This window comes from Triticum aestivum, chromosome 2A (assembly GCF_018294505.1).
Source record: "Triticum aestivum cultivar Chinese Spring chromosome 2A, IWGSC CS RefSeq v2.1, whole genome shotgun sequence".
Lineage (NCBI taxonomy): Eukaryota > Viridiplantae > Streptophyta > Magnoliopsida > Poales > Poaceae > Triticum > Triticum aestivum.
Window position 1 is genome coordinate 197,044,542 of NC_057797.1, and position 72,089 is coordinate 197,116,630.

At 45.2% G+C, this 72,089-nt stretch overlaps 1 protein-coding gene across 1 annotated transcript; it reads right to left on the bottom strand.

Moving 5' to 3' along the window:
• Nucleotides 1–32,106: 32,106 nt before the first annotated feature.
• LOC123188312 (eukaryotic translation initiation factor 4G-like) lies at nt 32,107–40,480 on the bottom strand. Its single transcript, XM_044600362.1, has 12 exons — nt 40,297–40,480; nt 39,951–40,153; nt 39,663–39,838; nt 39,413–39,556; nt 39,171–39,235; nt 39,005–39,064; nt 37,264–38,742; nt 36,969–37,170; nt 34,063–36,883; nt 33,155–33,349; nt 32,733–33,080; nt 32,107–32,574 (listed from the first exon to the last, which is right to left on the bottom strand). The coding sequence occupies exons 2-11, from the start codon at nt 40,103–40,105 to the stop codon at nt 32,747–32,749; spliced, it is 5,631 nt and encodes a 1,876-aa protein (XP_044456297.1). The 5' UTR covers nt 40,106–40,153; nt 40,297–40,480; the 3' UTR covers nt 32,107–32,574; nt 32,733–32,746.
• Between the last annotated feature and the right edge of the window lie 31,609 nt (nt 40,481–72,089).

A 72,089-nucleotide genomic window follows, 5' to 3' on the forward strand; every position in this document is an offset into this window, starting at 1 on the left:
TGAAGAAGACATCAGTTCACTACAGGATGGTACTAACTATTATACCTTGCCTTTTTTATTCCTTTGCCCCATTTCCAATATAGAGAAGATATTTATGCACATCCTTGTTTTCAGGCCTTTCCAAAGTAGTTCACTGATGATTACCTCTCAAACCACATGTATGGTCAGGAGGCGAGGAAGGTATTCATACAACACCCACGGTTCGATATTGAAGTGTTCCTGAAGAGGACGAAGGATGGATGGTCAATCATCCACAGGCACTGGCCTAAAGTTAAAAAGACCTTCAACATCAATGAAGGCTCAATATCTGCCTTCTACTTCAGCAGTTTTCCAGATGAGATACATCTGTCTATGTACCGTCTATGGTGCTAATTTCGAAAGGTTATAGATGTTGCATGTGAAACTTGGTGTTGATGTAGTGTGTAATGGGGTAGCTGAGTGTTGAAGTTATATGATGTTGTACTCTGATGTATTTCAATTATGAAAATGAAATATATTGTGTGCTTGATATGAAATGTCAATTAGATTAATAAATGGATTATTAATAATCGGATAATTAGCCTGCTAATTGGGTTTTTCTATTGCAAATGGTTATTGAGAAAACACCGTGTGCAATGCATTCAATAACACACACAGTCTCTAGGAATAAACCGTGTTAGATTAATGAACAATCACACACGACATCCTCTTGAAAACTGTCTGGGTTAGGCCACCTAACGCAAACGTTTACCATATAAAAACTGTGTGTGATGGACAACCTCTGACACACAGTTTATTCTATGCATTGTGTGTGATGCATTCAATAACACAAACGATAAAATTGTTAATACCGTGTGCAACAGAAACGCTATCACAAACGATTTAACGGGGAAAATTGTGTGTGATGTACTTGCGAACAGAAATGTTTTCCTTGGAGCGACTGTGTGGGATGTATATACAAACGGAAACATTTAGCGGGGACTGACTGCGTGGGATGTACTTACGACCGGAAATGATTTCGCATGTATAATTGTATTTTATGAGCACTACTATGAGTATAACCATATTTGGTTGCTCATCGGTCGCACACGACCTCATTTTGCCGAGCGTGTGTGCTAGGAGGTGAAGGGAATATGCCCTAGAGGCAATAATAAAGTTATTATTTATTTCCTTATATCATGATAAATGTTTATTATTTATGCTAGAATTGTATTAACCGGAAACATAATACATGTGTGAATACATAGACAAATAGAGTGTCACTAGTATGCCTCTACTTGACTAGCTCGTTGATCAAAGATGGTTACGTTTCCTAACCATAGACATGAGTTGTCATTTGATTAACGAGATCACATCATTAGGAGAATGATGTGATTGACTTAACCCATTTTGTTAGCTTAGCACTTGATCGTTTAGTTTGTTGTTATTGCTTTCTTCATGACTTATACATGTTCCTATGACTATGAGATTATGCAACTCCCATTTACCGGAGGAACACTTTGTGTGCTACCAAATGTCACAACATAACTGGGTGATTATAAAGGTGCTCTACAGGTGTCTCCGAAGGTACTTGTTGGGTTGGCGTATTTCGAGATTAGGATTTGTCACTCCGATTGCCGGAGAGGTATCTCTGGGCCCTCTCGGTAATGCACATCACTTAAAGCCTTGCAAGCATTGCAACTAATGAGTTAGTTGCGGGATGATGTGTTACGGAACGAGTAAAGAGACTTGCCGGTAACGAGATTGAACTAGGTATTGAGATACCGTCGATCGAATCTCGGGCAAGTAACATAACGTTGACAAAGGGAACAACGTATGTTGTTATGCGGTTTGACCAATAAAGATCTTCGTAGAATATGTGGGAGCCAATATGAGCATCCAGGTTCCGCTATTGGTTATTGACCGGAGACGTGTCTCGGTCATGTCTACATTGTTCTCGAACCCGTAGGGTCCGCACGCTTAAGGTTTCGATGACAGTTATATTATGAGTTTATGAGTTTTGATGTACCGAAGGAGTTCGGAGTCCCGGATGAGATCGGGGACATGATGAGGAGTCTCGAAATGGTCGAGACGTAAAGATCGATATATTGAATGACTATATTCGGACATCGGAAAGGTTCCGAGTGATTCGGGTATTTTTTGGAGTACGGGAGAGTTACGGGAATTCGCCGGGGAGTACATGGGCCTTATTGGGTCATACGGGAATAGAGGAGAGAGGCCAAAAGGAAGGAGGCGCCCCCCCCCCCTCTGGTCCGAATTGGACAAGGGGTGCAGCCCCCTTTTCCTTGTTCCTCTCCCCCTCTTTCCTTCTCTCCTACTTCAACAAGGAAAGGAGGAGTCCTACTCCCGGTGGGAATAGGACTCCCCCCTTGGCGCGCCCTCCTCCTAGGCTGGCCGCCTTCCCCCTTGCTCCTTTATATACGGGGGCTGGGGGCACCCCATAGACACAACAATTGATCTCTTGATCTCTTAGCCGTGTGCGGTGCCCCCCTCCACCATAATCCACCTCGATCATATCGTAGCGGTGCTTAGGCAAAGCCATGCGTCGGTAGAACATCATCATCATCACCACGCCGTCGTGCTGACGAAACTCTCTCTCAACACTCGGCTGGATCGGAGTTCGAGGGACGTCATCGAGTTGAATGTGTGCAGAACTCGGAGGTGTCGTGCGTTCGGTACTTGATCGGTCGGATAGTGAAGACGTATGACTACATCAACCGCGTTGTGCTAACGCTTCCGCTTTCGGTCTACGAGGGTACATGGACAACACTCTCCCCTCTCGTTGCTATACATCACCATGATCTTGCGTGTGCGTAGGAATTTTTTTTGAAATTACTACGTTGCCCAACAGGAGGGCATATCCCCGACGGTTTCTGGGTCGTGTGGGAAGGACCCCCCCCCCCCCTCGCCCACACTCACTAGGCGACGGTTTCAAATGCCGTCGCAGAAAGCGGTTAAAAACCGTTTGCATAGCACCTCATTGTACTAGTGTTATGAATATGTGTATCACTATGATCGAGATTAAATAAAACATTTATATTGAGTGTATGGACATAGAAGGTTTTATTCATGTAAACAGAATAACAATTATTCCTTGACTTAAATGAATAACCATATTACAATAAACATGATCCAATCATATTCATGGTCAATGCAAACACCAAATAACATTTATTTTAGGTTCAACACTAATCCCGAAGGTAAAGGGAGTGTGCGATGGTGATCTTATCAACCTTGAAATCACTTTCAACACACATCGTCACCTCACTATTAACTAGTCTCTGCAACTCCTATTTCGAGTTACTTATCTTAGTAACTGAACCGGTATCAAATACCTAGGGGTTACTACGAACACTAGTAAAATACACATCAATAACATGTATATCAAATATACCTTTGTTCACTTTGCCATCCTTCTTATCCGCCAAGTATTTGGGGTAGTTCCGCTTCCAGTGACCATTCCCTTTGTAGTAGAAGCACTCAGTTACAGGCTTAGGTCTAGCTTTGGGCTTCTTCACGGGAATGGCAACTTGCTTGCCATTCTTCTTGAAGTTCCCTTTCCCTTACCCTTTTTCTTGAAACTAGTGGTTTGTTAATCATCAACACTTGATGCTCTTTCTTGATTTCTACCTTCGCTCATTTCAGCATCGCGAAGAGCTTGGGAATCATTTTCATCATCCCTTGCATATTATAGTTCATCACGAAGTTCTAGTAACTTGGTGATAGTGACTAGAGAACTCTGTCAATCACTATCTGGAAGATTAACTCCCACTTGACTCAAGCGATTGTAGTACCCAAACATTCTGAGCATATGCTCACTAGCTGAGCTATTCTCCTCCATCTTGTAGGCAAAGTACTTGTCAGAGATATCATACCTCTTAACACGGGCATGAGTATGAAATATAATTTTCACCTCTTGGAACATCTCATATGCTCTATGGCATTCAAAAACATTTTTGAAGTCCCGGTTCTAAGCCATAAAGCATGGTGCACTAAACTATTAAGTAGTCATCATATCAAGCTAGCCAAACGTTCATAACGTCTGCATCTGCTCCTGTAATAGTTCTGTCACCTAGCGGTGCATCAAGGACATAATTCTTCTGTGCAGCAATGAGAATAATCCTTGCATCATGGACCCAGTCCGCGTCATTGCTACTATCATCTTTCAACATAGTTTTTCTCTAGGAACATATCAAAAAATAAAATAGGGGAGCTATACGCGAGCTATTGATCTACAACATAGATATGCAAATACTATCAGGACTAAGTTCATGATAAAGTAAGTTCAATTAATCATATTACTTAAGAACTCCCACTTAGATAGACATCCCTCGAGTCATCTAAATGATCACATAATCCAAATCAACTAAACCATGTCCGATCATCACGTGAGATGGAGTAGTCTTCAATGGGGAACATCTCTATGTTGATCATATCTACTATATGATTCACGTTCGACCTTTCGGTCTCCAGTATTCTGAGGCCATGTCTGTACATGCTAAGCTCGTCAAATTTAACCCAAGTATTCCGCATGTGCAAAACTGTCTTGCACCCATTGTATGTGAACATAGAACTTATCACACCCGATCATCACGTCTCAACACAACGAACTGTCGCAACGGTGCATACTCAGGGAGAACACTTATACCTTAAAATTTTAGTAAGGGATCATCTTATAATGCTACCGCCGTACTAAGCAAAATAAGATGCATAAAAGATAAACATCACATGCAATCAAAATATGTGACATGATATGGCCATCATCATCTTGTGCCTTTGATCTTCATCTCCAAAGCACCGTCATGATTTCCATCGTCACTGGCTTGACACCTTGATCTCCATCGTAGTGGCGTGGTCGTCTCGCCAACTATTGCTTCTACAACTATCGCTAACGCATAGTGATAAAGTAAAGCAATTACATGGAGTTTGCATTTCATACAATAAAGAGACAACCATAAGGCTCTTGTCGGTCGCCAGTAACTTTACAAAACATGATAATCTCATCCAATAACATATATCACATCATGTCTTGACCATATCACATCACAACATGCCCTGCAAAAACAAGTTAGACGTCCTCTACTTTGTTGTTGCAAGTTTTACATGGTTGTTACGGGGTTCTAGCAAGAACCGTTCTTACCTACGCATCAAAACCACAACGGTGATTTATCAAGTTTGTTGTTTTAACCTTCAACAAGGACCGGCCGTAGTCAAATTCGATTCAAGTAAAGTTGGAGAAACAGACATCCGCCAGCCACCTTTATGCAAAACTAGTTGCATGTCTGACGGTGGAACCGGTCTTATGAACGTGGTCATGTAAGGTTGGTCTGGGCCGCTTCATCCAACAATACCTCCGAATCAAAATAAGACATTGGTGGTAAGCAGTATGATGATCACCGCCCACAACTCTTTGTGTTCTACTCGTGCATATCATCTACGCATAGACCTGGCTCGGATGCCACTGTTGGGGAACGTAGCATGCAATTTCAATAAGTTCCTACGCTCACGCAAGATCTATCTAGGAGATGCATAGCAACGAGAGGGGGAGAGTGTGTCCACGTACCCTCGTAGACCGAAAGCGGAAGCGTTTGACAATACGGTTGATGTAGTCGAACTTCTTCTTGTTCCGACCGATAAAGCATCGAATGTACAACACCTCCGACTTCTGCACACGTTCAGTTCGATGACGTCCCTCGAACTCTTGATCCAGCAAAGTGTTGAGGGAGAGTTTTGTCAGCACGACGGCGTGGTGACGGTGATGGTGAAGTGATCCACGCAGGGCTTCGCCTAAGCACTACGACAATATGACCGGAGGCGTAAATTATGGAGGGGGGTGCCGCACACGGCTAGGAATCAATGTTGTGTGTTATAGCGGTGCCCCCCCCCACGTATATATAGGTTGGAGGGAAGGAGAGGCAGCCAAGGGGGCGCCCAAGTAGGAGGAATCCTACTTGGGACCCTAGTCCAATTCGGCCTCCACCCTTTCCTTTTACCGGAAGGGGGAACAAGGAAGAGAGGGAGGAGGAGGGAAAGGGGGCGAACCCCCACCTCCTTCTCCTATTCGGCCTCCTTCCTTAGGGGGGTGCACCACCCCTTGTGGGCTGGTGTGCTTCCCTCCTATGGCCCATAAGGCCCATTGTTCCCCCAGGGGGTTCCGGTAACCCCCTCGGTATGCCCTGAAACACTTCCGGTGCCCGAATAACATCATCATATATATGAATCTTTACCTCTTGACCAATTTGAGACTCCTCGTCATGTCCGTGATCTTATCCGGGACTCCAGGCAACATTTTGTCACCAAATCACATAACTCATATAATACAAAATCATCATCGAATGTTAAGCATGCGGACCAACTATGTAGACATGACCGAGACACCTCTCCGGTCAATAACCAACAGTGGAACCTGGATGCTCATATTGGTTCCCACATATTCTATGAAGATTGAGGGAGTCCTGGACTAAGGGGTCCTCGAGCGTCCGGCCTGTTAGCCATGGGCCGGACTGATGGGCTGTGAAGATGCGATGACCGAAGACCGTACCCGTGTCCGGATGGGACTCTCCTTGGCGTGGAAGGCAAGCTTGGCGACCGGATATGTAGATTCCCTTCTTTATAACCGACTTTGTGTAACCCTAGATCCTTCTAGTGTCTATATAAACCGGAGGACTTAGTTCGGATAGGGCAGACTCATTATCATAGCCATACAAGCTAGACCTCTAGGGTTTAGCCATTACGATCTCGAGGCAACTCTTGTAATACTCCTATTCATCAATATCAATCAAGCAGGACGTAGGGTATTACCTCCATAGAGAGGGCCCGAACCTGGGTAAACATTGTGTCCCTTGTCTCCTGTTACCATCGACCTTAGACGCACAGTTCGGGACCCCCTACCCGAGATCCGCCGGTTTTAACACCGACATTGGTGCTTTCATTGAGAGTTCCTCTGTGCTATCGCTAAAAGGTTTGATGGCCCCTTCAATCGTCAATAATGACGCCGTCCGAGGAGAAACTTTCCTCCCCAGATAGATCTTCGTGTTCAGGGGCTTCGCACTACGGGCCAACTCGTTTGGCCATCTGGAGCAGATCGAAGGCTACGCCCCTAGCCATCAGGTCAGATTTGGGAGCTTGAACTACATTGCGGACATCCGTGGAGACTTGATCTTCGCCGGATTCGAGACTGCGGCAGCCGCTCCCGGTCACCCCGATGATGATGACCTAAATCAGTCATCCGGCCGCATCCAGGAGATTGCTCCTGTAACTGCTCTGGCCCTAGATCCGGAGCAAGCTACACCATCCAAGGATGGGAGGATCAGCCCCACCACGGAGGCCACAGATTCCACGGCATCGGGGTCGCACATAGACTTAGCCTCTCACGATGTTTTTGTCAGTGGAACTCCGGACTCGTCTCCGGCCGTAAGTTCAGAACCACGTAAGCCCGCGGATGCCGAGCTTGATCATCTATCGATCTTCGAATTTAGTGCCGCAGACATCTTCCAGCACTCGCACTTTGGCGATGTGGTAAATTCCTTAAAGAACCTGTCCTTGGCGGAGGACTCACAGCCGAACTATATCCGGCTCGAACCAGGGGCTAACGGTGCAGAATTTTGCTTCCCACCCACCACCCACTTCATAGCCACGGTCAAGGATTCGACCGATACACTTGATTATGACTCTGAGAACATTTACAGTATGGACGATGATGCCGAAGACAACGAAGACCCCGTTGATACAGCTAATGAACAAGATGAACGGGAAGATGGGCAGGTTAGCCCTCGTAAACAAGCCACGCACGAAGATTCGGAGGACAACAATTACCTTCCGCTCTCTGAGGATGAGGTGAGCCTCGGCACCGAGGATTTCATCGTGCCTGAGGAACCTCTTGAGCAGGAGTGCTTCAAGTGCCAACTAATAGCCACTGCAAGGAGCCTGAAAAAGAAGCAGCAGCAGCTTCAAGCTGACCAAGATCTGCTCAATGATAGATGGACCGAAGTCCTAGCCGCCGAAGAATAAGGCCTTAGTGACTCAGCCAAAAGCTACCCGAAGCATTGATTGCTACCCGAGGGCGACAACAAGGCGCTCAAGCCCATGCCATCACTGCACAAAGCAGCAGGTCGACCACAACTTGGTCCGGGTAAAGCGGCAACTCAAGCCGAACACCAGACCGCCCCACCTCGCCGTAAAGGCAAGAACAAAATAGCTCAGGGTTGTGCATACGACCTTCAACAGGACTTGGGTAGTAGAGCAGGACACTCAAGAGCGATCTACGGATCGCGAGGACATACCTCGACACGCGACGACGGCCACCTATTCGGACGTGACAAACCTAGCCACGCCCGGGCCGAAAACCAGAAATGGACTCCATCAGAGGTACGTCGCAGTGTGGCCCAACATAGAGGCGCCGCACACCCTCTTTGCTTCACAGACGAGGTAATGGAGCATGAATTCCCAAATAGGTTCAAACCTATAAATATCGAATCATACGATGGAACAACGGATCCCATGGTATGGATCGAGGGCTTCCTCCTCCATATCCACACCACAAGGCCCGCGGAGACGGCCTTCATGCCATCAAATACCTACCACTAAAACTCAAAGGACCAGCTCGGTACTGGTTAAACAGTCTGCCGAAAAATTCTATTGGCAGCTCGGAAGATTTGGAGGACACCTTTCACGAAAACTTCCAAGGAACATATGTCCAGCCACCGGACGCTGATGACTTAAGTCACATTGTCCAGCAGCCCGGAGAGTCAGCTAGGAAGCTCTGGACTAGGTTCTTAGATAAAAAGAACCAAATCGTCGATTGTCCGGACGCGGAAGCCCTTGCGGCCTTTAAACACAGCATTCGGGATGAATGGCTTGCATGCCACCTCGGTCAAGAAGGACCTAGATCCATGACAGCCCTTACTGCTCTAATGACCCGCTTTTGCATGGGAGAAGACAGTTGGCTCGCTCATAGAAGCAATAGCGCCAGTGACTCGGGCACTTCTGAAATCCGAGACGGCAATGGCAAGCCACGACGAAGCAAACACAACAGTTGCAGTGATAATGAAAGATCACGCGACATAGCGGTCAACGCCGGATTCAGCAATCCCAATCCCGGTCAACGGAAAAAGCCATTCAAGGCAAACAGAGACGGACCATCCAACCTAGACAGGATACTGGACCGACCCTGCCAGATTCACGGCCATCCCAATAAACCAGCTAATCATACCAATAGAAGTTGTTGGGTCCTCAAGCAGGCCGACAAGCTCAACGCCGAACACAAGGGAAGGGGGATGCCAGGCAATAGGGACGACGGAGTGGTTCACCAGCCAAATGTCGGGGGTCAGAAGCAATTTCCCCCCAAAGATCGATCAAATCCGGAGCAGAAATAGCAGTTTGGCTTTCGTTGCCCATCTCATATACCCGTTAAAACTATACCGCACATACATAACTACGCACTTAAGATACCATGGGCATTGGCGGAAGCATAATACGGACAAGTCTGCAAGCACTCCGGTAACATTTTTATCTACTTTCCTTTTTCTTTCTTCATTATCTCTTAAAAACAGGTGGTGCAAAGGAGAAACATCTAAGACCGACTCCATCGGAGTTTGGATCCGTACACTCACCTACGGGGCTACTTCCTTCAAGGATTCCCCTCGCTGAGGACATGCAGCACGGACGTGCGACAGGAGGTCCAAAATAACTTTTTGTAGACCGCACTCTTTTTCGAGCCTATAACATGCCTTTTTCCTCTGCCTTCGACCCAGGGCATATCAAATAGCTGAGGTCGTGGCCTTTATATATATCAAGTAATCTTTGGCATATTGCTCAAGTCCCAATTCACATTACCTGAATTAATCATCCGCGTCTTTCCGCAAATGAACACGCCCCCTATGGTTGTTTCACAGATATACCCCGGGCTTAACTTGTCAGGGGCTCGGTACGGGAACAAATGAGTTGCCAACAAAGTCCGAATAGCTTTTACAGCGTACTTCGGCATCGCGAGTTTGGCCTTATATGCATCAGCTCCGAATCATGTCTTGGGTCAATAGTTGGGTTGCCCGGCTCCTGTGCTTGCTATCCTACGTTCCGCTCTATCGGCTAGGGTAGTAAAGGGAGAACTACTACGATTGTGCTTCCGGTTCACCTGGCTCGGCACCTCAGTAGAGAAAGCAGAAAATTGACTGTCATGATGCGGCGAGAGCTGGTCAACCACTCAATGACTTATCGGAATCTCTAGTGATTCCTCCGTGTCACACGAAGGACCTCTTTCCAGTCAAATAAGTAAACGCATCGTATGAATAAGCCGCGTACATACCAGGGGCTATGTCGTAGACCCACCATAAAACTCATATGGCTAAGTTAAAGTGTTAACGCCCTATAGTCTGGTTGCCTGGTTCGCTGCTTTGACACCTCCTTCACGGACCAAGACGTTGGGTCAAGACATATCAAATGCTTTCTTGAACACCCCCGTACTTCCTACGAGGGGGCTGAAGCCGACGACTGGAAAACTTTCAGATTATATTAAAACGGCCGCACAGGAGGAATACAAACTTTCGAGAAACATAAAAACAGATTAACTATAAAATTGTCTTGTACAATTCTCATACACCTCACTCGAACATTATGTCTTTCGAGCATTGACCCTCTATCAAGCGGGCGGCCACTAGGACGTCTTCAAAATAATGCTCCGGTTCGTGGCGGTCCTTGCCCTTGGGTGGACTCTTCACTGCAACATCGATGGCCTTCATCTTCCCCCAGAATGTCTTGACTCGGGCAAAGGCCATCCGTGCACCCTCGATGCACATCGACCGCTTCACAACATCGATACGTGGAACCGCGCCAACAAGCCGTTGCACCAATCCAAATTAACTATTCAGAACAGGCTCAATTTGCCATAACCGGATTATGACGTTCTTCATGGCAGCGCCGGATATCCTATGAAGCTCGGCCCACTGGGACATCTGCTCATTCAGCAAAAGGGGGCACTTCGACGCGCCGAATTGTGACCAGAAAAGCTTCTCCGTTGCATACCCCTCTCGCGCCTGGTAAAACTGCACCGCATAGAAAGAACTCTTCGGCAAGTCTAAAAACTCGTCCGGAGAACTCCACAATTGGTTAAGCTGAGCATAGTTCGGATCGCCGAACTTAGTCTGTAGCAAAAAGGCTCACTAGCCGCAATCTCCCTAGCTTGCCGGATCTCCTCACGAGCGGCTCTGGATTCAGACCGCGGTTCTCTCACCTCTCGTAAGGCCTTGTCAATTTCAGCCGTTTTGGCTTCATTCTCCTTCTCAAGGAGTTCACAGCGGCTAGCAGCATTTTTAGTTCGAGCGCCATCGTGGATATCTTCTCCTCGTCTTGACGCCGAGCAGCTCGTTCGGCTTTTAACTCAGCCGATGCCTTTTCGGCAGCCGCATTACTACACCGGGCCTGCTCCTTGGCCCGAGCCAGCTCCGCCCGAAGAATTTCAATGGCGGCAGCACCATCTGCAGCCATGCATATTACAGTATGTAACTTTCAGCATCATGCTTATATCACAACAATGTATGTGAAGGGAGTGCCCCGAATACATACCTTGCGATTTGTCAAGACGCGTACTGATTAACGCAATGTCATCCCTGGCCACATCAAGCTTCCATTGTAGCTCGGCAATATCCGTAGTTTGGGAAGTAGCCAGGGGGAAGCGGCCTATGTTCAAGTTAATCAGATTAGTCCTTGAATATTTCTTCTTGATCCTCCGTTCGCCTCCCATTGGAAGCCAACCCGAGTCTCAGGGGCTACTATCTATACACAGGTGTATTTTGCGAATAAAACACAATTACACATATTACAGTACAAACCTCGAAGCCTCTTAGTAGGCTCGCAAAGGCCTCATCTAATCCGCTCTTCGCGGACAGGACCTTTTCAACCACCGTGCCCATCAAGGTACGATGTTCCTCTGAGATGGACGCCTGTCGCAGCATGTTCGTCAAGATATCCGGCGCCTCTGGGTCTCCAGAGGCTGCCGTAGGAGTACGGCCACCCTTTGAAGGGATCCGTTCATTCGTATCCAGCTATATACCGGATTGTTCGGGGCCCTCATTGTTGTTCCCCGGACCCTGGGCCACCGAAGTATCACCTTCGAGTAATGTCTTCATCATCCCTTGCACCACTTGTTGGTCGGGGGAGACCCTCCGCAATGACACCTCGAAGTCGTCCGCCCTATTGGACGGAGAGGCCGGTGGGGGCGTCTCGCTTTCCATCATCTCTGGGAGAAGGTCCCCGAGGAAGAGGATTGTTGAGGAAGACTGTGTGCTGAGCTGCAAAAAATATATATCCCAGGCATTATAAGAAAATAATGGGACATGTTTAAAACAGCCTTGTTCACTTACGATTTGGCCTGAGGCTTGTCCTCATCATGAGACTGCGCTTCGACGTCCTCCAAGCCCGAGCCACCCACCTAAGGCATCTTGCCTCTCTTAGGAGCCTGCTCCTCGCAATCTTCGGAGGCGGCACTTTTCTTCCTAAGAGCGAAGGAGACAGTGGCCACCCTTCACTTTTGTCTTTGGATGAAGGGATTTTGATTCCTCCGGACACAAAGTATGATGTACCCTTGGAATAGGGGCCATCTTTGGTCCTCTCACTCTCCGCCTCGCCCTCCTTCACATGCATCTGGTATGGTGCCAGGGCCAGCATCCTTGTTAGAATAGGATTCACTGGGCCCTCGGGCAGAGGGGCCAAACACATAATTAGTTCCGCCTTCTTTATCCAGCCTTGGAAGAGGATAGCTTGCTTAGTACCATATTATGGTATGCATAATTACAAAGTGTTCGGGAGCCAAGTGCTTACCGGGTATCCGGACGGGTGCAGTTAAGGCCAGCGTCCTCGGTAGTGTCCGGCCAATGTTTCCGCTTTCCAAAAAATAACTTCCACATCCTTTCGTGTGTGGTGCCGAAGAAGTATTGGAGGGTTTGTGGTCCTTCTGGATTAAACTCCCACATGCGGTGAGACCTGCGCTGGCGTGGCAGGATTCGGCGAACTAACATCACTTGGATCACGTTGACAAGATCGATGTCTCTCTCGAGGAGGGTTTGGATGCGGCTCTGTAAAGTCTGCACCTCATCAACTGATCCCCAGTACAGCCCCTTGTTGACCCATGATGCAAGTTGTAACGGTGGGCCAGGACGGAATGTGGGTGCAACTACCCACTTGGTGCTCCGGGGCTTCGTAACGTAAAACCACTCCCGCTGCTAGTGATTGGAAGTTCCGGTAAAAGAACCTTTTGGCCAAGGAGTGCTGGTGAGTTGGCTGATCATAGCACCGCCGCACTCCACCTGTTCCTCATCGACTATCTTCGGCTTCACATTGAAGGTCTTGAGCCATAAGCCGAAGTGTGGGGGGGTTCGGAGGAAGGCCTTGCATGTAATGATAAACGCCGAGACGTGGAGGATAGAGTCCGGGGCTGGGTCATGAAAATCTAGTCGGTAATAAAACATTAGCCCCCGGACGAAGGGGTGAAGAGCGAACCCTAGCCCCCAGAGGAAGTGGGAGATGAATACAACCCTCTCACCAGATCTAGGGGTCGAAATAACTTGTCCCTGAGCAGGAACCCTGTGGTGGACCTCCGCGGTCAAATATCTGGCTGCCCAAAGCTTTGCGATATCCTCCTCTGTAATGGAGGAAGCCACCCATCGGCCTTGAGAGCTGGGTCCGGACATGATGGGGAGGCTTGAAACAATGAAGTCGAACCTTGGGTGTTAGAGCTCGAGGTTGGGAAGACTGAGGAGAGGTTTGGCATAAAAGGACGGCCCTTGGTTCCTTCATAAAGGCCGCGGGTATTGAACGCCTCCTCCTAAGCGTAAGAGCCTGCCTATTCCTAAGGAATCTTTCCCGCGGGACGGTTGGGTTACCCACGCTCATATTGATGAAAATCTCACAATTAGGGGACACGATCTCTGCTTCGACAAGACATGTCAATTAAAACCATGCCCCGAAACATGGAACGGTGGGACGGGAAATAGTTTGAAATAATGACCGAGAAGCGTGACATCATATTACTTAAGTTGTCAGCAGATTGGATTTGTGGAATACTATACTCTCTATGACTGTGTGTTGCAGATCCGGACACGTTTGTTTCATCCAAAGACTATTTTGGAGTTCAGAAGGAGGAACCGCCTTGCAATGCCGAAGACAAAACTACGCGTCGAATATCTTGTCATTGAAGCCAGGTTCAAGGGCTACTGAGGGAGTCCTGGACTAAGAGGTCCTCGGGCGTCCGGCCTGTTAGCCATGGGCCGGACTGATGGGCTATGAAGATGCGAAGACCGAAGATTGTACCCGTGTCTCGATGGGACTCTCCTTGGCGTGGAAGGCAAGCTTGGAGACCAGATATGTAGATTCCCTTCTTTGTAACCGACCTTGTGTAACCCTAGATCCTTCTGGTGTCTATATAAACCGGAGGACTTAGTTTGGATAGGGCAGACTCATTATCATAGCCATACAAGCTAGACCTCTATGGTTTAGCCATTACGATCTTGAGGTAGATCAACTCTTGTAATACTCCTATTCATCAATATCAATCAAGCAGGACGTAGGGTATTACCTCCATAGAGAGGGCCCGAACCTGAGTAAACATCGTGTCCCTTGTCTCCTGTTACCATCGACTTTAGATGCACAGTTCGGGACCCCCTACCCAAGATCCGCCGGTTTTGACACCGACAAAGATCCTTATCGGTCGTATCGTAATGACAACATACGTTATTCCCTTTGTCATCTGTATGTGTACTTGCTCGTGATTCGATCGTCGGTATCTTCATACCTAGTTCAATCTCGTTACCAGCAAGTCTCTTTACTCGTTCCGTAATGCATGATCCCGTAACTAACTCATTAGTCACATTGCTTGCAAGGCTTCTTATGATGTGCATTACCAAGAGGGCCCAGAGATACCTCTTCGATACTCGGAGTGACAAACCCTAATCTCGATCTATGCTAAGCCAACAAACACCTTCGGAGATACCTGTAGAGCATCTTTATAATCATCCAGTTACATTGTGACGTTTGATAGCACACAAGGTATTCCTCCGGTATCCGAGAGTTGCATAATCTCATAGTCAAAGGAATATGTATATGACATGAAGATGGCAATAGCAATAAAACTTAATGATCAACATGCTAAGCTAACGGGTGGGTCTTGTCCATCACATCATTCTCCTAATGGTGTGATCATGTTCATCAAATCACAACAGATGTTTATGGTTAGGAAACTTAACCATCTTTGATTAACGAGCTAGTCTAGTAGAGGCTTACTAGGGACACAGTGTTTTGTCTATGTATCCAACATGTATCAAGTTTCTGGTTAATGCAATTCTAGCATTAATAATAAACATTTATCATGATATAAGTAAATATAAAATAACAACTTTATTATTGCCTCTAGGGCATATTTCCTTCAGTAACATTCACACTTGGTGCAAAGCTTAGATTTATCAAACCTGGGCTTTGAAGTGCCTTTTCCCTTGCCTGTGTTTCTGGATCTCCTGTTCCCATTGCACTTTCACTTGTGCTCGAAATTGGATTGTTTACCCTGAAAGGTACCATTAAACTTTTGTCTATTCACAGCATTCAGATGAACTTCAGGTAAACGTTGTGCCCCAACTAGGCGTTGAGAGCCATTCTTAGCAAGTAGCTCATCATGCTTTTCAGCCTGAAGTAACATGTGAATAAGCTCGGAATAGACAGTGTAGTTACGAGCACAGTATTGTGGTTGGAGGATCCTATCTGAAGGAAGCATAGTAGACAGAATTTTCTCTATCTTCTCCCCCTCAGTAGGTTCCTTCTCACAAAAGTGCAGTTTGGAACCGATCTTATGAACACCATGATTTTACTCACCGATGGATTTGAAATCCTGAAGACGGAGATGAGTCCAATCATGGAGTGCTTCTGGCAGGACTACTGCCTTCTGTTGTTCATACCTTGTTTTGAGGGCCAGAAATAGAGTTGATAGAGGCGAGGGGCCTGATCTTTCAATGAGATGGTGGCTATCGTTTTGGTGGAAGTCAACTTTGATGATCTGATTACGAACGTGCGAGGACGTCGCGCCTTAGCAATCTCTAAACCAACTCCGAGAGGTTATTGACCACGCCGAAGCACGATCAACCTGACCACGAGGGTCTATTTCCTGCAAGCAACAAAGAACAAGCAAGAAATTGAAATTGCAATCTGGATATTGCGAATATAAGAGGAAATCTTTATTGATGAAGGTGGGGTTATGTGACGTCTTGGTTTGGTCGTTGGACACAAACGAAGTACGCGAAGTTGCAGCTATGGCGAACTTTTAATCTAAACAAAACCCAAAGTCTAAACGACGCCCTAAGGGCTGTATATATGGAGGAAGAGGGGGGGGGTATTTCGTGGCCCTTGGAGGAGGGGTCCGAAACCAACCCTAACTCTTGTTTCCCCACACATACGGACTCTAAAAATAGCCTATACTTAAGTATTTCAAAAATACATGGGCCTCGCCCAATAATAAGGTGACGCAACACCTAGAATAGCCTCTGGACGAAATTTATGAAGTGGCATCTTGTATATTTTGTCCAAGGCTTCATGCACTCCTTATGGTGGCTTCAAAGTCCTAAAATCATCACTTGTAACTCCGTTCTGGATCCCCTTGCACATGCCATAATCTCCATGCTTGGTCTTGCTCCAGTGTTCATCCATCTTATCCATGCCAGGCCCTTCATTTGTAAGCAAAACAAATGTATCCAATTTAGGCAGCATCATATTCTCATGAACATCAGAATCATTACCAAGAAACGAAAGTGCCTGATAATTTAATTGGCGTGCGCAAGCGCTAGTAATTGGTCCAGTGTGTATAGCAGCAGGGGCTGTGGGTGTAACAATGGTATTGATGTCCTCATCATCCTCCCCTTCTTGAAATGAAGTCGTCCTCGACAAAAGCTCATCTTCCTCACCCAAATAAGGCTTCAAATCTGCAATGTTAAAAGTGGGACTAACCCCAAAATCTGCAGGCAGCTCAAGTTTATATGCATTATCATTTATTTTCTCTAACACTTTAAAAGGACCATCAGCACGTGGCATTAGCTTTGATTTGCGCAAATTAGGAAATCTATCCTTACGCAAATGTAATGAAACAAGATCTCCAGGTGCAAACACAACATGTTTTCTACCCTTATCTCCAGCAAGTTTATATTTAGCATTCATACGCTCAATCTTTTTCTTAGTTAACTCATGCATTTTTAAAATCAATTCAACACGTTCTTTAGCATCAAAATTAACCTTCTCCGAAGATGGAAGAGGCAACAAATCAATAGGTGCACGAGGTAGGAAACCATACACAATTTCAAAAGGGCACTTAGTAGTAGAATGCAATGAACGATTATAAGCAAATTCAATATGAGGCAAGCATTCTTCCCACATTTCTTATTATTCTTCAAAACAGCCCTAAGCATAGTAGACAATGTTCTATTGACTACTTCAGTTTGTCCATCAGTTTGGGGTGACAAGTAGTACTAAAAAGCAATTTAGTCCCCAATTTAGCCCATAAACATCTCCAAAACTGGCTAAGAAATTTAGTATCATGATCGAAAACAATTATATTTGGCACACCATGCAAGCGAATAATTTCACGAAAGAACAAATCAGCAACATTAACAGCATCATCGCTTTTATGACATGGTATAAAGTGTGCCATTTTCAAGAATCTATCCATGAAAAAAAATATGCTATCCCTCCCCTTCTTTGTTCGACGTAAACCTAAAACAAAGTCAATAGATATATCCTCCCAAGGAACACTAGGTACAGGCAAAGGCATATATAAACCATGAGGATTGAGTCGTGACTTAGCTTTTTGACATGTAGTGCAGCGAGCAACAAAACGCTCAACATCCCGTCTCATCTTTGGCCAAAAGAAATGTGTAGCAAGTATATCCTCCGTCTTCTTGACGCCAAAGTGTACCATTAATCCTCCTCCATGCACCTCCTGCAACAACAAAAGACGAACGGAGCTAGCTGGAATGCATAGCTTGTTAGCACGGAACACAAATCCATCATTAACAACGAACTTGTTCCAAGTTCTTCCTTCTTTACACTTCTGCATTACATCTTTAAAATCAGCATCAAGCACATATTGATCTTTGATGGTCTCCAAACCAAATATTTTGAAGTCAAGTTGTGAAAGCATAGTATAGCGACGAGACAATGCATCAGCAATAACATTTTCTTTACCCTTCTTGTGCTTAATAACATAAGGGAAAGTCTCAATGAATTCAACCCATTTAGCATGTCTACGATTCAGTTTAGCCTGACTTTTAATATGTTTCAAAGATTCATGATCAGAATGTATAACAAATTCTTTATGCCATAAATAATGTTGCCATGTCTCTAAAGTTCTAACAAGAGCATATAATTATTTATCATAAGTAGAATAATTCAGACTAGGCCCACTCAATTTTTCAGAAAAGTATGCAACAGGTTTGCCATCTTGTAGTAACACACCTCCTAATCCAATTCCACTAGCATCACATTCAAGCTCAAAAGTCTTATTAAAATCAGGAAGTTGGAGTAAAGGAGCTTGTGTCAACTTATCTTTCAATACCGTGAAGGCTTCTTCCTGTGCGGTACTCCAAACAAAAGGCACATCCTTCTTTGTAAGCTCATTGAGAGGTGCAGCAATGGTGCTGAAATCTCTCACAAAACGCCTATAGAATCCAGCGAGGCCAAGAAAACTCCTCACTTGTGTGACCTTTTGGGTTGCGGCCAACTCTCAATAGCTTCAATCTTCGCTTTATCAACTTCAATTCCCTGTGGAGTAACAACATAGCCAAGAAAACATACTCGGTCGGTGCAGAAGGTGCACTTCCCAAGGTTACCAAACAAACGTGCATCACGTAGAGCAATAAAAACAGCACGTAAATGTTCCAAATGTTCCTCCAAAGATTTGCTATAAATCAGTATATCATCAAAATAGACTACCACAAATCGTCCAATGAAAGCACGTAAAACTTCGTTCATTAGTCTCATGAAAGTACTAGGTGCATTAGTTAACCCAAAAGGCATGACTAACCACTCATATAAACCAAACTTAGTTTTAAATGCCGTTTTCCATTCATCTCCCAATTTCATATGAATTTGATGGTATCCACTACGCAAATCAACTTTGGAGAATATTGTAGAGCCACTCAATTCATCAAGCATGTCGTCTAGCCTAAGAATAGGATGATGATAACGAATAGTAATATTATTAATGCCTCTATAATCAACACACATACGCGACGTACCATCCTTTTTTGGCACTAAAATGATAGGAACAGCACAAGGACTAAGGGATTCACGTATATAACCTTTGTCGAGCAGCTCTTGTACTTGACGCATGATCTCCTTCGTCTCCTCTAGATTGGTACAGTATGGCGCATGGTTGGGTAATGATGCACCGGGAATTAAGTCAATTCGATGTTCAATCCCTCGAATAGGTGGTAATCCCGGTGGCACGTCTTGTGGAAAGACGTCAGCGAACTCCTACAAAATGTTAGTGACAGCAGGAGGCAAAGAGGAAGGCACGTCCTCGAATGAAAATAATGCCTCTTTGCACACAAAAGCATAGCAAACAGATTTGCTAAAATCTAGATCATCAATATCAGATTTGGTGGCAAGTAAACATGCACTTTTCAATTTAATTTCAGAAGCAACACTAGATGGTTTATTATTAGGCTTCATTTGTTGCTCAAATTCTTTTGCCACAATCTGATTTTCACTCTTATTTTTCTCCTATTTTGCTTTATTAGCTCTATTAATATCATCTTTCAAAATAGAATCAGGAGTCTTAGGAAGCAAAGTAATATTTTTATCCTTATGAACAAGAGTATATTGATTGTTTCTACCATGGTGTACAGAATTTTTATCAAATTGTCATGGTATACCAAGTAATAAGGAACATGCTTGCATAGGTACCACATCACAATCAACATAATCAGCATATGTAGAGATACTAAAATGCACACGAACAGTACGTGTTACCTTAACCTTGCCGATGTTGTTGAACCATTGGATGTAGTAAGGATGTGGATGTGGTCTTGTTGTGAGAGATAGCTTCTCCACCATCTCCATGCTAGCCAAGTTGCTGCAGCTCCCTCCATCTATGATGACGCGAACATAACGTTCCTTCACAACTCCCTTTGTATGAAACAAATTATGCCTCTGATTTTGCTCAGCTTGTGTAACCTGCACACTCAAAACACATTGAGCAACTAAACATTCATACCTGTCAGCATCTTCAGCAGCCATGTATTGCGTCTCATGATCAAAATCATCTCCACCGTGTTCTTCATGTTTAATAAGAGCCAAAGTGTCCTCATCATAGTCACTAGCGGACTCATACTCACCATCCTCAGTAGCAATCATCACACGCTGAGATTTGCATTCTCTCGCAAAATGTCCTCTTCCCTTACAACGACGACAAATAATATCACTTGTGTGCCCTGTTGATGCCATGGAAGAAGAAGAGCTCTGCGCAGGCCCGGGAGGTGTACTCTTGGCAGATAGTGGTGGTTGTGCCTGCTTTCTTGTATCATGGCTGGAGGTGGCACCTGATGGAGGTGCTGGTGTAGTGGAAGTAGAGAATGCACGTGGTGTCCATGATGAAGATTGACCTGCAGAAAAGTTAGTCCGCGCCAATGCATGTCAATCCTGCACTTCACGTTCAGCTTTACAAGCAAGATGGAATAAACGAGTGATATTAGTATACTCCTTATACTCTAAAATGGTCTGAATCTCTCTATTTAATCCACCCATAAAACGTGCAAGCATAGCTTCATTCTCCTCAACAATACCACATCTAATCATGCCAGTTTGTAATTCCTGATAATATTCTTCTATAGAATTTTTTCCTTGTCTTAAACGCTGCAGTTTTTGAAGTAATTCACGTTGATAATATGGTGGAACCCAACGAGTACGCATAGCAGTTTTCAAAACAGCCCAAGTAATTGGAATAGGATATAATCTACAATGTTCAGACCACCAAACACATGTGAAGCTAGTGAAAGCACAAACAGCAGCAGGAACACGTCTCTCCTCAGGATATTGTAAACATGTAAAATGTTGTTCAGTTTCTAACTCCCAAGTAAGATATATATTAGGAACATATCTACCCTCAAATGGTGGAATATTCAATTTCAGTTTAGGAAGATGGTCATGATCTCGTACCTCATATGGTGGTGCAGCCCTACCATTGCGATGATATACCTGAGGACGACCTGGTGCTGCTGGTTGCACATAGTTCTGATTTTGATCAACCTCATCGTCGTAATGGTCCTCCACCTCTGCAGTAGCAGGAGGAGCGATAGAAGCATCAACAGCGGCACCATAATTTTGCCCAGGGTCAATGGGAATGCGTTGTGCTCGTCCCACTTGATTTGGAAAGCGACGTTGTTGTTGTTGTTGTAGAGGTGCGTTAGGGGCAGCCGATGGTGGTGGTGGAAGACGCGCAAGCAATTCATTAAACTTGTTGTCGAGCTTTGTTTTGAACGTCTTGTCCATGCCATCTATCTTCTCCATGGCCTCTTCAAATCTGTTTAGCACATCTTGCACCTGTCCACTCATCATTTGCTGAAATTTATCATGCAACTCTTTATTCGTCATGTTCTCCCAGTCAGTCTCGTCGACTTGTGATCCTGCCATGGTTAGCAGCAATAGAAACACACAAGAATATGATCCTACAAACTACTAACAAGAGGTGGTGGTGGGTGTCACAAATCCGTCAAGCAAATCTCAAATTCTTACCAGTTCTTACCCAGCAGCAGGCGGTGATCGGCACCCGTCGTAGTCAAAACTCTCAAAGCTTGGATAGAGCGATTACCAGGGAGAGTCAAATGCATGACATAGATGTATGTGGAGCTGGGAAGGCTTATAATATGGTAGCAAAAAGGGTCAGCAATAATCAAATCAGAGATGCAAAGTTGAATAAATGCACAACGACGGTAATGTGTTGGTCCTAGGCTAGACCGTGCTAGAGACGCGAGCCTAGAACACTAACAAAATCACGACGCTGCACGTAAACAAGGGAGGAGCACGCTCTGGAAAAAAATTCTTTTTTTTCTTTTTTTACTTTTTCATTTTTTTTTGCTCCGCAACAAATTTTTTTCGAAAAAGTCTACAAATGGTCCAAAAACTGCCTAGCCGGAATTTTCCAGACTTAGTTTTTTTTAGTTTGGAACTATTTTTCTTATGCGGGTAGCACGAAAGTTCGGGAGTCCTACTCTATCACGACTCGGAGTATCGCGTAATCTGAAAATCCAAAACAAAGTAACAAAATACTGGACTCGGACTAGGACTGGTGGCGGAGATGAATCTGGTGGAACTCGGACTGGTGGCGGCGATGAATCTGGTGGAACTCGGACTGGTGGCGGATATATGTTGCAGGTGGACTCGGATTGGCGTGATGGCGGTGGATATGTGGTATATGGAAGCGGCGATGACGATGGTGGTATATGGCAGCGGTGATGACGATGGTGGTATATGGCAGCGGTGACGATGATAGTGGTATATGGCAGCGGTGATGATGATGATGTGGCGGCGGCGTGACTAATTGTGAACAGAACTCGAAACTCTAAAGGACTAGACACTAAGACCAGCAACTAGACACGACGATGCAACTGCAAACTCAACAATGCAAAACCCTAAAAAGACTATGCAATGGCTCAGATTGGTTCGGATATGATGAACTAACCCTAATTTTTTTGTGATTTTTTTGTGGATTGTAGGTATGAAGAACATACTCGATCTAAACTACGAAAAACTGTAAAATCTCACTGAGCAACCTGAAAATCTGATACCACTTGATAGAGGCGAGGGGCCCGATCTTTCGATGAGATGGTGGTTATCGTTTTGGTTGAAGTCAACTTTGACGATCCGACTACGAATGTGCGAGGATGTCGCGCCTTAGCAATCGCTAAACCAACTCCGAGAGGTTATTGACCACGCCGGAGCACGATCAACCTGACCACGAGGGTCTATTTCCTGCAAGCAACGAAGAACAAGCAAGAAATTGAAATTGCAATCTGGATATTGTGAATATAAGAGGAAAGCTTTATTGATGAAGGTGGGGTTCTATGACGTCTTGGTCTGGTCGTTGGACACAAATGAAGTACGCGAAGTTGCAGCTATGGCAAACTTTTAATCTAAACAAAACCCAAAGTCTAAACGACGCCCTAAGGGCTGTATATATGGAGGAAGAGGGGGGATTTCGTGGCCCTTGGAGGAGGGGTCCTAAACCAACCCTAACTCTTGTTTCCCCACACATACGGACTCTAAAAACAGCCTATACGTAAGTATTTCAAAAATACATGGGCCTGGACCAATAATAAGGTGACGTGACACCTAGAATAGCCTCTGGACGAAATTTATGAAGTGGCATCTTGTATATTTCGTCCAAGGCTTCATGCACTCCTTATGGTGGCTTCAAAGTCCTGAAATCATAGTCACTAGCGGACTCATACCCACCATCCTCAGTAGCAATCATCACACGCTGAGATTTGCATTCTCTCGCAAAATGTCCTCTTCCCTTACAATGACGACAAATAATATCACTTGTCTGCCCTGTTGATGCCATGGAAGAAGAAGAGCTTTGCGCAGGCCCGGGAGGTGTACTCTTGGTAGATAGTCGTGGTTGTGCGTGCTTTCTTGTATCACGGCTGGAGGTGGCACCGGATGGAGGTGCTGGTGTAGTGGAAGTAGAGGATGCACGTGGTGTCCATGATGAAGATTGACCTGCAAAAAAATTAGTTCACGCCAATGCATGTTGATCCTGCACTTCACGTTCAGCTTTACAAGCAAGATGAAATAAACGAATGATATTAGTATACTCCTTATACTCTAGAATGGTCTGAATCTCTCTATTTAATCCACCCATAAAACATGCAAGCATAGCTTCATTCTCCTCAATAATACCGCATCTAATCATGCCAGTTTGTAATTCCTGATAATATTTTTCTACAGAATTTTTTCCTTGTCTTAAACGCTGCACTTTTTGAAGTAATTCACGTTGATAATATGGTGGAACCCAATGAGTACGCATAGCAGTTTTCAAAACAGCCCAAGTAGTTGGAATAGGATATAATCTACAATGTTCAAACCACCAAACACATGTGAAGCTAGTGAAAGCACAAACAGCAGCAGGAAAACGTCTCTCCTCAAGATATTGTAAACATGTAAAACGTTGTTCAGTTTCTAACTCCCAAGTAAGATATATATCAGGAACATATCTACCCTCAAATGGTGGAATATTCAATTTCCGTTTAGGAAGATGGTCATGATCTCGTACCTCATATGGTGGTGCAGCCCTACCATTGCGATGATATACCTGAGGACGACCTGGTGGTGGTGGTGGTGGTGGTTGCACGTAGTTCTGATTTTGATCAACCTCATCCTCGTAATGGTCCTCCACCTCTGCAGTAGCAGCAGGAGCGACAGAAGCATCAACAGCGGGACCAGAATTTTTCCCAGGGTCAATGGGAACGCGTTGTGCTCGTCCCACTTGATTTGGAAAGTGACGTTATTGTTGTTGTAGAGGTGCGTTAGGGGCAGCCGGTGGTGATGGTGGAAGACACGCGAGCAATTCATTAAATTTGTTATCGAGCTTTGTTTCGAACGTCTTGTCCCTGCCATCTTTCTTCTCCATGGCCTCTTCAAATTTGTTTAGCACATCTTGCACCTATCCACTCATCATTTGCTGAAATTTATCATGCAACTCCTTATTCGTCATGTTCTCCCAGTCAGTCTCGTCGGCTTGTGATCCTGCCATGGTTAGCAGCAATAGAAACACACAAGAATATGATCCTACAAACTACTAACAAGAGGTGGTGGTGGGTGTCACAAATCCGTCAAGCAAATCTCAAATTCTTATCGGTTCTTACCCAGCAGCAGGCGGTGATCGGCATCCGTCGTAGTCAAAACTCTCAAAGCTCGGATAGAGCGATTACCAGGGAGAGTCAAACTCACGACGTAGATGTATGTGGAGCTGGGAAGGCTTATAATATGGTAGCAAAAATGGTCATCAATAATCAAATCAGAGATGCAAAGTTGAATAAACGCTCAACGACGGTACTGTGCTGGTCCTAGGCTAGACCGTGCTAGAGACGCGAGCCTAGAACACTAACAAAATCACGACGTTGCACGTAAACAAGGGAGGAGCATGCTCTGAAAAAAAAATCTTTTTTTACTTTTTCTTTTGCACTTTTTTTCCTCTTTTTTTGCTCCGCAGCAAAAAAAATTTGAAAAAGTCTACAAATGATCCAAAAACTGCCTAGCCAGAATTTTCCAGACTTAGTTTTTTTTAGTTTGGAACTATTTTTCTTCTGCGGGTAGCACGAAAGTTCAGGAGTCCTACTCTATCACGACTCGGAGTATCGCGTGATCTGGAAATCCAAAACAGAGTAACAAAATATTGGACTCGGACTAGGACTGGTGGCAGAGATGAATCTGGTGGAACTCGGACTGGTGGCGGTGATGAATCTGGTGGAACTCGGACTGGTGGCGGATATATGTTGCAGGTGGACTCGGATTGGCGTGATGGCGGTGGATATGTGGTATATGGAAGCGGCGATGACGATGGTGGTATATGGCAGCAGTGATGACAATGGTGGTATATGGCAGCGGTGACGATGATGGTGGTATATGGCAGCGGTGATGATGATGATGCGGCGGCGGCGTGACTACTTGTGAACAGAACTCGAAACTCTAAAGGACTAGACACTAAGACCAGCAACTAGACACGACAATGCAACCGCAAACTCAACAATGCAAAACCCTAAAAAGATTATGCAATGGCTCAGATTGGTTCAGATATGATGAACTAACCCTAATTTTTTGTGGTTTTTTCGTGGACTGTAGGTATGAAGAATAGACTCGATCTAAACTACGAAAAACTGTAAAATCTCACCAAGCAACCTGAAAATCTGATACCACTTGATAGAGGCGAGGGGCCCGATCTTTTAATGAGATGGTGGCTATCGTTTTGGTGGAAGTCGACTTTGACGATCCGACTACGAACGTGCGAGGACGTAGCGCCTTAGCAATCGCTAAACCAACTCCGAGAGGTTATTGACCACGCCGAAGCACGATCAACCTGACCACGAGGGTCTATTTCCTGCAAGCAACGAAGAACAAGCAAGAAATTGAAATTGCAATCCGGATATTGTGAATATAAGAGGAAGGCTTTATTGATGAAGGTGGGGTTCTGTGACGTCTTGGTCTGGTCGTTGGGCACAAACGAAGTACGCGAAGTTGCAGCTATGGCGAACTTTTAATCTAAACAAAACCCAAAGTCTAAATGACGCCCTAAGTGCTGTATATATGGAGGAAGAGGGGGCAATTTCGTGGCCCTTGGAGGAGGGGTCGAAAACCAACCCTAACTCTTGTTTCCCCACACATACGGACTCTAAAAACAGCCTATACTTAAGTACTTCGAAAATACATGGGCCTGGCCCAATAATAAGGTGACGCGGCACCTAGAATAGCCTCTCGACAAAATTTATGAAGTGGCATCTTGTATATTTCGTCCAAGGCTTCATGCACTCCTTATGGTGGCTTCAAAGTCCTGAAATCGTCACTTGTAATTCCATTCTGGATCCCCTTGCGCATGCCATCATCTTCATGCTTGGTCTTGCTCCAGTGTTCATCCCTCTTATCCATGCCAGGCCCTTCATTTGTAAGCAAAACAAATGTATCCAATTTAGGCAGCATCATATTCTCATGAACATCAGAATCATTACCAAGAAACGAAAGTACCTGATAATTTAATTGGCGTGCGCGAGATCTAGTAATTGGTCCAGTATGTATAGCAGTAGGGGTTGTGGGTGTAACAATGGTATTGATGTCCTTATCAAGAGTACTAGGAGATTCCTCCTATAAATATTCAGACTTGAGATTTGGATGAATATGGTACCTTATGATGAATAAAGCAGCATAGTTTTGTTGTTCTGTCAGCGGCGCGGCTCCAGCCGGGAGAGGAGACTCAGAGGCTGAATTGCACGTGCAATCCCACGAGATGCAAGACTGATCTTGATGTCCATAGCCCATGTAGGATAGTTGTGGCCATTGAGGGCAAGCTCCTCAAACTCTTTGGCGGTCATCTTTGCCTACATGAGAAACCAGAGATAGTTAATTTACAGGTGGTAAATTAAAAACCGTCATGGTTCTGTAATAAGAATGCAAAAATTTGATACTCAAGTGAAAAACTTGAAAAATTCTCAACCTCAATTGTGTAAACATAACACATTGAAGATCACTTAGATCTTACAATAATGGGCTACATTGCCATTACCTCGTGTATGCTACAATTCATATTTAAGGAGGGAGAAATATTCAAAAATTTGTAAGTTTGGTATATGCGAGAGAAGATGATCTCGATCGCAAAAACATGTTCAAGAGAACTTGATATGTGATAAACATATGGAACATGTCATTCTTCCCGGATGAAATCCGGTACTTTTTTTATATTATCAATCATTGCATGATATAAAGAGGTAATATCAGTGGCGGTCATAGGACTTGCATCTGATGTTCAGTTTAGTGCTCAAAGTTACAAAATATGTCATTACGGTCATATAACTTGCCTATGCGTGCAAATACGGTCACTTCTTACGTATCCAACTGTATCTCGTGCTCACGTGGTGTCTCAGCATAAATACGGCCCACACATCACTGGCTGTGAATACGGCCCACACTTCACTGGCTGTGAGTGTTGAGGCGTTGCGTGAGCCACACATTACCTTTCTTTTGAGAAAAAAACAACCTCGATTTTTATTTAATTACGGACATCTCAGCACATAGTGTCTTCCAAAAAAAAGAGGATTAAGAAATAGCACCAGGAGACTCGAACCAACGTCCTCCACAATAAAAGATAACTGCACTAGCCACTCGACTAAGAATAAATTCATGTGAAACAAACAGACGAAAACCTTTTTTAATACAATGTTCACTCAGCCAACAAAGGAGTAAATGAAAACTAAAAACATGTTGTGTTATTTCCCGCAGGAATAAATTGATGTAAGAAAAAAACTTATATTTTGTTGTTGTGATGTTTAAAAAATGCCATACGTTGTAAAAAAAAGTACGTGACATTTAAAAAAACATTGTAAAAAGCATTTGTGTAATGAAAAAGCGTAAGTTGCATTTCAAAAATGTCCACGCATTTCCAAAAACAATGTTCACGCAGGGAATAGAATTGTTCATGTGTATGTTATTATTAATCTTGTTCTATTTAAGAAAACTACGCCGGGAATAGAAATTCGCCATGACATCTGCATATTATCACAGAGAGAATGGGATCATTCTGTTTGAGTGAACAATTTTTTTCAAGTATAAAATTATTCAAATTTTAAATTTCTTGTGGACAAATCAGCTGAACTATATTTTTCTTTTACCAAGATTTTCAAATTTAAAATTATTCAAATTCAAACAAAATATTCCGCTGATTTTCCTGAAAGAAATTTACGTACATTTATTCTGCACTATATCTTCTTTTATCTAGATTTTTAAATTTGTAACAAATCGAATTCAAAAAAATAGTTGATTTGTGCGAAAAATTTACGTACATGAATGTTGACCTATATTTTCCTTTATCTAGATTTAAAAACTTAAAATTATTGAAATTCGAACGCAATTTCCGTTGATTTTTCCAAAAAAAAATACGTGCATTCATTCTGCACTAGATTATTTAAGTTAAAATTATTCGTATTTAAACAAAACTTTAGTTGATTTGTCCATAAAAAAGTTTGTACATTCATTCTGCACTATATTTGCAAATTTAGTATTGTTCAAATTCATAAAAAAGTTTAGTTGATTTGTCCGAAAAGTTTATCTAGAATATAAGTTATTTTCTTACATAGAAAAAAAGAGTGAAGAATACAAAAGATAAATTGTGTATAACTCTTTGATTGCACATGCGGCGAGCTAGTCAGTAGGTTTTAACCGAGGCTATCCCTTTTTTGCATAGCTTTTCCCGTTTTAATTTCTACTTCATTCGCTACTGTCCATATTATATAAAGCTAACTGCGTGTAATAATCGTCAAACATCAGTTGGTTGAGTGGTTCGGATAACCCTCAGCCATTGACAGTGGGCCTCCCGCAACGTTGGCACGCCACATGTGCGTGGGATACGGACGGATACGATAGAAAACACTGTATATGAACAAAATGACAAGTTAGATGACAAAAACACGTATTTTACAAGTTTATGCATCAAACTGAATGTCGTCTGCAAGTTCTATGACTGTTGGTGTATTTACCTCTAATATAAACACACTAATAATTACGCAAGTCCTAACCTAGATTAAATCTAGAACTGGACTAGAAAGTGAGTAGCTGTCAAACTAGGTACTAAACAGTACTAATTATAGTTTAAAACTGCACTAATACAATAATTAGTACTAATGACTAATGAAATAGAAAAAAAATGAATTTCCGTAGCCACAGAGGAGGCAGCTGGAGATCACGCAGGCGCCTGGGCCTGGGCCTGCACGGCCTTTGGCCAGCCCACGCGCGGCCACGCCGCATAAGAGAGGGAAGGGACGGATCGCATGGGGAGCTCCTATTCGGCACATTCAGCGCCGCTGCCTAACTGGCGCCCGCGCGCGACGCCAATTGGGCCGGCCCAGAAATCTGCGAAAAAAAATGCGAAGAGAAAAAGGGGTTAGCAAATGGATGGAACGGGATTCAAACAAGCATCGGTGCGCTGACGACTTGGCAAGACAACCAATAGATCAAGATGGCTTTGTTCTCTAAGATGCGAAAACTGCTTTATGTAACACTTCGTTTAGTACAACATATGTTTTGGACACATATGAATCATTTGAAAAAAGAAAAACGTAAAATTAAAAAAAAATCATAGAATTGCTATAGAAAAAGTTCACCAGTATGGAAAAAACAGTTCAGTTTTTTGAAAAAGTTCATGGGGTTCAAAAAAGTTCATTGATTTTGTAGAATATTTCACAAATTCGAAAAAAAGTTCATCGATTATGAAAAAAATCATCTATTCGATTTTTTCACAAATTTTAAAAAATATTCATCAATTTTGAAAACAGTTCACAGAATTTGAAAAAAGTTCATCAAATCCGAATAAAAGTTCACAAATTTGAAAAAAAATCATTGATTTTGAAAAAAGTTCATATGATTTGCAAACAAATCATTGATTTTGAAAAAAGTTCATATGATTTGCAAACAAATCATCAATTTTTAAAAAAGTTCATCCAATTTGAAAAAAAAATCACCAAATCCATAAAAAAAGTTCATTGGTTTGAAAAAAGTTCAGCAAATTTGAAAAAATAGTTCATCGATTTGAAAGAAAGTACATAAAATTTGGAAAAAAGTTCATCAAATTCGAAAAAAGTTCAAGAATTGAAAATTAGTTCATCGATTTTACAAAAAAAAAGGGAAACTGAAAAAAAATCATGCATTTATCATTTATCAAAAAGTGTGGGAATAAAGAAAGAAAAAAGAAAAAAAACAAACAAAATCGTACGAAAAACGATAAGTAAATCTATAGAAAAGAAGGTATTTTGTCACGTCCCAAGGAGGTGGTTCGATTGTTACAGCGGTGTACTTTAAATCTGTAGGTCGCGGGTTCGAGTGCCACCTACCTCACTGATTCTTGCAAATTAACGAAGCAGAAAAAATTAACCGGGCCGGCCCAGCTCGCGGGGGGCGATGTGCGCTGCAGGCGCCCGTTAACGAAAATGCACGTTAACCGGCTCCTGCAACGTCAAATAGGATTTACCGATCGGATGAGGGTAAGACTATCCGACACCTGCACCCCCTATGCTTGATCCCCATCACTGGACGGCGCCGCCAACGGGTGGGAGAGGCCGCCGCTGCATCCTCTCGTGGCTCCGGTGATCAACGGTGCTGCACCGTCGAGCTCTCCTCGTCCAAAGAAGATTCAACGACGACGGGATCTAGGCGGGCTCCTGGTGGCGCGGCGCTGGCAAAGGCCGAGGCTCGCCGGAGCCGAAGAGCCAGCCGAAGCACTGCTCAGTGCGGCTGCTCGAGCCCGCGACCGTCTCCTGTTGAGGCGTGGCGGTGGCGTCGGCGCCCTCCATGCCAGCTCCAAGGCGGACGACTCCGGAGGCGCCGGTCGGTGCGGAGACGAAGGCGAGGGCCTCCTCCTCGTTCACGACGGCGCGCATCGGCACAAGGATGTAGCCGGGTGGGCCGGCGGCGGGCGTTGGCGTCGACGGTGCGAGCCACGCGGCCGGCGGAGGAGGTGGTGGAGGCGAAGACCCAGGGGCACCATGGAGGCGCTCGGGCCGACCACTAGCCAGGGGTCGAGCCCCATGGGCGCCTAGCCACGGGCGCAAGGAGCACCGCCGTGGGCGCGTCCAGCGGCGCGATGGCTGCCAAGAGCGCCACGTCCAACGGCGTTGCGGCCGAACTGACGGATGGCTTGCATCCGGCGACGGAAACGCCGGAGTCCACCCACTCCATGGTAGCGACGACCATCCTCGCGGATCAGGCAGAGGAAGGAGGAAACGAGGCTAGGCATCTCACCGGCAGTGAGTGCTCCCTCTATTCTCCTTTCTCTATTGTTTCTTTTGCTCTCGCTGGTTGTTCTACGTGCGTGATAATACCTGTCTTTGTCAATGGTTACACGAGATAACGTGTTTGAGATTGAAAAGTGAAATACCTGTCTTTGTCAATGGTTACACGAGATAACGTGTTTGAGATTGAAAAGTGAAATACCTGTCTTTGTCAATGGTTACATGAGCCCCTTATATGATATGAAGAGACACGACGATCCTTCCAAGAGATCAAGGGAGACTGTTTGGGCAAGGGGAGATTTTCCCCTAATTGCAAATTGTAATTAATTCCAACTATATGGTCATGTTTGTTGTCTAAGATTGATAGAACAACAATGGGTCAATAATAACCACCGCAAAAAGTGAGGCAAATGGTCCAGCACTCCCAAGTTCTTATGTGTCTTTTATAGTGCAAAGTTTATTTTTAATCGCATATATGATGCATCACATGTGAGAAGAAAGCAAGAGAAAAGAGGGGACAGTTGAGAAACAACAGACATGGAGAGCGCAGCCTAACCAGACGATAGCCCAGATAAGTAAATAAAACGATACAAAAAAATAGCAGCGACTTGCAAGAATATATATAAACAAGATGATAATATGACATGAGGAAAATGCCGCCAAGTTAACCGAGTATTAAAGTCTGATCACAAAGGATATTGGCCAGAAGCCACTGGAGGCATCAAGTCGAACCCTAGTGTTCCTCCTAGTCCCGACAAATATTTGGTTAACTAACCTCTACCCCTCCATGATCACAAAAATATTCCCAGACAGACACGCACGGGAGCCAACTCGAAATAGCATCCAGCTGCCTGCGACAACCAGTGTCCATCCGCAACAATAATTTACCACCACTAACAAGTCTCAATAGTAGAAAGGAATACATCTTCTTCACTTCACAGTAGGAAGGGGCTCCTCGAATACAATGGTCGCCTAGCAAGCATCTGATGGGTATATTTGCAGTTGTTTCGATCAAAAAGGTGGGGTGGCTGGGTGCAAAGATATGGGATCAACTCCTTGGCGACAACACCCATGAATTGGTAATAAGCTGAGGATAAGACATCAAGTTAGATCTTTGTAATTTGACACCCACGATATTCATTCACATTCATGCATGTACTCTAGCTGATTATTATTCTATCACCAACAGAAAAGAGCTAACTGGTATGCAATTCTAAGACGCCTGCCTGTACTAGAACGGCTTACCTAGCAACAAACACTTATGTCAACATGAAGGCATCCAACTTTGACCTCTTAAGATGCTGCGGTCTGAAATCCTCCAACTTGAGATTGGAGCTAGTCTTGGCCTCCTTCAAGAAGGAATCCCCCTTTTCTGTTTTGATCCACTCCAAGACTGCCCCTAGGACATCAGCTGCGATGCCTTCCTGCACAAGGTGTCCAGGCTCCTCTCCGCCTTCTTCAATCAATTTACCTACGTCTTGCAAAACCAGTATCTTCTCCACCACAAACCTTGCAAGAAGTCGTCCAAGATACTCTGCCGCTCTTGGAGAATCACTTAGAGCATCTTCCAATGAAGCAAGAACAGATGAAAGCCTACAAATATGGTCAAAGTCAGCCAGCACTCACCAGTGAGCATCAATGGGCAATGCAAGAACAAAGGAACTCACCCCACAATGAGCTGTGGCTTGCTCAATAAATTATATCCACCGTTGTAAAGCCCGACAAAGAGCTTTGCCAACAACTCTCTTTCCATATCTTTCCTCTCAAAGGAATCATTTACCCAAAGTGATACAAGAGAAGGATAGAAGCTCGGAGCATTCAACTCTTCAATACACAATGCAACTTCCTTTTCATCTTTCGCACTGCCAAAACAATAACATGTTAGCACACGACATAATGGAAACTTGGCACGTTAATACTTTTTCAGAAGAAAACAGAGAGACCACTACTCAACAACAAAAAATCCCAAATATTCATTCGTAAATAAAATACAGACTTACAAGTTGAAGTAAAATTATTAGGAAGTGGTTATATACACTCCATTTTGTGGTAGGGTCTATATATTTTATGAAAAGTAAAGTTGTATCCTTTCTGATTCTAAGGTGTTGAATTTGGACCCTTGGCAAAAAGTTGCCACCACAACCTCGTACACGAGAATTTCACAACAATAAACTTTGAGATTTGCAGAGACGCGAGAAAGAGCTGGTAGGAAGTACTAAGAGTCTAACAACACAAAATCATGACGTCCTAGTCTCACAGCAGCAGTATTACAACAAATTACCAGTTGCCGATAGTAGCACATTATTATCATCTACTCCCTCCGTCCGGAAATACTTATTATCAAAATGAATAAAAGGGGATGTATCTATACGTATATTAGTTCTAGATACATCCCTTTTTATTCATTTTGATGACAAGTATTTTCGGACGGAGGGAGTATGTGTTACAAAGAAAATAATAGACCTTAAATAGTAAGACAGGCATCACCTTGAAAGTATAACCTATAATATCTAAGCTCAAGTCAGGTGTGTGCTGAAGAAATATCTTGTACAAACACTTAGTTAGAAAGTATTACCTATAATATTCCCGGATGGTTGCAATAGATTTCTCTCTCAATTCCTCCTCGGAGTATGATTTATTTCCTGAACGACCCTCCTGGCTGGCAGGTCTGTGTGAAGAACTAGCAGATTGTGCAGCAGGTGCTATTCTCCCAGAAAATCGATCTGGAATTCTAGAGCTAGTGTCTTCTCTTGTTGTTGAAGGCACAGAATTGTACCCATTAGGACCAGATACAATCCTGCGCTGGTCAACAACACTAGGAAGTTCAGAATTTGATACCGGTGGCTGCCCTCTTAAAGACATACCCCTAGCAAGGCCACCTTGTGGTCCAAGAGTGATAGCTTCGTCCTTCACAGAACGCTGGGGAAGGGGAACAGTTCTATCAAACTGATGCCTTTCCTGCTCATACCGAATATCTTGATTACCAAATCCACGCCCTCGTTGCTGAGGACCTGGAGATACCAATGGTGCTGCTGAGCCACGGGAGCCGTAATCCATAGAGGGTGCCCCTCTTCTTGGAAGAGAACTAACGACTGGACCACGAGACCTACTCGATTGAGATTGAGCATGTCTTTCCTGAGCTGCATCCCTGTGAACCTCATCGATCTTCTTGGGGCCATCCACTTTACGCCTTTGCTGCCATTTGTTCTTCCTGAGATCGATTGAATCTCTGAGCAGGAATCTAACACGGGAAGATATCAGTTGACTGGTTGACAGGTTGCGCATTCTATCAAAATATGCATCCATATGTTCCTTAGCCTTTGGATGATCTATCATCTCTCCAATTGTACTCATCAATTTGCATAGTGCTTCAATGTTCTCCTCATCTGGATTCTGATAATTTCCCAACAATTTTTTGATGCATTCATGCATGATGCGCTCTGTCAGCATCCTCTTTTTGTACAATTCTCCAATCAACCTAATATTACCCAGCATGCGCCTTCGAGCTTTAACTCTCTTTTCTTCCCTTTCCTCTTTCGTTTGCTTAATCTCACCTTCCTCCTCCGTTTTATCTGCTTCAGCTTCCTCTCTTTCACCCCTCTCAAACTCCTCTTGGCACTTGTTCAATAGCAGTCTCTTGAATGTAATCTTTTCATTGTCCTCACTAAAGTCTGGCAGTGCACCAGCCAAATGGGAACAGAAGTTGGCGTACATTTCACAGAAAGTTGGTTCCATCAATGCTTTGTCAAATATCTGTGAAATCACCCCAGTAAGAGTTGACACATTGTCAATGTTCACCTCTTTCACTTGTTCAAAAAGCTTGTCAAAGTTTTGTGGGGTCAGTTTATTCAGAATGGCTTTCAGCTGCCTCTGCTTTGCCTGCTCCTCATCAGAAACTTTGCCGACAACATACTTTTTCTCGGCTTTGTGCATTACTTGCATGGGTGTAACAGGAGATGGGATCAGACCCTTTTGCTGCCATCTATCTGCATCAGAGCCACTGCGGGGTACTTGAGGAGCATTGGATTGTGGTCCCACAAGAAGTGCAGCACGTGGATTCCTCAAAACACCATGAGTGCCTCCTGGGCCGCCACGGTAATTCGTTGCTGGGCCGTTTGTCAAGTCCATGTGGGCATCACGGTTAGGACTGTAAGGAACACCTGATTTTAACCACTTATCATCATCCATAGCAGGACCACGGCGATCACCACGAGATGTTGGTCTATCAGATCCCCTTGCAGAACTTGGGTGAGGTTCCCGATCAATAACATAGGATTTTCCTGCCAAATCTTTGAATAGCGTACTAGTGACAGTATCCATCTGGATGCCAACAGGAAGACTAGAATACTGATGTGCAAAAGTTAGCAGAAAATCACGAGAATATTTCTTTCGGCCATTAGCTTCAGTCATATCAGAATCTGGCAGTTGAACTGCACTAGCCTGGTTTCCAGAGTCCGAACTTTCCAGCTTTGGAGTAGACATGTCTGCTGCATCCTCCCAATCATCCGGCTCAACTTTTTTCTTTCCGTCATCCTCGCACATCGCCTCCCTTTCTGATTCCTCAGGCAGCACATGTGTCCCGTCGACTGTTGAAGAACTATCAGCACCCTCTGATGTGGCAACACTCTCAGACTGTTCTTGTGGTCCTTTGTATGCATTGTAAAGATCTGAGGTCCCAGCAGCATCAGCTTTTGAAAGCATTTCCTTCCGCTTCTTCTTTCTCCCAGCTGCAGACTTCGTTCGGGTAAGCTCTGCAGTAGGTTTTTCCCTTGATAAGGGTCTAACAGAACCTGTTGGTGCGGCACTTGATTGCTCAGTGCTTGACTCATCCTTCGCTCCATCTGCATGTTTCACTTGCCCCTCAGATGCAACTGAATGATTCACAGGCAACATGCCAGGAGTAATACCGGAAACAGCTAATCCGGTTTCCTGAATGCTACTTCTGATATCTTTATCATTGGCAATTTGGCTGGTAGACTCTGATGAGGTTCCAGAATTGGCCTCAGACACATCATTGGCATCCACAGAAGCTGATAAAGTTTCAGTATCCTTATTAGGTGATGTATTCATCAAACCGTGCTCCTCCGGTACAGATGTTGTGCACTCCTTGGGTAGCTCTTGCGGGTCAGTTACAAAAGAAGTTGCATCTGAATTACCAGGCTTTGAAGTTGCCAATGATGCCTGCTCAGCCAAGTCCACCATGCAGTCATGCGATTCATTTTCAGTAGAATCAGGCATAATTTTGACATCACCAGATTCAGGTGAAATTTGGTGAGTTATTTCAATCTCCTTAGATTTAACAGCAGCAACACCTAAGCTTTCTACTGCTTGGGGCTCCCCACTGCTCGCAGAGGACAATTTTGCAGAGCTGATTACCGTGGCAGGAACATCAGCAGCTGGCAATGCAAGCATGTTAGAAAATCGAAAAGAGAGACAATTCATCAATTCTTTCATTAACTTTTTAAAAAATAGAGTGCATACCATTTACTGATGTGCTGTCAGCTTCACTTTTACCAAGAATAGGAGAAATACTACTTCCAGATGTTGCTGATGTCAAGCCTGAACCCTTTCTGGCTAAATCCACATGTTCACTATCGAAGCTCTTTGTTTCCATGTGACCAACCACATCATCTCCAACCTTCACAGAAGTTTGCCCCTTCAACTCTTCGGCAGGGGAAGCAGGCTGAATGGATGCAATATGTGAGTATGTTAAGCAAAGAAAACATGTGCTAAAATGCAAAAACAGTGCTAGGAATAGGAAACGAGAAAAGAGTACCTGTGGTTGTTGTGGCAAATTCTTTGTGTCATTTCTAGTTGCATTTTTCTTGTTATCCTTAAGTGAATTAGTTATTGGAAGGGATTCTTTCTTTTCATCAGCTCCGGTCAAGAATGAGGGTGAATTTGCACCAGAATATGTCGCTGCATCAGTTTCTGACTTTGCAGCTTGAATCGGTAAGGGTGGAGTCACCGTGGTGGGATGCTTCTCCACGGCAGATGGTGCTGTACTTTCCTTGGAATGCTTCTCTGGGATAGATGGTGCCTTACTCTCCTTCTCAATAACTGGTTTATTCGAAACCATAGCACCAGAATTAACTTCATTATCCTTTTGTCGATGTTGTACCGCATGGTCAGCGACCCTGAACTTAGAAGCATCTGATCTACCTGCAGGCATACTTATCTTGACCGAGGGAACAGGTTTCTCCATGTGCAACCCACCTTGTGGTTTGCCTATGAGTTGGGACTGACCAGATGTTGCAGGCCCAGCTATGTTGTCCTTGTGGCTGGCAGGAACAGTATTTGACATAGATGGGTTCATGAATGGAATTGATTGACCAGCTTGGGTGGCAGGATAACTAAACCTGCCCTGTGATCCAGTGGGAACAACACCAGCAGTGCCGGAGTAATACGTACCTGACTGGTTATACGAGGTCTGCTGTGGATTAGTATAGTAAACCATAGGTTGAGTTGCAACACCACTGACTTGCTGCGGTTGCACTGCTACATTAGGTGAAGGCCGCCCGAGCACCACTTCTTTGTTAGTATTTGGATCAGTAATTTTGATATTACTGCTCTTTCGGGGAGCAACAAGCTTATTCTGCTGTTGCTGAGGATACTGTGTAGCCATGTTCAAATTAACATTGCCCAATTGAGGAGGGATTGTATGAGCAACAGACGGATACATCATGGTTTGTCCTTGATGCATCATTTGCTGATGCAATTGTTGCTGCATATTTTGGACATACATCTGCTGCTGAACCTGGGATGCATTGCCACCAGGCAATCCAATGGGCATCTGCATTGAGCTTGGGACAACTCCCTGATTGTGACCACCAAACTGTAATGGGACTGTTTGTTGTTGATGGTGAAAATGCATCGGCATGCCCATCCCCGGTAAAGGTTGAACAGAGGGCCTCTGTGGCGCAAAATTCTGAATTGAAGGAGAAACATGCACATCTCTCTTCACTTGGGATGGAACAAGAGCATCTTTCCTCGTTTGCTGTTGCTGTGGCAGTGGTTGCTGCTGTGGTGGGGGCTGTTGCTGCTGCTGCTGCGGCTGGGAATGATGCTGCTGCTGCGGCAGGGGATGATGCTGCTGCTGCGGCAGGGGATGATGCTGCTGCTGGGACGAGGGATGCTGCTGCTGCAGCAGCTGCTGTGGTGGGGGATGCTGCTGCTGCTGTGGCGTGGGATGTGGCTGTTTTAGAGCTGGTGGTATAGGCATAGATGGTGCAACCTTAGGTCCATCTGAAAGTACCTGAAGAGCATGGAAAGATAACGTGAAAATAGATTCTTTTCAAACGTTGAAACCTAAAAAGACTACCGTTACAATATATTAAATAGACATAAACAAGAAAAACACTTGTTTAAAGGCTCCAGAAACTAGATAATTCACAGGAACAAAGATAATTTTCTACAGCACGGTACATCCAGCAAATATTGACTGCCTCTAAAGAACAGCTATGCATATAGCTAACATAAAATAAGAAATAATTACGCAGGGAATAAGTACAAGATACCTGATTACGTTTCTGCTCATCCAAATTGGGAGGAGCTGAGCTTGTCCTAGCAGGAAATTGCTACACAGAAGTTTTTTGTAAATTAGAACAAGTCAGAAAAGAACCAGAAACTGAAGAAATTTGAACCTCAAGATGCAAGCTGGAAAAGATAGGGAACGCAACATACCGGGAGACCATTCATGTTCATGTTTATACTACCAAACTGCAAGTTAAATCCCTTTGATGATTCCCCTGAAACAAAAAAAAAAGAACACAAACAAAACAGCAGAATGTTACCAGGCAAACATGTCTACTATCCGAACAATGATCTATAGAGAAGGTGCGCACCACCACCACAGATGGTCACAGCACATGTTAGTCATCGCATATATACAATTTCTAAAGTGCAAAAGGAGAAGTGAACCAAACCTTTTGGCGCACCCTGAGGAGCCGGTGCATTGGAGCTCTTTGGTGGTGCCTTGGGGCCAGCCCGAGGAATATTCTTTGGCAGGGGTATATATGTTGGATTTTCACTGGCAGGTGACATGGAGGGTGCTTGCAATCCGGGTGAATCTGCACATTGAGAACATGCATGCAAACAACAAAAACACGTCAATTAGCAGTTTTGCTTCGTTCCAATTGCAATGCAACGACACAGCAGAATGGGCCGTGGAATCACCATGATGCTGGGGCCGTGGCGCGGAGACAGGAACATGGACAGGCGCATTCTGAGGCACGGGAGGGCGCGGAGGCGTCTGCAGGGGCCCAGGTGCCGGGGCGGGCTGGAAGCCAGTGGTGTCTGGCTGGTTCACCACCCTCTGGTGACCGCCATGGCCATTGCCAGGCTTCCTGAAGCTGCAATCGAGATCCAAGGTCACATTAAAACCCTAGCTTCTCCGTCATCATAGGATCAAATCACATAGCATCACGGAATCATCAGGAGAAAAGGGGGTCGAACGGCAGGTACCTGCGGTTGGATGAGAGGGGAGGCTGGCCGCCGGAGGGGCCCCCGGCGCCCTTGCCCGCGCCGCCGACTCCGCCTCCGCGGTGGCCGCCGAAGCTGTTAGAGCGGCCGCCGGGTCTCCTCGCGTGCCCCTCGCCCCTGTCCCCTCGCTGGGACATAAATCCGCTCTTCCCTTCCGATCTCCTCCTCCTCCTAGTTTAATTCCCCTGATCCAATCACAACGAACCACCCAGAAATAAATCGCCGGGAAATCCGCCCGCGCACGAAAACGAAACGAAAAGGAACAACCCTGGCCCGGGGCCGCCACACGGCGCGACGGGCCTGTCTAGGTGGTCGGCGGCGGGCGTACCTTGGGGCCTCGGAGGGCGGCGGCGCCTAGGGTTTGCGGTCGTGTCCAGTGGCGAAGACGAGGGGGACGGACGAGCTGAGATGGGTTTGGGTTGGAGGGGTGGGGGGAGAAGTGGGAGCGAAGCGAAGGGGAGAGGCGACACGTCGGGCACAAGTAGTAGGGCAGGGCAGCAAATCGGGGGCGATACGAGTTGGAATTACCGACGAAATAAGCAACCGGAAATCTCGACTGCTAATCCCCAACTGATTTCGATTTAATTTAATTTAATTTGATTTAGTTCCGGTTAGGAGAGAGAGAGACCCTTGAGCGGTCAGGTCAAGGAGGTCAGATCAGATGCGATTGGATGGCTGGCGTTCCTCCGGGGCGCCGCTTTGGTCGCTCGCCTTGGCCTCTACTAGGACTCTACTAGCCGCCCGTGTACTCGCTGGAGTAGTAGGCTAGGCACGCGTGTGCGCTCCGGACCCTCTTTTCTCCTGCTCGTGCTCCTTATGGTTACTTTGTACTATAAATGATGAAAGCATTTAACTATATTTCCCTCGAAAAAAACATTTAATAATTATATAAGGGCATCTCCAACGTTTGTCCTTCAGTGGACCGGCGGGGACCGTGCCGGTGCGGCACGCACCTTTTTTTTTTTCGGATCCGGCCATTCAAAACTATCCGCATATATTTCAAACGAATTTAAATAAACTAGACAAATTGTATCAAACATGACGGAATTTATTAAAGTTCGGACATACTTCCTTTGATTTTATTTACTCTGCATATTAGTTTTGATCAAATTCAAGCTTTACAAACTTTGACAAAGTTTATAAAAAAAATTAACATATACAATAACAAATCAATACCATTATATTCAATGTGTTGGAAATATGAGCAAATTACTACGAGATTTAATTCGAATAAACAGAAGAAAAATCATGATTACAGTAGCAAAGATTGAACTAATCATGCGAACTAGCATAGTAGATGAACAGATCACATCTAGGGCACATACTAGAAACATGAATTCTACCACGATCTCGAACAGGAAGGATAGAATCACATACGGTGCAGCGGGAGCAGCACCGCCGGCGTTGACGTTGTCGCCCATGTCGTCGAGGATGAGGTTGCCGAGATCGGGGAAGAAGTCGTCGTTCGTGAAGTTGTCGCTGCCAGCAGTCGCGCGAGTGCGCTCCCCAAAAACCTGATCCCCCCTCTCCCGTACAGGATCACGAGAGGCGGAGTTTCGGAGGCCTGCTGTCCCTTCTCCCGGTGCACGCCGAAAGAAGAGATGTAGAAGACTTGCTTGGCGGCGCAATGATCTGGAACGATGGTGAGAAACCATACGAAGCGGCGGCGGCGGCTAGGGTAGACGTCTGCCTGACTATATAGTGCGGACCGGGTTGGTCGTGGGAGTAAACACAACGTGCATAGCTCTGTCCTCAGTTCGGCTCAATCCCGCAACCCGCGACGCGTCGTTACGAGGCGTGGCGTGGTGAGGCAAGCGAGGAGGAGGAGTGCGCGTGTAGGTCTCCTCTTCTCATGCTCATACAAGTGGTAGAAGAGCTCACCTTATAAAGAGGTGCAACTCTCTCTCAACTTATGAGGTGGGACTAAACTTTAGCCTCACTCACTCCACTCACATGTGTGCGTGAATGGGCCAAGAGAATTTCAGAATTTTAACTGAGCTTTGGGCCAAAAGCCCATTAGCAAATTCCAACAATCCCTCACAAAGTCTCACTGGCACATCTCACCATTTGGTTCCAAAACATTGTTTATATACCGGTGCTTAGTGGAGACTGTGAAGTTGAACTTCCACTTAGAGATTTATGCTACACTTGATCACAACTTAAATAGTGGACTATGCCTTGAACTACAAGTTTTCTGCGAGACTAGTTTCACACAAATTCTTGACCGATACTGGGCTGCCGCAAGGCTTCCCCGCGGGTGGAGCGTATACGTCGTACTCCAGGGCCTTTTCATGAATTTATTAGAGAACACCCAATTCTCACAAACTGCGACGTTAACAGTCAATTCATATAGATGTGTTCATCAGAAGATGTTCCACAGGACAACATCTCTGCTTACCCGAATAAGCCACTTGGAACACATTAAGATAAGTATCAATCTGCCATGCATATCAGGAGAGTATTGCATCTTCACGGGATCTCCGATCACATAGAATGGGTTACCACTATGGACAACTCATGCGATGGGTCTCAGTCTCATCTCCATCGATGCATTATCTATCACATTACGTGATAGACCCTTTGTGAAGGGATCTGCCAAATTTTTCGACGTTTGGATATAATCCAACGTAATAACTTCGGAGTTCCTCAATTTTCTGACAGATTTTTGTCTCCTCTTCAAATGTCTTGAGAACTTCATATTGTCCTTAGAACTGTTTATCTTGACGATCATAGTTTGATTATCACAGTTCATCGGGATAGGGAGTATTGGTTTTTCAACCATAGGTAAGTCCATCAAGAGCTCACGAAGCCACTCTGCTTCAACAGTGGCAGTGTCTAATGCTGTGAGTTCTGCTTCCATAGTTGACCTCGTTAAGATGATCTTGTTGCAAGACTTCCAATAAACAGCGCCACCACCAAGCGTAAAAACATAACCACTTGTGGCCTTAATCTCATCCGCATCAGATATCCAGTTTGAGTCACTATAACCCTCCAGTACCCTTGGATACCCGGTGTAGTGAATCCCATAGCTCGCGGTGCCTTTCAAATAGCGCATAACTCTCTCAAGCGCATGCCAATGATCATCCCCCGGTTTTGACACAAACCGACTCAGCTTGCTCACAGCAAACGAGATGTCAGGCCTCGTGGCACTGCCAAATACATAAGTGAGCCAATAATCTGAGAATACCTCAGTTGAACTCTAGTAGTCCGTTGATTCTTTCGAAGCAACACACTAACATCATATGGAGTTGGAGAAGGCATGCAGTCGCTATACCCAAAACGACTCAAGACCTTTTCCACATAGTGAGACTGAAGCAGTGTGATCCCACCATTATCATCTCTCAACAGCTTGATGTTTAAGATAACATCAGCTTCTCCTATATCCTTCATCTCAAAACAGCGATATAAGAAATTCTTAACCTCCTTGATTAAATCAAGTTTGGTTCCAAAGATCAATATGTCATCGACATACAGACAAAGAATAACTCCTTCGCCCCCGCCATGGCGATAGTACACACACTTGTCACCATCATTTACTACAAAGCCGACAGCAGTTAACGTTCTTTCGAACTTCTCATGCCACTCCTTAGGAGGGCTTGTTTAAGGCCATATAAAGACTTTAATAACTTGCACATCTTTCCTTCCTGACTAGGTACTACAAAACCATCTGGCTGATCCATGTAAATTTCCTTCTTCAACTCTCCATTGAGGAAAGTCGTCTTAACGTCCATTTGATGAATGAGAAGACCATGTGAGGCAGCCAGTGATAGTAGCACCCGAATTGTGGTCAGTCTAGCCACGAGTGAGTAAGTATCAAAGAAGTCTTCACCTTCTTTCTGGGTATAACCCTTAGCCACGAGCTGTGCCTTGTACTTTTCAATCATACCATCAGGTCTAAGCTTCTTCTTGAACACCCACTTACATCCTACAGGTTTGCACCCATAAGGACGGTCAGTGATCTCCCAGGTTCCGTTAGCTAAGATGGAATCCATCTCGCTACGAACAGCTTCCTTCCAGTAGTCAGCATCAGGAGATGCATAGGCTTCTGAAATAGTCCTGGGTGTGTCATCCACAAGGTACACAATGAAATCATCACCAAAGGACTTTGCAGTCCTCTGTCTCTTACTCCTCACAGGAGTTCCATTGTCACCCTCAATAGGATTCTCAACGTGTTCCATCGCAATGGTGGGTTCAGGAATTACAACGAATTCCTCACTAGATGGAGTAGGTATCTCCTGGTTTGGTGAACTCGACATATCCTGAAGGAAATATGCCCTAGAGGCAATAATAAAGTTATTATTTATTTCCTTATATCATGATAAATGTTTATTATTCATGCTAGAATTGTATTAACTGGAAACATGATACATGTGTGAATACATAGACAAACAGAGTGTCACTAGTATGCCTCTACTTGACTAGCTCGTTGATCAAAGATGGTTATGTTTCCTAGCCATAGACAAAGAGTTGTCATTTGATTAACGGGATCACATCATTAGGGGAATGATGTGATTGACTTGACCCATTCCATTAGCTTAGCACTTGATCGTTTAGTTTGTTGCTATTGCTTTCTTCATGACTTATACATGTTCCTATGACTATCAGATTATGCAACTCCCGTTTATCGGAGGAACATTTTGTGTGCTACCAAACGTCACAAGGTAACTGGGTGATTATAAAGGTGCTCTACAGGTGTCTCTGAAGGTACTTGTTGGGTTGGCGTGTTTCAAGGTTAGGATTTGTCACTCCGATTGTCGAAGAGGTATCTCTAGGCCCACTCGGTAATGCACATCACTATAAGCCTTGCAAGCATTGCAACTAATGAGTTAGTTGTGGGATGATGTATTACGGAACGAGTAAAGAGACTTGCCGGTAACGAGATTGAACTAGGTATTGAGATACCGACGATCGAATCTTGGGCAAGTAACATACCGATGACAAAGGGAACAACGTATGTTTTTATGCGATCTGACCGATAAAGATCTTCATAGAATATGTAGGAGCCAATATGGGCATCCAGGTCCCGCTATTGGTTATTGACCAGAGAGGTGTCTTGGTCATGTCTACATAGTTCTCGAACCCGTAGGGTCCGCACGCTTAACGCTCGTTGACGATATAGTACTATTAGTACTATGAGTTATGTATGTTGGTGACCGAATGTTGTTCAGAGTTTCGGATGAGATCACGGATATGACGAGGAACTCTGGAATGGTCCGGAAGTAAAGATTGATATGTGGATAGTAGTGTTTGATCTCCGGAAGGGTTCCGGAATTCACCGGAAGGGGTTCCGGATGTTTCCCGAAATGTTTGGGTACGATAACACTTTATTTGGGCCAAAGGGGAAAGCCCACAAGGTTTTTGGAAAGCGCAAAAGGAAGTTTTGCGGAGTCCAGGGGCCAGACACCAGGGTCCCTGGCGTCTGGGTCCAGACGCCGGGAACCCTGGCATATGGCCCCGGAGTCCGAGAAGGACTCTTGCCTTTCGGGTGAAACCGACTTTGTGGAGGCTTTTACGCCAAGTTTCGACCCCAAGGCTCAACATATAAATAGAGGGGTAGGTCTAGCACCCAAGACACATCAAGAAACACCAAGCCGTGTGCCAGCAACCCCGTCCCCTCTAGTTTATCCTCCGTCGTAGTTTTCATAGTGCTTAGGCGAAGCCCTGCGGAGATTGTTCTTCACCAACACCGTCACCACACCGTCGTGCTACCGGTACTCATCTACTACTTCGCCCCTCTTGCTGGATCGAGAAGGCGAGGACGTCACCGAGCCGAACGTGTGTAGAACTCGGAGGTGTCGTGCTTTCGGTACTTGGATCGGTCGGATCGTGAAGACGTACGACTACATCAACCGCGTTGATATAACGCTTTCGCGAACGGTTTACGAGGGTACGTAGACAACACTCTCCCCTCTTGTTGCTATGCATCACCATGATCCTGTGTGTGTAGGAAATTTTTGAAATTACTACGTTCCCCAACAGTGGCATCCGAGCCAGGTTTTATGCGTAGATGTTATATGCACGAGTAGAACACAAGTGAGTTGTGGGCGATATAAGTCATACTGCTTACCAGCATGTCATACTTTGGTTCGGCGGTATTGTTGGATGAAGCAGCCCGGACCGACATTACGCGTATGCTTACGCGAGACTGGTTCTACCGACGTGCTTTGCACACAGGTGGCTGGCGGGTGTCAGTTTCTCCAACTTTAGTTGAACTGAGTGTGGCTATGCCCGGTCCTTGCGAAGGTTAAAATAACACCAACTTGACAAACTATCGTTGTGGTTTTGATGCGTAGGTAAGAACGGTTCTTGCTAAGCCCAGTAGCAGCCACGTAAAACTTGCAACAAACAAAGTAGAGGACGTCTAACTTGTTTTTGCAGGGCATGTTGTGATGTGATATGGTCAAGACATGATGCTAAATTTTATTGTATGATATGATCATGTTTTGTAACCGAGTTATCGGCAACTGGCCGGAGCCATATGGTTGTCGCTTTACTTTATCACTAAGTGGTAGCGATAGTCGTGGAAGCATAAGATTGGCGAGACGACAACGATGCTACGATGGAGATCAAGGTGTCACGCCGGTGACGATGGTGATCATGAAGGTGCTTCGGAGATGAAGATCACAAGCACAAGATGATGATGGCCATATCATATCACTTATATTGATTGCATGTGATGTTTATCTTTTATGCATCTTATCTTGATTTGATTGACAGTAGCACTATAAGATGATCTCTCACTAAATTTCAAGATAAAGTGTTCACCCTGAGTATGCACCGTTGTCAAAGTTCGTCGTGCCCAGACACCACGTGATGATTGGATGTGATAAGCTCTACGTCCATCTACAATGGGTGCAAGCTAGTTTTGCACACACAGAATACTCAGGTTAAACTTGACGAGCCTAGCATATGCAGATATGGCCTCGGAACACTGAGACCGAAAGGTCGAGCGTGAATCATATAGTAGATATGATCAACATAGTGATGTTCACCATTGAAAGCTACTCCATTTCACGTGATGATCGGTTATGGTTTAGTTGATTTGGATCACGTGATCACTTAGAGGATTAGAGGGATGTCTATCTAAGTGGGAGTTCTTAAGTAATATGATTAATTGAACTTAAATTTATCATGAACTTAGTCCTAGTAGTATTAGCATATCTATGTTGTAGATCAATAGCTCATGTTTAGCTCCCCTGTTTTATTTTTGATATGTTCCTAGAGAAAACTAAGTTGAAAGACGTTAGTAGCAATGATGCGGATTGGATCCGTGATCTGAGGTTTATCCTCATTGCTACACAGAAGAATTATGTCCTTGATGCACCGCTAGGTGACAAACCTATTGCAGGAGCAGATGCAGATGTTATGAACGTTTGGCTAGCTCAATATGATGACTACTTGATATTTTAGTGTTGGGGAACGTTGCAGAAAACAAAAAATTTCCTACGGTTTCACCAAGATCCATATATGAGTTCATCTAGCAACGAGTGATCGGATTGCATCTACATACCTTTGTAGATCACGCGCGGAAGCGTTCAAAGAACGGGGATGAGGAAGTCGTACTCGACGTGATCCAAATCACCGGAGATCCTAGCGCCGAACAGACGGCACCTCCGTGTTCAACACACGTACGGTCAGCGTGACGTCTCCTCCTTCTTGATCCAGCAAGGGGGGAGGAGAGGTTGATGAAGATCCAGCAGCACGACGGCGTGGTGGTGGATGCAGGGGTCACCACAGCAGGGCTTCGCCGTTCTACTGCGAGAGGGAGAGGTGTAGCAGGGGAGAGGGAGGCGCCAAGACTCAAGCGTACGGCTGCCCCTCCCTCCCCCCTTTATATAGGCCCCCCTAGGGGGTGCGCCGGCCCTAGGAGATGGGATCTCCTAGGGGGGCGGCGGCCAAGGGGTGGAGTGCCCCCCAAGCCAGGTGGGGCGCCCCCCACCCTAGGGTTCCCAACCCTAGGCGCATGGGGTGGGCCAAGGGGGGCGCACCAGCCCACTATGGGCTGGTTCCCCTCCCCACTTTAGCCCATGGGCCCCTCCGGGATGGGTGGCCCCACCCGGTGGACCCTCGGGACCCTTCCGGTGGTCCCGGTACAATACCGGTGACCCCCGAAACTCTCCCGATGGCCGAAACTGCACTTCCTATATATAATTCTTCACCTCCGGACCATTCCGGAACTCCTCGTGACGTCCAAGATCTCATCCGGGACTCCGAACAACTTTCGGGTTACTGCATATTCATATCTCTACAACCCTAGCGTCACCGAACCTTAAGTGTGTAGACCCTACGGGTTCGGGAGACATGTGGACATGACCGAGATGGCTCTCCGGTCAATAACCAACAGCGGGATCTGGATACCCATGTTGGCTCCCACATGCTCCTCGATGATCTCATCGGATGAACCACAATGTCGAGGATTCAAGCAACCCCGTATACAATTCCCTTTGTCAATTGGTACGTTACTTGCCCGAGATTCGATCGTCGGTATCCCAATACCTCGTTCAATCTCGTTACCGGCAAGTCACTTTACTCGTACCGTAATGCATGATCCCATGACCAGACACTTGGTCACTTTGAGCTCATTGTGATGATGCATTACCGAGTGGGCCCAGAGATACCTCTCCGTCATACGGAGTGACAAATCCCAGTCTTGATCCGTGTCAACCCAACAGACACTTTCGGAGATACCCATAGTATACCTTTATAGTCACCCAGTTACGTTGTGATGTTTGGTACACCCAAAGCACTCCTACGGCATCCGGGAGTTACACGATCTCATGGTCTAAGGAAAAGATACTTGACATTGGAAAAACTCTAGCAAACGAACTATACGATCTTGTGCTAAGTTTAGGATTGGGTCTTGTCCATCACATCATTCTCCTAATGATGTGATCTCGTTATCAATGACATCCAATGTCCATAGTCAGGAAACCATGACTATCTATTGATCGACGAGCTAGTCAACTAGAGGCTTACTAGGGACATGTTGGTGTCTATGTATTCACACATGTATTACGATTTCCGGATAACACAATTATAGCATGAATAAAAGACAATTATCATGAACAAGGAAATATAATAATAATCCTTTTATTATTGCCTCTAGGGCATATTTCCAACAGTCTCCCACTTGCACTAGAGTCAATAATCTAGTTACATTGTGATGAATCGAACACCCATGGAATTCTGGTGTTGATCATGTTTTGCTCTAGGGAGAGGTTTAGTCAACGGATCTGCTACATTCAGGTCCGTATGTACTTTACAAATATCTATGTCTCCATCTTGAACATTTTCACGAATGGAGTTGAAGCGATGCTTGATGTGCCTTGTCTTCTTGTGAAACCTGGGCTCCTTGGCAAGTGCAATAGCTCCAATGTTGTCACAGAAGAGTTTGATCGGCCCCGACGCATTGGGTATGACTCCTAGGTCGGTGATGAACTCCTTCACCCAAATTGCTTCATGCGCTGCCTCCGAGGCTGCCATGTACTCCGCTTCACATGTAGATCCCGCCACGATGCTCTGCTTGCAACTGCACCAGCTTACTATCCCACCATTCAAAATATACACGTATCCGGTTTGTGACTTAGAGTCATCCAGATTTGTGTCGAAGCTAGCATCGACGTAACCCTTTACGACGAGCTCTTCGTCACCTCCATAAACGAGAAACATTTCCTTAGTCCTTTTCAGGTACTTCAGCATATTCTTGACCGCTGTCCAGTGTTCCTTGCCGGGATTACTTTGGTACCTACCTACCAAACTTACGGCAAGGTTTACATCAGGTCTGGTACACAGCATGGCGTACATAATAGAACCTATGGCTGAGGCATAGGGGATGACACTCATCTCTTCCATATCTTCTGTCGTGGTCGGACATTGAGCTGAGCTCAATTTCACACCTTGCAACACAGGCAAGAACCCCTTCTTAGACTGATCCATATTGAACTTCTTCAATATCTTATCAAGGTATGTGCTTTGTGAAAGACCTATGAGGCGTCTTGATCTATCTCTATAGATCTTGATGCCTAATATATAAGCAGCTTCTCCAAGGTCCTTCATTGAAAAACTCTTATTCAAGTAGGCCTTAATGCTGTCCAAAAGCTTTATATCATTTCCCATCAAAAGTATGTCATCTACATATAATATGAGAAATGCTACAGAGCTCCCACTCACTTTCTTGTAAACGCAGGCTTCTCCATAAGTCTGCATAAACCCAAATGCTTTGATCATCTCATCAAAGCGAATGTTCCAACTCCGAGATGCTTGCACCAGCCCGTAAATCGAGCATTGGAGCTTGCACACCTTGTCAGCATTCTTAGTATCGACAAAACCTTTCGGCTGCATCATATACAATTCTTCCTTAAGGAAACCATTAAGGAATGCCGTTTTGACATCCATTTGCCATATCTCATAATCATAGAATGCGGCAATTGCTAACATGATTCGGACGGACTTTAGCTTCGCTATCGGTGAGAAAGTCTCATCGTAGTCAACCCCTTGAACTTGTCGATAACCCTTAGCGACAAGCCGAGCTTTATAGATGGTCACATTAGTATCCGCGTCTGTCTTCTTCTTAAAGATCCATTTATTTTCTATGGCTCGCCGCTCAATGGGCAAGTCAGTCAAAGTCCATACTTCGTTTTCATACATGGATCCTATCTCGAATTTCATGGCTTCCAGCCATTTGTCGGAATCCGGGCCCACCATCGCTTCTTCATAGTTCGAAGGTTCACCGTTGTCTAACAACATGATTTCCAAGACAGAGTTGCCGTACCATTCTGGTGCGGAACGTGTCCTTGTGGACCTTCGAATTTCAGTAGGAGCTTGATCAGAAGTATCTTAATCATTATCATTAACTTACTCTCTAATTGGTGCAGACACCACAGGAACATTTTCCTGAGTTGCGCCACTTTCCGGTTCAAGAGGTAATACTTCATCAAGTTCTACTTTCCTCCCACTTACTTCTTTCGAGAGAAACTCCTTCTCTAGAAAGGATCCATTCTTGGCAACAAAGATCTTGCCTTCGGATCTGAGGTAGAAGGTATACCCAATGGTTTCTTTAGGGTATCCTATGAAGACGCATTTTTCCGACTTGGGTTCGAGCTTTTCAGGTTGAAGTTTCTTGACATAAGCATCGCATCCCCAAACTTTTAGAAATGACAGCTTAGGTTTCTTCCCAAACCATAATTCATACGGTGTCATCTCAACGAATTTCGATGGAGCCCTATTTAAAGTGAATGCGGCAGTCTCTAAAGCATAGCCCCAAAATGATAGCGGTAAATCGGTAAGAGACATCATAGATCGCACCATATCTAATAGAGTGCGATTACGACGTTCTGACACACCATTACGCTGAGGTGTTCTAGGTGGCGTGAGTTGTGAAACTATTCCACATTTTCTTAAGTGTGTGCCAAATTCGTGACTCAAGTATTCTCCTCCACGATCTGATCGCAGGAACTTGATTTTCCTGTCACGTTGATTCTCAACCTCACTCTGAAATTCCTTGAACCTTTCAAAGGTCTCAGACTTGTGTTTCATTAAGTAGACATACCCATATCTACTCAAGTCATCAGTGAGGGTGAGAACATAACGATAACCACCACGAGCCTCAACACTCATTGGACCGCACACATCAGTATGTATGATTTCCAATAAGTTGGTTGCTCACTCCATTGTTCCTGAGAACGGAGTCTTGGTCATTTTACCCATGAGGCATGGTTCGCATGTGTCAAATGATTCGTAATCAGGAGACTCTAAAAGTCCATCTGCATGGAGCTTCTTCATGCATTTGACACCTATGTGACCAAGGCGGCAGTGCCACAAGTATGTGGGACTATCATTATCAACCTTACATCTTTTGGTACTCACACTATGAATATGTGTAGCATTACGCTCGAGATTCATTAAGAATAAACCATTCACCATCGGAGCATGGCCATAAAACATATCTCTCATATAAATAGAACAACCATTATTCTCGGATTTAAATGAGTAGCCATCTCGTATTAAACGAGATCCTGATACAATGTTCATGCTCAAACTTGGCACTAAATAACAATTATTGAGGTTCAAAACTAATCCCGTAGGTAAATGTAGAGGTAGCGTGCCGACGGTGATCACATCGACCTTGGAACCATTCCTGACGCGCATCGTCACCTCGTCCTTCGCCAGACTCCGCTTATTCCGCAGCTCCTGCTTTGAGTTACAAATGTGAGCAACTGCACCGGTATCAAATACCCAAGAGCTACTACGAGTACTGGTAAGGTACACATCAATTACATGTATATCACATATACCTTTCGTTTTGCCGGCCTTCTTGTCCGCTAAGTATTTGGGGCAGTTCCGCTTCCAGTGACCACTTTCCTTGCAATAAAAGCACTCAGTCTCGGGCTTGGGTCCATTCTGGCTTCTTCCCGGCAGCTTGCTTGTCGGGCGTGGCAACTCCCTTGCCGTCCTTCTTGAAGTTCTTCTTACCCTTGCCTTTCTTGAACTTAGTGGTTTTATTCACCATCAACACTTGATGTTCCTTTTTGACTTCTACCTCTGCTGATTTTAGCATTGCAAATACTTCAGGAATGGTCTTTTCCATCCCCTGCATATTGAAGTTCATCACAAAGCTCTTGTAGCTCGGTGGAAGCGACTGAAGGATTCTGTCAATGACCGCGTCATCCGGGAGATTAACTCCCAGCTAAGTCAAGCGGTTATGTAACCCAGACATAGTGAGTATGTGCTCACTGACAGAACTGTTTTCCTCCATCTTACAGCTGAAGAACTTGTCGGAGACTTCATATCTCTCGACCCGGGCATGAGCTTGAAAAACCATTTTCAGCTCTTCGAACATCTCATATGCTCCGTGTCTCTCAAAACACTTTTGGAGCCCCGGTTCTAAGCTGTAAAGCATGCCGCACTGAACGAGGGAGTAATCATCGGTACGTGTCTGCCAAGCGTTCATAACGTCTTGTTCTGCAGGGAGAACAGGTGCGTCACCTAGCGGTGCTTGTAGGACATAATCTTTCTTGGCAGCTATGAGGATGATCCTCAAGTTCCGGACCCAGTCCGTGTAGTTGCTTCCATCGTCTTTCAGCTTGGTTTTCTCTAGGAACGCGTTGAAGTTGAGGACAACGTTGGACATTTGATCTACAATACATGTTGTAAAGATTTTAGACTAAGTTCATGATAATTAAGTTCATCTAAATCAAATTATTCAATGAACTCCCACTCAGATAGACATCCCTCCAGTCATCTAAGTATAACATGATCCGAGTTAACTAGGCCGTGTCCGATCATCACGTGAGACGGACTAGTCAACATCGGTGAACATCTTCATGTTGATCGTATCTTCTATACGACTCATGCTCGACCTTTCGGTCTTCTGTGTTCCGAGGCCATGTCTGTACATGCTAGGCTCGTCAAGTCAACCTAAGTGTTTGCATGTGTAAATCTGTCTTACACCCGTTGTATGTGAACGTTGGAATCTATCACACCCGATCATCACGTGGTGCTTCGAAACAACGAACTGTCGCAACGGTGCACAGTTAGGGGGAACACTTTCTTGAAATTATTATGAGGGATCATCTTATTTACTACCGTCATTCTAGGTAAACAAGATGCAAAAACATGATAAACATCACATGCAATCAAATAATAATAGTGACATGATATGGCCAATATCACATAGCTCCTTTGATCTCCATCTTGGGGCTCCATGATCATCTTGTCACCGGCATGACACCATGATCTCCATCATCATGATCTCCATCATCATGTCTCCATGAAGTTGCTCGCCAACTATTACTTCTACTACTATGGCTAACACGTTTAACAATAAAGTAAAGTAATTTACATGGCGTTTCTCAATGACACGCAGGTCATACAAAAAATAAAGACAACTCCTATGGCTCCTGCCGGTTGTCATACTCATCGACATGCAAGTCGTGATTCCTATTACAATAGCATGAACATCTCATACATCACATATATATATCATTCATCATTCATCACAACTTTGGCCATATCACATCACAAAACACTTGCTGCAAAAACAAGTTAGACGTCCTCTAATTGTTGTTGCAAGTTTTACGTGGCTGCAATAGGGTTCTAGCAAGAACGTTTTCTTACCTATGTGAAAGCCACAACGTGATTTGTCAACTTCTATTTACCCTTCATAAGGACCCTTTTCATCGAATCCGCTCCAACTAAAGTGGGAGAGACAGACACCCGCCAGCCACCTTATGCAACTAGTGCATGTTAGTCGGTGGAACCGGTCTCACGTAAGCATACGTGTAAGGTTGGTCCGGGCCGCTTCATCCCACAATACCGTTGAAGCAAAATAAGACTAGTAGCAGCAAGAAAGTTGACAACATCTACGCCCACAACAAATTATGTTCTACTCGTGCAAAAAGAACTACGCATAGACCTAGCTCTGATACCACTGTTGGGGAACGTTGCAGAAAACAAAAAAATTTCCTACGGTTTCACCAAGATCCATCTATGAGTTCATCTAGCAACGAGTGATCAGATTGCATCTACATACCTTTGTAGATCATGCGCGGAAGCGTTCAAAGAACGGGGATGAGGAAGTCGTACTCGACGTGATCCAAATCATCGGAGATCCTAGCGCCGAACGGACGGCACCTCCGTGTTCAACACACGTACGGTCAGCGTGACGTCTCCTCCTTCTTGATCCAGCAAGGGGGGAGAAGAGGTTGATGAAGATCCAGTAGCACGACGGCGTGGTGGTGGATGCAGGGGTCACCGCAGCAGGGCTTCGCCGTTCTACTGCGAGAGGGAGAGGTGTAGCAGGGGAGAGGGAAGCGCCAAGACTCAAGCGTACGGCTGCCCCTCCCTCCCCCCCTTTATATAGGCCCCCCTAGGGGGTGCGCCGGCCCTAGGAGATGGGATATCCTAGGGGGGCGGCGGCCAAGGGTGGAGTGCCCCCAAGCCAGGTGGGGCGCCCCCCACCCTAGGGTTCCCAACCCTAGGCGCATGGGGTGGGCCAAGGGGGGTGCACCAGCCCACTATGGGCTGGTTACCCTCCCCACTTTAGCCCATGGGGCCCTCCGGGATGGTGGCCCCAGCCGGTGGACCCCCGGGACCCTTCTCGTGGTCCCGGTACAATACTGGTGACCCCGAAACTCTCCCGATGGCCGAAACTGCACTTCCTATATATAATTCTTCACCTCCGGACCATTCCGGAACTCCTCGTGACGTCCAGGATCTCATCCGGGACTCCGAACAACTTTCGGATTACTGCATATTCATATCTCTACAACCCTAGCGTCACCGAACCTTAAGTGTGTAGACCCTACGGGTTCGGGAGACATGTGGACATGACCGAGATGGCTCTCCGGTCAATAACCAACAGCAGGATCTGGATACCCATGTTGGCTCCCACATGCTCCTCGATGATCTCATCGGATGAACCATGATGTCGAGGATTCAAGCAACCCCGTATACAATTCCCTTTGTCAATCGGTACGTTACTTGCCCGAGATTCGATCGTCGGTATCCCAATACCTCGTTCAATCTTGTTACCGGAAAGTCACTTTACTCATACCGTAATGCATGATCCCGTGACCAGACACTTGGTCACTTTGAGCTCATTGTGATGATGCATTACCGAGTGGGCCCAGAGATACCTCTCCGTCATACGGAGTGACAAATCCCAGTCTTGATCCGTGTCAACCCAACAGACACTTTCGGAGATACCCGTAGTATACCTTTATAGTCACCCAGTTACGTTGTGACGTTTGGTACACCCAAAGCACTCCTACGGCATCCGGGAGTTACACGATCTCATGGTCTAAGGAAAAGATACTTGACATTGGAAAAACTCTAGCAAACGAACTATACGATCTTGTGCTAAGTTTAGGATTGGGTCTTGTCCATCACATCCTTATTCTCCTAATGATGTGATCTCGTTATCAATGACATCCAATGTCCATAGTCAGGAAACCATGACTATCTATTGATCGACGAGCTAGTCAACTAGAGGCTTACTAGGGACATGTTGGTGTCTATGTATTCACACATGTATTACGATTTTCGGATAACACAATTATAGCATGAATAAAAGAAAATTATCATGAACAAGGAAATATAATAATAATCCTTTTATTATTGCCTCTAGGGCATATTTCCAACATTTAGTGCACCATGCTTAAACGGCTTAGAATCGGGACTTCAAGGACGTTTTGAACGTCATGGACCATATGAGATGTTCCAGGAGTTGAAGTTAATATTTCAAGCAAATGCCCGAGTTAAGAGATATGAAGTCTCCAACAAGTTCTATAGCTAAAAGATGGAGGAGAATAGCTCAAGCAGTGAGCATGTGCTCAGATTGTCTGGGTACTACAATCGCTTGAATCAAGTGGGAGTTAATCTTCCAGATAAAATAGTGATTGACAGAATTATCTAGCCACCATCACCAAGTTAGTAGAATTTTGTGATGAACTGTAATATGCAAGGGATAACGGAAATGATTCGCAAGCTCTTTGTGATGCTGAAATCGACGAAGGTAGAAATCAAGAAAAGCATCAAGTGTTGATGGTAAACAAAACCACTTTTCAAGTAAAGGGACAAAGGGAAGAAAGGCGAACTTCAAGAAGAACGGCAAGCAAGTTGTTGCTCAAGTGAAAAAAACCAAGTCTGGACCTAAGCCTGAAACTGAGTGCTTCTTCTGCAAAGGGACTAGTCACTGGAAGCGGAACTACCCCAAGTATTTGGCAGATAAGAAGGATGGCAAAGTGAACATAGGTATATTTGATATACATGTTATTGATGTGTACTTTACTAGTTTTTATAGCAACCCCTCAGTATTTGATACTAGTTCAGTTGCTAAGAATAGTAACTCGAAACGGGAGTTGCAGAATGAATAGAGACTAGTTAAGGGTGAAGTGACAATGTGTATTGGAAATGGTTCCAAGATTGATATGATCATCATCGCACACTCCCTATACTTTCGGGGTTAGTGTTAAACCTAAAATAAATGTTATTTAGTGTTTGCGTTGAGCATGAATATGATTGGATCATGTTTATTGCAATACGGTTATTCATGTAAGTTAGAGAATAATTGTTGTTTTGTTTACATGAATAAAACCTTCTATGGTCATACACCCAATGAAAATGGTTTGTTGGATCTCGATCATGGTGATACACATTTTCATAATATTGAAGCCAAAAGATGCAAAGTTAATAATGATAGTGCAACTTATTTGTGGCACTGCTGTTTAGGTCATATTGGTGTAAAGCGCATGAAGAAAATCCATGCTGATGGGCTTTTGGAATTACTTGATTATGAATCAGTTGATGCTTGCGAACCATGCCTCATAGGCAAGATGACTAAGACTCCGTTCTCCGGAACAATGGAGCGAGCAACAAATTTGTTGGAAATCATACATACTGATGTATGTGGTCCGATGAATATTGAGGCTCGCGGCAGGTATCATTATTTTCTGATCTTCATAGATGATTTGAGCAGATATGAGTATATCAACTTGATGAAACACAAGTCTGAAACATTTGAAAAGTTCAAAGAATTTCAGAGTGAAGTGGAGAATCATCGTGACAAAAATAAAAGTTTCTACGATATGATCGCAGAAGTAAAATATTTGAGTTACGAGTTTGGCCTTCAGTTAAAACAATGTGAAATAGTTTCACTACTCATGCCACCTGGAACACCACAGTGTAATGGTGTGTCCGAACGTCGTAACCGTACTTTATTAGATATGGTGCGATCTATGATGTCTCTTACCGATTTACCACTATCGTTTTGGGGTTATGCATTAGAGACAGCTACATTCACGTTAAATAGGGCACCATCTAAATCCGTTGAGACAACACCGTATGAACTATGGTTTGGCAAGAAACCTAAGCTGTCGTTTCTTAAAGTTTGAGGTTGCAATGCTTATGTGAAAAAGTTTCAACCTGATAAGCTCAAACCCAAATCGGAGAAGTGCGTCTTCATAGGATACCCAAAAGAAAATGTTGGGTACACCTTATATCACAGATCCGAAGGCAAGTTATTCATTGTTGAGAATGGACCCTTTCTAGAGAAGGAGTTTTCTTGAAAGAAGTGAGTGGGAGGAAAGTAGAACTTCATGAGGTAACTGTACCTGCTCCCTTATTGGAAAGCAGTTCATCACAGAAATCTGTTCCTGTGACTACTACACCAATTAGTGAGGAAGCTAATGATGATGATCATGTAACTTCAGATCAAATTACTACCGAACCTCGTAGGTAAACCAGAGTGAGATCCGCACCAGAGTGGTACGGTAATCCTATTCAGGAGGTCATGTTACTTGACCATGACGAACCTACGAACTATGAGGAAGCGATGATGAGCCCAGGTTCCGCGAAATGGCTTGAGGCCATGAAATCTGAGATGAGATCCATGTATGAGAACAAAGTATGGACTTTGACTTGCCCAATGATCGACGAGCCATCGAGATTAAATGGATCTTCAAGAGGAATACGGACGCTGATAATAGTGTTACTATCTACAAAGCTAGAATTGTCGCAAAAGGTTTTCGACAAGTTCAAGGTATTGACTATGATGAGAGTTTCTCACTCGTATCGATGCTTAAGTCTGTCCAAATCATGTTAGCAATTGCTGCATTTTATGAAATCTGGCAAAAGGATAAACAAAACTGCATTCCTTAATGGATTTATTAAAGAAGAGTTGTCTATGATGCAACCAGAAGGTTTTGTCAATCCTAAAGGTGCTAACAAAATATGCAAGCTCCAGCGATCCATCTATGGACTGGTGCAAGCATCTCGGAGTTGGAATATACACTTTGATAAGTTGATCAAAGCATATAGTTTTATACAGACTTGCGGTGAAGCCTGTATTTTACAAGAAAGTGAGTGGGAGAACTACAACATTTCTGATAAGTATATGTGAATGCCATATTGTTGATCGGAGATAATGTAGAATTATTCTGCAAAGCATAAATGAGTGTTTTAAAGGAGTTTTTCAAAGAAAGACCTCAGTGAAGCTGCTTACATATTGAGCATCAACATCTATAGAGATAGATCAAGACGCTTGATACGTTTTTCAATGAGTACATACCTTGACAAGATTTTGAAGTAGTTCAAAATGGAACAGTCAAATAAAGAGTTCTTGCATGTGTTACAAGGTGTGAAACTGAGTAAGACTCAAAGCCCGACCACGACAGAAGATAGAAAAAAAATGAAAGTCATTCCCTATGCCTTGACCATAGATTCTATAAAATATGCCATGCTGTGTACCAGATCTATTTGTATACCCTACACTGTTTTTGGCAAGGGAGTACAATAGTGATCTAGGAGTAGATCACCGGACAATGGTCAAAATTATCCTTAGTGAAATAAGGATATGTTTCTCGATTATGGAAGTGACAAAAAGGTTCGTCGTAAAAGGTTACGTCGATGCAAATTTTGACACTAATCCAGATGACTCTAAGTCTCAATCTAGATACATTTTGAAAGTGGGAGCAATTAGCTAGAGTAGCTCCGTGCAGAGCATTGTTGGCATAGAAATTTGCAAAATACATACGGATCTAAATGTGCTAGACCCGTAGACTAAACTACTCTCACAAGCAAAACATGATCACACCTTACTACTCTTTGGGTGTTCATCACATAGCGATGTGAACTAGATTGTTGACTCTAGTAAACCCTTTGGGTGTTGGTCACATGACGATGTGAACTATGGGTGTTGATCACATGGTGAGGTGAACTATTGGTGTTAAATCACATGGAGATGTGAACTAGATTATTGACTCTAGTGCAAGTGGGAGACTAAAGGAAATATGCCCTAGAGGCAATAATAAAGTTATTATTTATTTCCTTATATCATGATAAATGTTTATTATTCATGCTAGAATTGTATTAACCGGAAACATGATACATGTGTGAATACATAGACAAACAGAGTGTCACTAGTATGCCTCTACTCGACTAGCTCGTTGATCAAAGATGGTTATGTTTCCTAGCCATAGACAAAGAGTTGTCATTTGATTAATGGGATCACATCATTAGGAGAATGATGTGATTGACTTGACCCATTCTGTTAGCTTAGCACTTGATCGTTTAGTTTGTTGCTATTGCTTTCTTCATGACTTATACATGTTCCTATGACTATGAGATTATGCAACTCCCGTTTACCGGAGGAACACTTTGTGTGCTACCAAATGTCACAACGTAACTGGGTGATTATAAAGGTGCTCTACAGGTGTCTCTGAAGGTACTTGTTGGGTTGGCGTATTTCGAGATTAGGATTTGTCACTCCGATTGTCGAAGAGGTATCTCTGGGCCCACTCGGTAATGCACATCACTATAAGCCTTGCAAGCATTGCAACTAATGAGTTAGTTGCGGGATGATGTATTACGGAACGAGTAAAGAGACTTGCCGGTAACGAGATTGAACTAGGTATTGAGATACCGACGATCGAATCTCGGGCAAGTAACATACCGATGACAAAGGGAACAACGTATGTTGTTATGCGGTATGATCGATAAAGATCTTCGTAGAATATGTAGGAGCCAATATGGGCATCCAGGTCCCGCTATTGATTATTGACTAGAGAGGTGTCTGGGTCATGTCTACATAGTTCTCGAACCCGTAGGGTGTAACACCCCAAGTGGTAACATGTCCCATTTTGGCAATATATCAACTTAACCTTCATCCAATTCTTGTGGGTTCTATCATGTTTGGCCTCATCTTGTTTGGTTATGTGGTTTATTCTTTTCATTGCCTTGTTTTCCTTGTCATATTGCATTTGTACCTTTTGTCATTTGCTTTCCATCCCCATCATGTGCATGGTGTGATTTCATACATATTATGTTGTTGCATGTTCCATGCATAAATCTTGCATCATCACCACTTCTTAGTCCTTTCCTTTCTTTCATTTTGAAAGTGCACATTTTACCTTCTACTTTAATGTTCATCTTCTACCTATAAATCTTGCTACATGTCTAGAACCCCTCTACCAAATCCCTTGCATTTTGGAGTTGATTTGGTTAGGTTCAAAAATGCCTCAAGTTTGAACTATATTCAAACTTGTTTTATTTTTCTACCTGTAAAAATGCCCAAACCAATTTATTCAAATAGCCCATAATTCCAAGACCCCAGACATATTTTTATATGTCCCCAACACCTCTCTTAGCTCTCTGTGCTTTTCTAGTTTTTTTTGTTTGAAGAAAAGAAAAGAAAGTAGCAGTGGGCAGCCCAACAGCATCACAGCCCGGCTGGACCTCCTCACTCCAGGCCGACCCAGATTCCCCAGTGAGCCAACAGTGCTTCCCTCGCCCCCTCCTTTCCATGTTGGAGCCCCGCGCCGGCCCCACTTGCAGCGACCCAAACCTCTGTTCCTCTTCCTCCTCCCTCGCTCGTTCCTCTCACCGTAAAAGCAGAAGACAGGGGCACACATGGCCACCGTGGCCTCCATGTCCCTCGCTTCCCCTTATAAAGGGCAAGCCTAGAGTTCCTCCTCCTTCCTTCTTTCCCCTCCGCGCCGCCGCCATGGGTAAGAGGCACCCACGCCCTGCTTCCCCGCTCCGTCTCCTCCCTACAGCCACCATGGCTGGCCCGAGCAAGAGCTCCTCGCCGGAGTAGGTGCGACGCCGACCTCCCCTCCGTCGACCCCGAGCACCGCAGCGCCGCCCGGGATCCATTCCGACGTCGAGCCGCGCCCAAGGATCGCCAAGTCCGGCTACCTCGTCGACGTCTGCTTCTTCTCTGCTTCTCGGGACAGAGCTCGTCACCTCGTTCGTCAGCTCGCCGTCGTCCCTCCATCGACACCCCGACCACATCTACACGTCCTGTGGACGCTATGTGAGCCGAGCATCTCCTCCGCCATCCTCCTCTCGCGATAGCCTCGCGTAGTCGCCGCTCTGGCCATGTTCGCGTCATGCTCCCCGCGCTCCGGAGTGTTCTGTAGTGCAGTTGTTGCTCGTAGTTGCAGCGCACACCCCAACTCTCTGTTGCCCGCGCTCCCATTGCTCGCCCGCGCACCCGCAGTGCACACACTGTCCGCGCCACGCCCTGCTGCTCCCCCTGCCTGCCGTGCTCGTCGTATCCGGAGTCGAGCAGATGCTCGAGCTCGAGCAGCCCGCACGCCAACTCCCGCAGTTGCTTCAGATGTACGCACGTTCCCTTACAGGACCCCGTGCGCGTACCACTCTGGCCAATGCCGTACCCCCGCCGGTGCCCCTTGGCTCCGGTGGTCGGCGTTTTTGCTCGCACGCATCGTCGGCGTCTTCTCTGCTGCAGATGAGAAGGGGCCGGTATCAGCCTCAAGTTGCTTTAGCAAGAGTCGAACCCCTACCAAACCAGCAGTCCCGTCCTAGCCCAACTGGTAGCCCGCCCACGATCGCAACCAAGAGACCTGCTGTCCACAGTTTCTGTGGTTTTTTTTCTTTCTTTGTGACACAGACGCCTCGGCCCCACTGGTCATACATACACCCAGCCACGTGGCCCACGGCCCTACCAGTCAGTCTAACGGCTGGGTACAGCCTGGGTGCACCTAGCTTTCCCTCGCGTCTTCTGTTTTATCCTAAATTCGGAACATGCCAGATTTGGCATATGCCGATGTTTCCATTATAGGCAGTTTTTGTTTTTGCATAAATGTGGGGATTTTTCTGATGCAACCCCAACATATTATATATGTTTTTGGGGTAGAAAAATCCCACCAATCCAGTGGTGGCATTAGTTTTTGAATTCGAGCAAGTTCATGAACATGTCATTCTACATCATGTTGTTGTTTTGTCTTTTATGTGTTTATTCATACAAATATGTTATGTGGTTGTTTTGCACATGGATAGCTTCATTTTCATGTCTACTTCATGCTAGAAGTTATTCCATGCCATGACATGCCTTGTAGTGAGTTAATCAAGCTTGTAAAGATGCCATGTTGAATTTGTTTCTGCTATGTCTAGCATTTTCACTAAGTGTGTAAAACGGTTATCTTTTGCATTATTGCCATGCTGTTTTAGTCATGCTCTAATGCTTTATAGCTTTAGCTCAATGTTCATGTTTTGTAGAGCATCTCCTTTACATCACTGCCATGTATGTTGTTCACATGTTTGGGTGCTATAGCATATTTATACTTTGCATCCAAGTGGCCATGTTGCTGTTTTAAGCAGTTTGCATCATATCTTGTTTTTGCTTGTCATTTGCAAACCGTGCATCCAATTCCGGTGATCTTTATATCGATTTTGACCGAAATCAACTCCTCTTTCCAGTGGCACTCTTGGTTTTCCAAGTTGAGGCCAGGTTCTATCTTTCCTTTCCGAAACATGCATATGCATCGCATATCGCATCCCGCATATCATGCCATGTTTTGCATCATGTTGCTTGTGCATTGCACGTGGTTGATTGTGTCTCCCTTTGCTTGTGTTCTTACTTTGGGTAGAGCCGGGAGACGAGTATGTGATCGAGGAGCCCGTTGAGTACGTTTACGAGGATCAAGCTAACGTCAACTTGCAGAACTTTGCAGGCAAGATGACCATACCCTCGAAATCACTTCTATCTTTGCTTGCTAGATGCTCGCTCTTTTGCTATTCCTATGCTACGATACCTACCACTTGCTTATAATGCCTCCCATATTGCCATGTCAAACCTCTAACCCACCTTGTCATAGCAAACCATTGTTTGGCTATGTTACCGCTTGCTCAGCCCCTCTTATAGCGTTGCTAGTTGCAGGTGAAGATTGGAGTTTGGTCCTTGTTGGTACATGCTTATTGTTGGGATATCATTATTATATCTTGCCTATGTTAATGCATCTATATACTTGGTAAAGGGTGGAAGGCTCGGCCTTATGCCTGGTGTTTTGTTCCACTCTTGCCGCCCTAGTTTCTGTCATACCGGTGTTATGTTCCTTGATTTTGCGTTCCTTACACGGTTGGGTTAAAATGGGAACCCATTGACAATTCGCCTTGAATAAAACTCCTCCAGCAAGGCCCAACCTTGGTTTTACCATTCGTCACCTAGCCTTTTTCCCTTGGGTTTCGCGGACTCAAGGGTCATCTTTATTTTAAACCCCTGGGCCAGTGCTTCTCTAAGTGTTGGTCCAACCCAGAGCACCGTGCGGGGCCGTCCCTTGGCAACTTGGGTTACGTTGGCTTCCGTACGCTTAGCTTATCCGGTGTGCCCTGAGAACGAGATATGTGCAGCTCCTATCAGGATTTGTCGGTACAGCGAGTGGTCTTGCTGGACTTGTTTTACCATTGTCGAGATGTCTTGTAACCGGGATTCCGAGTCTGATCGGATTGTCTTGGGAGAAGGAATATCCTTCATTGACCGTGAGAGCTTGTGATGGGCTAAGTTGGGACACCCCTGCAGGGATTTGATCTTTCGAAAGCCGTGCCTGCGGTTATGGGCAGATGGGAATTTGTTAATGTCCGGTTGTAGAAAACCTAAAACTTAACTTAATTAAAATGAATCGACAGAGTGTGTGGCCGTGATGGTCTCTTTTCGGCGGAGTCCGGGAAGAGAACACGGTCTCGTGTTATGCTTGAAAGTAGGTTGTTCTAGGATCACTTCTTGATCATAGTTCATCGTTCGTGCCTTTGCCTCCTCTTCTCGCTCTCTTTTGCGTATGTTAGCCACCAAATATGCTAGTCGCTTGCTGCAGCTCCACCTCATACTTTTACCCTTCCTATAAGCTTAAATAGTCTTGATCGCGAGGGTGTGAGATTGCTGAGTCCCTGTGACTCACATATTCCTTCCAAAACCAGATGCAGGGACCGATGATACCGCTCCAGGAGTTTCGACTGAGCTCAAGTGGGAGTTCGATGAGGACTCAGGACGATACTACGTTTCCTTTCCAGACGATCAGTAGTGGTGCCCAGTTGGGGCGATCGGGGACATTGTTGCATTTGGGGTTTACCTTTATTTTGGTTCCGTAGTCGGACCTTGAGTGTAACTGGATGAATGTAATGATATTTATGCATTGTGTGACGTGGCGATTGTAAGCCAACTATGTATCTCTTTTCCCTTATTCATTACATGGGTTGTTGTGAAGATTACCTCACTTGCGACATTGCTTACAATGCGGTTATGCCTCTAAGTCGTGCTTCGACATGTGGGAGATATAGCCGCATCATGGGCGTTACATAGGGTCCGCACGCTTAACGTTCGTTGACGATATAGTACTATGAGTTATGTATGTTGGTGACCGAATGTTGTTCGGAGTTTCGGATGAGATCACGGATATGACGAGGAACTCCGGAATGGTCCGAAAGTAAAGATTGATATGTGGATAGTAGTGTTTGATCTCCGGAAGGGTTCCGGAATTCACCGGAAGGGGTTCCGGATGTTTCCCGAAATGTTTGGGTACGAGAACACTTTATTTGGGCCAAAGGGGAAAGCCCACAAGGTTTTTGGAAAGCGCAAAAGGAAGTTTTGGGGAGTCCAGGGGCTAGATGCTAGGGTCCCTGGCGTCTGGGTCCAGACGCCGGGAACCCTGGCGTCTGGCCCTGGAGTCCGAGAAGGACTCTTGCCTTTTGGGTGAAACCGACTTTGTGGAGGCTTTTACTCCAAGTTTTGACCCCAAGGCTCAACATATAAATAGAGGGGTAGGGCTAGCACCCAAGACACATCAAGAAACACCAAGCCGTGTGCCAGCAACCCCGTCCCCTCTAGTTTATCCTCTGTCATAGTTTTCGTAGTGCTTAGGCGAAGCCCTGCGGAGATTGTTCTTCACCAACATCGTCACCACGCCGTCGTGCTGCCGGAACTCATCTACTACTTCGCCCCTCTTGCTGGATCGAGAAGGCGAGGACGTCACTGAGCCTAACATGTGCAGAACTCGGAGGTGCCGTGCTTTCGATACTTGGATCGGTCCGATCGTGAAGACGTACGACTACATCAACCGCGTTGATATAACACTTCCGCGAATGGTCTATGAGGGTACGTAGACAACACTCTCCCCTCTCGTTGCTATGCATCACCATGATCCTACGCGTGCGTAGGAAATTTTTGAAATTACTATGTTCCCCAACATATCCTTCATAGGAAATATGTTCTCAAAGAAAGTCGCATCATTCAACTCCATAATCGTACCAACATGCATGTCGGATACCTCACATTTTATTATCAAAAATCTATAGCCAACACTATGAAAAGCATAGCCTAGAAGAACACAATCCACGGTTTTTGGTCCAAGCTTGCGCTTCTTGGGAATTGGTATATTGACTTTCGCCAAACAACCCCAAGTACGCAGGTAAGAGAGTTTCAATCTTTTCCTTTCCCATTCCTCAAATGGAGTCATGGTCTTATGCTTTGTGGGAACTCGGTTTAGGACATGACACACAGTCATTAGCGCCTCCCCCCACCATTCCTTGGAAAGACCCGATGTGTCTAACATGGTGTTAACCATATCAGTTAGAGTTCGGTTCTTTCTTTCGGCTCCCCCATTTGACTGAGGTGAGTAGGGAGGCATCCTCTCATGGATTATACCATGTTCCGCACAAAACAGATCAAATTCATTGGAAAAATACTCTCCACCATGATCGGACCTAAGCCGTTTAATTTTTTTGATCAAAGTTGGTTCTCTGCCTCAGCTTTATAGTTTTTGAAGAAAGTTAAAGCATCATATTTTGATTTCAGAAGATACACATAAAAATATCTAGTGGAGTCATCAATCAACGTCATGAAGTATCTCTTTCCACCTTTTGTCAACACGCCATTCATCTCACAGAGATTAGAATGTTTAAGCTCTAGTGGCACCAAGTCTCTTGCCTCTGTAGTCTTATGGGACTTGTGAGGTTGCTTAGCTTGCACACATACTTGGCACTTAGAGCCTTTGACAGTAGAAATTTTTGGAATTAAATTCATATTGGCTAGCCGCGTCATGCAACCAAAGTTAATGTGACAAAGTCGTGAATGCCAAATATCATACTCATTATTGTGGCAAACATTATTAATAACTTTAGTGCAAATATCTAACAAAGACAAGCGGAACAAGCCTCTGCTCTCATAGCCTTTTCCAACAAATTGTCCATACTTAGAAATTACAACTTTATTGGATTCGAAAACCAACTTAAAACCATCTCAACATAAACAGGAAGCGCTAACGAGATTTTTATTGATGGATGGCACATGATGAACGTTCTTCAGACGCACGGTCTTCCTCGATGTAAACTTCAGATCGACCGTACCAACACCTCGAACGATGGCATGTGACCCGTTCCCCATCAGCACGGGAGAAGTCCCTATGGCCTGGTAAGAAGAAAACATGGAGGCGTCAGCACAAACATGTACATTGGCACCGGTGTCAATTAACCAATCAGGGGATTGAAATACTAAAAGGATGGTGCGAAAAATACCATACCCTGATTCCTTCATATCAGTATCACCGATGACAACATTAGCGGACTTGCCGCTCTTCTCATGTTTGCGCTCCTCAAAGCGGTTAGGACACTTCAGAGCCCGGTGATTAGGATCACCGCAGACATGGCAAAGTCCCTTCCCCTTCTTATGAGAATTCTTCTTGAAGTTGGTAGAATGTGATGGCTTGTTCTTTGTATCAAACTTGCCTTTGCCCTGAGTTTTGTTCTTGTTGTTTTTGAACTTGTTGGGCTGGAAGTTCTTCTTTTGTACCATGTGGGCACTAGAAGTTCCCTCAGCAACTCGAGCATGTGTGCCATTTGCTCTCGCCTTCTCTTCAACATCAAGAGTACCAATGAGATCCGCAACGGAAAACTCCTGTCTCTTGTGTTTCAGGGAAGTAGCAAAATTGTTCCACGAAGGTGGAAGCTTGGCAATGATGCCTCCGGCAACAAATTTGTCTGGCAACACACACTTGAAGTACTCAAGTTCTTTTGCGAGCGAATGTATCTCATGAGCCTGTTGTACAATAGAGTGCTCATCAGTCATCTTGTAGTCATAGAATTGCTCCATGACGTACAACTCGCTGCCGGCATCTGAGGCACCAAACTTGGCCTCGAGCGCAACCCACATGTCCTTGCCATTTTCAAATGACATATACGAATCCACAATGGAATCATCCAGAACACTCAGAAGAGCGCCTTTAAAGAGAGCATCAATCTTCTCAAAGCTCCTAGTTGTGCTGGATTAAGATCGCCCTCAGGCTTGCCCTTGGTGGCGTCATAGCAGCCCATGGATTGAAACCAGTAGACTGCTCTCATGCGCCACCTCTTATATTGCACCGCCTTAAAGGCAAGCGGCTTCAGATGCGCAGCAAAACCACTCGGAGTAAATTGCCTATAATAAGTTTTTTTGATTGTTGGAAATATGAGAAAATTACTATGAGATTTAATCGGAATAGACAGAAGATAAATCATGACTACAGTAGCAAATATTGAACTAATCATGCGAACTAGCATAGTAGATGAACAGATCACATCTAGGGCACATACTAGAAACATGAATTCTACCACGATCTCGAACAGGAAGGATAGAACCACATACGGTGCAGCGGGAGCAGCACCGTCGGCATTGACGTTGTCGCCCATGTCATCGAGGATGAGGTTGCCGAGGTCGGGGAAGAAGTCGTCATTCGCGAAGTTGTCGCTGCCAGTAGTTGCGCGAGTGTGCTCCCTAAAAACCTGATTGCCCCTCTCCCGTACAGGATCACGAGAGGTGGGGTTCCGGAGGCCTGCTGTCCCTTCTCCCGGTGCACGCCGAAAGGAGGGATGGAGAAGACTTGCTTGGCGACGCAATGATCTGGAACGGTGGTGAGAAACCATACGAAGTGGCGGCGGCTAGGGTAGACGTCTACCTGACTATATAGTGCGGACCCGGTAGGTCATGGGAGTAAACCCCACGAGTCGTCACGATCCAAAAGAATCGGAAACGGTTCAGTAATTGACGCGTCCGTTAATTATTAATTAATGACTCATTAATTTTCCCGAGCAGCAAAAATATAGACAACGTGCATATCTCTATCCTCGGCTCCGCTCAATCCTGCAACCCGCGGCGCGTCGTGACGAGGCGTGGCGAGGCGAGCGAGGAGGAGGAGCGCACGTGTAGGTATTCTCTTCTCATGCTCATACGAGTGGTAGAAGAGCTCACCTTATAAAGAGGTGCAACTCTTTCTCAACTTATGAGGTGGGACTAAACTTTAGCCTCACTCACTCCACTCACATGTGTGCGTGAATGGGCCAAGAGAATTTCAGAATTTTAGTTGGGCTTTGGGCCAAAATCCCACTAGTAAATTCCAACACAATGTTGTATGTACTTCCACATCATATAGATTTGTTATGCTAAATATTTATATTTATTTCTATAAATTTGGTCAAACTTTACAAAGTTTGAATTTAGTCAACTCTAATATGCGGAGTAAATAAAAACGGAGGGAGTAATTACATTAAATGGTCGATATTTCGACCATTTAACTAAGAACTAGAAAAAAATATGAGGCTAACTTGTAGCGGACGACGACATTGTACGCTTTGTCGCCCTGCCCGGCCACACTGCAGTCATTGTCTCTCCGGTGGCGGAAGGGCGCGGGCTGTCGCTTGGCGCCCGCGGAGGAGTCGGTCCTCTTCCTCTTGCGCAGTGCAGAGAGCCACCATGGCCAATGCCGATGACGCCTACGTTGCCCTGGTGGCGGCCTTACCTTGTCTGCATTGGCGAAGGTGTCGCTAAGTGACCATTCCCCGCCAATCTTGGCGAGCTCCCCGTTGAGGCGACGATGGTGGTGACAAAACTATTGAGAGCCTAGGTTGCGGCCAGATCTAGGTCATTGCGGACGCAGGCCAGCTCCTCGTCCGACTTGGCGAACGCGGAGCGGCGGGCAGCATTATGTCGCACCTACCATGTCGCCTACCTCACTACCTTTTCCTTGGCCGACATGACGGCCCATGACAAAGAGGGACATCGCCACCGCCGTGACCGGCCGAGGTAGTGGAGGATGCACCCGCGTGCCTTGGCGATCACGGGCGACAGTTCCTCCTTGACGAGTTATTCGCCATTTGCGGCGAGGCGACGACGTTGACCCGTCGATTCGGGCGTACTTGTTGTGCGGTGGTGGCTACATCGGCTCCTCCTTCACGCGACACCCGATTTGGATGCCACGGTTGCGTGCCGGTGACGTCAGCTCCTGCTTGACGTGGTTGTTGGGGAACACAGTAATTTCAAAAGTTTCCAACGCACACGCAACAACATGGTGATGCATAGCAACGAGACGGGAGAGTATTGTCTACGTACCCTCGTAGACCGTAAGTGGAAGCGTTATGACAACGCGGTTGATGTAGTCATACGTCTTCATGATCGACCGATCCTAGTACCGAACATATGGCACCTCCGTGATCTGCACACGTTCAGCTCGGTGACGTCCCGCGAACTCATGATCCAGTAGAGCTTCGAGGGAGAGTTTCATCAGCATGACGGCGTGATAACGGTGATGATGATGCTACCGGAACAAGGCTTCGCCTAAGCACCGCTACGATATAACCGAGGTGGATTATGGTGGAGAGGGGCACCGCACATGGTTAAAAGATCAATGATCAACTTGTGTGTCTATGGTGTGCCCCCTGGCCACATATATAAAGGAGGGAGGAGGAGGAGGCCGGCCCTAAAGGGGGCGCGCCAAGTGTGGGGAGTTCTACTAGCACTCCCAAGTCTTAGTAGGATTCCCCTTTTCCTTTTCGGAGTAGGAGAGAAGAAAGAAGGAAAGAGAGAGGGAGTAGGAAAGGGCAAGGGGGGTGCCGGTGTCAAAACCGGCGGATCTCGGGTAGGGGGTCCCGAACTATGCGTCTAAGTTCGATGATAACAGGTGACAAGGGACACGATGTTTATCCAGGTTCGGGCCCTCTCCATGGAGGTAATACGCTACGTCCTACTTGATTGATATTGATGAATAGGAGTATTACAAGAGTTGATCTACCTCGAGATCGTAATGGCTAAACCCTAGAGGTCTAGCTTGTATGGCTATGATAATGAATCTCTCTCCGGACTAAGTCCTCCGGTTTATATAGACACCACTAGGGTTACACAAGGTCGGTTACAAGGAAGCGAATCTACATATCTGGTCGCCAAGCTTGCCTTCCACGCCAAGGAGAGTCCCATCCGGACACGGGTACAGTCCTCAGTCTTCGCATCTTCACAGCCCATCAGTCCGGCCCATGGCTAATAGGTCGGACGCCCGAGGACCACATAGTCCAGGACTCCCTTAGTAGCCCCTGAACCTGGCTTCAATGACAAGATATCCGACGCATAGTTCTGTCTTCGGCATTGCAAGGCGGGTTCCTCCTTCCGAAGTCCAAAATAGTCTTCGGACGAATTGATCGTGTCCGGACCTGTAACACACCACACACAATCATAGAGAGAATATAATATTTTACGAATCCAATCTGCTAATAATTTTTTACAATATGACATCACGTCTGCCCGGTCACTATATCGAACCGTTTTGTCCGCCATCCCATGTTTCGAGATGCGGTTTCCATTGGCACGTCTTGTCAAAGCAGAGATCGTGTCGCCTTATTACGGGATTCTCATCAATACGGGCGTGGGTAACCCAACCGTGTTGTTTACACAACCCTTGGGAATAGGCAAGTTTTAAGGCGAGCAGGGAGGCGTTTGATATTCGCGGCCTTTATAAGGGGATAAGGATTCGTTCTCACTCACCCCTGCCTTCTCCTTCCTCTGCCCATCCATTCTAGAACTCCAGCGCCCAAGCCCTAGCTTCCCTCGCCGGAGAGAGCACTCCAACCATGTTCGGATCTGGAGCAGGTGGCAAGTGGATGGCTTCTTCTGTTAAGAAGAAAGACATCAAGGAGCTTCGAGACGCCGGATACCTAGCCAAGGAGATCGTTCACCGTCTCCCGGCCGAAGGACAGATCGTCCCTACCCCAGAGCCCCATGAGAGGGTTGTCTTTCTCGCACATTTCGTCCGTGGGATGGGATTCCCTCTCCACCCGTTTGTCCACGGACTGATGTTTTACTACGGGCTAGACTTCCATGATCTAGCCCCCAACTTTATCCTCAACATCTCGGCATTTATAGTCGTTTGCGAGGCCTTCCTCCGTATCCCGCCTCACTTTGGGCTATGGCTAAAGACTTTCAATGTAAAGCCGAAGGTGGTGAGAGGCCAACAGGCAGAGTGCGAAGGTGCCATGGTGGGCAAGATGCCCAACGTTACATGGCCCGAAGGCTCCTTTGTGGAGACGATGAAG

What these genes read in the sequence shown, in the direction of transcription:
- LOC123188312 (XM_044600362.1), bottom strand. Translation starts at nt 40,105, where the DNA reads ATGTCCCAGCGAGGGGACAGGGGCGAGGGGCACGCGAGGAGACCCGGC. An exon ending in ATTTGCCACAACAACCACAG is followed by an intron (nt 37,171 to 37,263) that starts GTACTCTTTTCT and finishes GCATCCATTCAG; the next exon opens with CCTGCTTCCCCTGCCGAAGA. An exon ending in AAGCCACAGCTCATTGTGGG is followed by an intron (nt 33,081 to 33,154) that starts GTGAGTTCCTTT and finishes CCATATTTGTAG; the next exon opens with GCTTTCATCTGTTCTTGCTT.